At 38.8% G+C, this 72,089-nt stretch overlaps 2 protein-coding genes across 3 annotated transcripts in view; one reads left to right on the forward strand and one right to left on the reverse strand.

Annotated features, from left to right (window-relative positions):
- The first annotated feature begins 534 nt into the window (after positions 1-534).
- On the forward strand, positions 535-56,695 carry lonp2 (lon peptidase 2, peroxisomal). Its single transcript, XM_052028583.1, has 15 exons — positions 535-861; positions 2,607-2,832; positions 4,129-4,260; positions 5,124-5,246; positions 6,503-6,690; positions 9,141-9,235; positions 12,633-12,891; positions 17,902-18,043; positions 19,155-19,305; positions 22,099-22,225; positions 26,949-27,082; positions 45,577-45,716; positions 50,860-51,067; positions 52,165-52,355; positions 53,736-56,695. The coding sequence occupies exons 1-15, from the start codon at positions 632-634 to the stop codon at positions 53,955-53,957; spliced, it is 2,568 nt and encodes an 855-aa protein (XP_051884543.1). The 5' UTR covers positions 535-631; the 3' UTR covers positions 53,958-56,695.
- A 4,630-nt stretch (positions 56,696-61,325) lies between these two features.
- Positions 61,326-72,089, reverse strand: part of siah1 (siah E3 ubiquitin protein ligase 1) — a 17,334-nt gene continuing 6,570 nt past the window's right edge. For both annotated transcript variants that reach the window (XM_052028723.1, XM_052028722.1), the window contains exon 2: positions 61,326-64,994. In XM_052028723.1, the coding sequence (XP_051884683.1) occupies positions 64,144-64,992 (849 nt within the window). In that variant the 5' untranslated portion in view covers positions 64,993-64,994 and the 3' untranslated portion in view covers positions 61,326-64,143. The remainder of the gene's footprint in view (positions 64,995-72,089) is intronic.

The following is a 72,089-nucleotide window of genomic DNA, read 5'->3' on the forward strand; positions in this document are numbered from 1 at the left end:
AGTGATGGCAACATCCCATGAAGGAAAGAATTCACAGAAATTGCAGCCCTTTCAGCCATGGGTCAGTGGTGACTCCACAGTCTCTAACAGAAGATTTAAATCCTGTTAGGAGGCTTGGACACATAATCCAGGTGATGCTCCAGTTAGTACTGAAGAGCTACTATGCTTTAGATGAGATGTTCCCATGACACCATTTGAAGAAGACCAGTGTCACCATTCCTGGAGTCCTGGTCAATATTTAGCTCTCAACCCACATCACTAAAATAAAAGCCATCTCATTGCTGTTCACAAGAGCTTGCTTTGTGCAATAGGATCAGAACACGTTGGAAACACTCGACAGGTCAGGCTAAACCTGTGGAAAGAAAAGAAGTAAATAATGCTGAAAGGTTAATTATGGGCAGAGAAACAGAGCTGAGGTTCTATGTCAATAACCCTTCAGTAGTTTCAGGTTTATTTCTAATTCCCAGCTGTATTTTGAACCATTGGGCAATGCCTTGGGCGGTTTGACTGCGGCGCGCTTGCGCGTTCGTCCGCCCGTTGTGGCAGCGGCGGAGACCCGTAGGTCCGGGGCCCGGGTCGGTGGCCCGGGAGGAGAGGGATAGGACGGAGCGAGGGGCGGAAGGGCATCACCATGGGCTCGGGCGTGATTCAGATCCCCAGCCGGCTCCCGCTGCTCCTCACCAACGAGGGGGTTTTGCTGCCGGGCTCTTCGCTGCGCCTCAGCGTTGAGACCCCGCGGAACATCCAGCTGGTGAAGAGCCGGCTGCTGAGGGGCAGCTCGGTGCGCAGCACCATCATCGGCGTCGTCCCCAGCACCAGGGACCCCGACAGCGAGGCCCAGGACCTGCCGCATCTGCACAGGTAGGCCCGCCGGCACAAACCATGCCAGGCCGGCGGCGCTGATGCTGCCCGCTGGAAATGCTTGCAGTGCTTAGAGTTGTTTGCAATTTGTGGTTTAAAAACACAATTCTGCCTCCATTTACAGTCTTTGCACTTTTTGCTGGGCATGGTGGAATCCTGCAGCTTTTACATTGCGCTGGTGGTCGACCAATAACCTCTTGCACCACGAAGGAAACTTTTGCAATGAGTGGTGTTCTGTAAAGCAGCTCAGTCTTGTGTAGAATAACGTAATGGTTCTGAATAGCTCTTTGCTTCACTAATTCATCTGGCATTTTTATATTTTTCCCCGCATCTGAGCTGGATGTCGTGGTTTATTATTTTGCCCAAACTGTGGGAATGTTCTCGCTGTTCACAGCGCGACCCCTGTATGAAGGGGATTCAAACTCTGCAGCACGTCTGTTGATCGTCTTGTAATCTCAAGCTTCTGGTTGCCTGTCCCATTCCGTGTCTGAGTCCTCAACTCTGCCCTCTCACACTGTTCCAGTGAAACTCGGTATTAGTTTAAGGAGCAGCATCTCATCATGTGATCATGCACTTCATTGCCACTTGGACACAAATTGTTGTCATTTTGATGTATTGCTCTGCATGGCCCTTTATTTGCTTAATCCATTATCATCCCGTTTTGCACAGCACAGTAATCTGTTTTGACAATTAGTTTCTCCTGATTTTCACCCCATCAAACATCTTCACTTTCGTTATTTCTGCTTGACTTCTATCCTGTCTGTTCGAGCCTTCTCTCTGTTTATCATTTTCCAAATCTGATTGTCATTAAGTTGAAAAGAACCTCTCTTCTCATCCACAAATGCTGCCTGTCCTGCTAAGTATTCCTAGCATTTTCTGTTTTTGTTTTTAGTTTTCCAGAGTTTGGAACATTTTGCTTTCATTGTTTCTGTTAGAAGTACGTTGAACTCTGTACTGGAGCTTGAACTCAGTTTTCTGATACTGAGATAAGAATGCTAGCACTCAGATTTTTTTAAAAGAAGAGTTACATAAAGAGAAATAACCAAACACAAAACAGACTAAACAATTATGGTGCAGGACAGGAACTAAGATATTAATGAGAGAAGTAAAATTATGAAATAATTGTTGATGTACCAGGAGATCTGCTCAACGAGTGAACAGATTCAAATGAAATCCAGTTACATTGGGCATGGGTATCCGTGGACTTCACCCCAGTCTGTAAGTTTTGGAGTGAGCTTTGTTTGTTTTGCCTAATGCAAATAACCTAACTGACTTTATAAATACTGCATTTGATCTCTTTCATTAAAATTTAAATAAGAAATTTCATTTTCAGAAAATAAACTGCCCATGTCTTGGAACAAAAAAGTAATCTACAGCCAAAGAAAATGTTATAGGATATAATTTAATATTTCTATCCATGTCCTGATTGTTGTTGCAAATGCATTCTCCAATTCCATTTGCAGTTTCCGTGAATTTGAAAATTCTCCTGTCTTTTTTTTAGTGTATGTCAGCCCAGCTCATCCAGATAATTGCATGTCTTTGTTTATTTTTTACTATTTATTGTCAGGCCATTGACAAGGACATCATCCATGTCATGTTTGTATTTTTTTGTTGTGATTCTAGTATTATTGCATTTAGTAATTTAATATCATTTGTATGATGCCGCATTTCTTCAAAACAAACAGTAAATTCATATTCTACCTCTTTCATTTGCTGATTGGTTGTTTTTCTCACATTCTGATTAGGATTGGAACAGCTGGTATTGCGGTACAGATAGTCGGCAGTAATTGGCCGAAGCCACATTATACTCTGTTGATCACAGGCCTTTGTCGGTTTAACATACTTGAGGTTGTGAAGGAGAAACCATTTCCAGTGGCTAAAGTGGAACAACTTGATCGCCTGGAGCAATACACCAATGGTATAGGGGAGTTGAATGACCTTTCGCAAGAGTTCTATAAATATGCAGTTCAGGTCTGTGGAAAATGCTCAGCATTTGTAATTGTAATTTTCATGGATCAGTTTTGGTGTGATTAAACAGCAGTGTAGTGGGTCACACTACTGCTTCATAAAATTCATATGTTACCCATCATCGCAAGTCTTGGCTGTGCAGGAAGATATGACTGCATAATGGGGTTTGTTTTAAAGAAATACACTTTGGAATTTAAAACATTGCATTTTTTCAGTCAAAAACTTAATGTTTCACAACTTAAAAAAATATATATTCTGAATGAAAATAAAAAAACTGCAGATGCTAGAAATCTGAAATAAAGCTAGTTAACAGTTCTGATAAAGAGTGCTTCAATGAAATGTTAACTGTTTCTCTTACACAGATGCAAGTTGACCCACTGAGTGTCTCCAGATTTTCTGTCTATATCAGCTACTTTGGTTCTAATATTTTATTTCTAACTATAAGCCATATTTTTGAAATTGATTTTTATGAAAATATTGCATATAAATTTCGGTTAAGAGTTTAGTAAGTCTGAAACAAGTATCTTTAGCAAACAGGTGGGGGGATAGAGTGGGAGTTGCTAACAGGGAAGACTAGAGCTGCTGATTGTTTAAAACAAATATATATTTTTTGAAACATTTATACATTTTGCAATAATATTTTTTATTATCCACTTTTTTCTTTCTTAATCTTCCCAGTTATAGAATTGTTTCCCTTCAGCTAAGTTCTTTGAGAGGTTGAAAAGATGCAAGGAAGTGGAGAGTACCAGAACATCAATGCATTTCACTGTTTAGCTAATTTTAGACTTAAGGATGAGTGGGTTTGAGGCAGTTGTGAAGATAAAATTATTGAAGTTCTATAACCTGCCTCTTTTCTGTTGATGGACCACCAAATTAGCATCTAGTTGATTGCTAAAATTGGTTGAGGATGGTGTGCACGGCATCTTTAACACAATCCTTTTTAATCTAATGAGACTGGGATTCCAGACCTTCTCCCCCCCATCCCCCTGACAGGTCAGTCTGACTGCCTGTTGTGCAGGAAACTTATTGAAAGTATCTTTTTCCAAATTCAGCAAGATGCGTGTTTAAACCCTCTTATCTGTTTGAAAATTTCCCAGCTGGCTCCAGGTTGGTATTGGAGAGAATTAGTTTGAAAGTTTTTAAAACTTCATGGTGTTTCTTAGACATTTTTTTTGAAAAAGGAATGTATGATTTAATGGAGAATTCCTTAATGTTCTCTGAGCTTGAAAGCATTATGTAATATGTGACCCACGGCACTTGCTACAAATTGTGCAGTAATGGACAACGTAATGTTTGCAGCTGGTGGAGATGTTGGATATGTCAGTACCAGTGGTTGCCAAGCTGAGACACTTGCTGGATAGCCTTCCTAAAGAAACATTGCCTGACATCTTAGCATCAATTATCCGTACAAGTGCTAATGAAAAGCTGCAGGTATGTTGGATTATAAATATGTTGGATTATAAATGTGCATTTAATGCTCAGTGTGGAGCTTAAAATTTAAGAATTCATGTAGGATGTTGAATAACTGTGGTTGAAAAGTAAAATGATTTTATCGAAATTCTCAATTTTTTTTTGCTCCTAAGAAATGCAGTTTATAATTCTGGCCAAGGGAAAAAAAATTGGGTTAGATGTTAATCAAATAGTTAAACAGTCATCTGCAGTAGGCCCATCTCTGGGACATTCCAAAGCTTATGAAGTCTGAGACTGAATTGGTTTTCCATTAGGGAAAACTTTCATGCATCCCATGCACAAAGGGAATCAGAAATTCAGTTTTGGGGGCCATGTTTGGGTAGTTATAGGGGATAGGGGTGGTTAGTGCTAACACTGACTGGTCAGTAGAGAAATTGGATTGGGGTTTGGTTGGAGTTCCTGGGCAAGAGTTGGCTACCAAGGATCATTGGAAGAGAGTTGTTGAGATGTTGCAGTTGGCTGTTGAAGGGTAGGGATTATTAGTTGAGTAGTCAGGGTAAGGAGTGGTGGTGGTGGTGTTCAGGTATTGGGGAGAGGGAAAAATATATTACTTAAAGGGACCCATTGAATTACCTGGCACCATAACTGTGAGCAAAGAGCAGCATTACCAATTCTGAATTTATTTTTAAATATTGGGAAAGGGTGGCTTTTTTATTGTAAGACTTGATAGTATTATAATTGTGCAACAAAAGGTATGCCTTTTAATTTGCATTATTACATACGGGAAAATTTGTGGCCTGCAATTGTAGTTAGGGATTTACAGATGTAACTTTTTGGAACAACTCAGTAATACTTAATTTACGTTTTTGATCTTTGATGCATAGATACTGGATGCTGTTGGTTTAGAAGAGAGATTTAAGAAGACCATTCCATTGCTTGTTCGGCAAATTGAAGGACTAAAATTACTTCAAAAAACTCGGAAATCAAAGCCAAGTGATGAAAAGCGGGTAGGTGTAACATTGTACAGAAACAGTATATTCAGTTATTTAATCCATTAAATATTGATGCAGGAGGCTGCAAAATCATAAATTATACTTTTTCTTAAACTAAAGTAAGGTGCTTTAATCATAGACAATGTAAAGCCTACATTAACTACTGGCCAAAGGCAGTTCAAAGGTTCCTGGATGTTGGGCATCAAAGAAAAACATTTGATGCTATACCTTGTGAACCTATGCTCTCCTAAAACCATTACAAAAATGCAAGGTTCTGTAAAATGTTTTAACTGCTTTAAATGTAATCGTATAATTCTATGCTATATTTGAGGCTAATTGATTTGGTGTATGTTAGTGAGCTTTTGGGTTCCTGTTAAGAATTTGTCTATTGAATTAAAATTTGCTAAATGCGCAACTAAGTGTATTGGTGCTATAAGGAATGCAATTTTTTCCTATTCTATTTGTATCAATGTTTTAAAATTATTAGCAGGTTTTTCTAACACTGACGGCAGAATGCCTCAGTCACCTCTATCTGCTGCATTAATGGTTGAAACTTTTTAAAGAATTTTAACAATTTCTATAGTGCATTTTGTTTTCTCTGTTGAAATGTTTTAGTTCCAGTATCAAACCTGCTCTAGATCTTTCCCTAAAACCTGGCACTTCTCTTTCGCTCCTTCTTAAGATCCTGTTCACCAAAGCTTTTAGTCCTTCTATCGCCAAATTTTGGGTTTTTAATTTTTTTTCATGGTGTATGGGAAAGATTCCCTATGTAAAGGGAATAATATAAATTCCTAACGGAGTTATGTTTTTAAAACTTCCACAAAAAAGGTTCTGAAATGCTATTCATGGAGGAAACCATTCTCCTCTATTTTCCTGAGGGATTGCATTCCTTCCTACAAAAACAAATGTGAAACAAAACTGTGTACTTTACTAAGGACTGCAATCCACTGACTGAAGGAGTTGATCTGCATTTAATTAATGCTTAATTTACCATACACCATGTGCACAATTTAAGTAAATGTGTGTCAAATAATTTGTTTAGATTCATTGTTTAAAGAAGTGCTAATTGCTAGACTCCATTCACTTCTATGAAAGAATGCTGAAGATTCTATATTATGCAGGGTAGAAAATGATTCTGAGCTCTGCATATTAAACTTTCTTGGTAAATGTTTTGGGATGTTTTTTGATGTGGAAATGACCGTCCAATTAAGTTGTAGTAACTGACGTTGGAGACCATGTTGATTTACCAGAGGATATTTTGCAACTGTTAGATCGTGGCCATCCGACCTATTCGAAAAAACAATCAAATTCTAGGACGACCACTGCATTTGGATGCACTTGAGCAGGAAGATGATGATGATGGTGATGACAGTGATGATATTGCCATATTGGAGAAAAAGATTAAAAGTGCAAATATGCCAGAGCAAGCAATGAAAGTTTGCATCAAGGAGATCAAAAGGTACATAATCATCTTTTGAGCAGTAATAGAAATCATTTTCACGGCAATATTTAAAACCTGATGAGCTAGGTACAATTTTTTAAATGGATTTTTTTTTTAAGTAGCCTCCTGGATTGATTCTAATTTATGCCATATGAAAGCCACCTGAGGTTTTAGATTAATCTTTGATAAGTGGCACAGTTCCAAAGTACACATCCTAGCAAGATTAAGTATGCCAGTTTTTCCTCGTGCTCTTGCTCTGCCTCTGTAAAAAGAAGAAACCAAATAAGAGGTGAATTAGGCAATTTAATCCTCTGTACCTGCTCTGCTATTCATTATTATCATGATTCATCTACCTTCCTTCCACTTATCTGCCCTATTCTGATTCTGTTTGTTTCCAGAGCTATATTGATCTCCATTTTGAATATACTCAATGATTGTGCATTCACTGTACTTTGTGGTAGAGAATTCCAAAGAAGAAAATATTCATCTCAGTCCCAGGAGACCCGCTTTGTTTTTGTTTGAGGCTGAACCCTCATTCCAAACTACCCAGCTGAAGACAGGATTCTCTCAGTATTTACTTGCAAATTTTATGTTATAATGAGAGCAGCTTTTACTCTTCTAACCTAGATAGAATATAAGCCTTGTCTACTCAGTGTCACCTCCTAGGAAAATCCCGATTCTTGAAATATGGACCCAGTGTGGTCTGATCAAGACCTTGTTTAACGGTAGTAAGATTGCTCTACTCGTGCTCCAGTCTGTTTATTATAAATGCTATCATACCACCTGCTTTCCTAATTTCTTGATGATTTTACATGTTAATTTGTACATGCGACTTGCTATAAGGGCACCCAGATCCATTTGATCCCCATTCTCACGCTTAAACTGCTTCTATGTTTTTCTTACCAAAGTGCATAACTTTATATTTCTGTGCTTGAAATGCCAAATGTTACATTCTAACACACTTAATTAACTTATGTTGCTAATTAAAACCTGTAATAGGTCTGTCAAATGTGATTCTTTTTTTCTCCCTTTTCATAATCTTGTATTATATTGGAGCGGATCTTTTGCTGAGATGTGTTGGCCCTGTCAGTAAATATATCTAAGCATAAGCTAAAGTATGGTCTTCCATTCAGCAAGACTCCTGTGCCAGAGAATAAGTAGATTCCTCCTCTACAGCAGTGCAGCTTTTGCAGATTTCCCTGAGATTAAGCTGAGAAATCTGCCAATTGCATCCTGGTGCAGGTACCAGTACTTGCAGCAGGTACAGGTATCCCATCAAATAAATGGGAGAAACAGGCTGCATCATATAATTATGTTCTTATGTATGTGTATTCTAGCATTTAGTCCTGAATGGTTTTGAATGTTTGTAAATGTTAGAGACATTCATAAACGTGCAATAACAATGACAGTTTTAACAGCTGGTGTACCTGGGGCCAGGCCCACTGGCTGCCACATTAGTTCTGTGAATGCAACTGGCTGCTTGTGCTGGGATGTCACACTGATCTGCTGGGTGTCAGGCTCCCTAAACTACATCACATGCTGGAAGAAACAATGTGGTCCAAGAGGAGGTGGCTGGAGGTCATGGGGCATTGAAATATGTTGTCCCATTATAAATATTCGTATTGCCCTGTTACTGTACACCTAGTGATAGATTCTAGCATTTTCTGTACTGGTAACACTAGAATAGTTGATCAAAGTTCCTTGTTTTATCATTCCTTTTTGTTTACTATCTTCCAGTTCATGGGTTCATTTTAAATTCTAGGGAATTCATGGGTTCATTTTAAATTCTAATAGAATGTGTCTATTATCTGCTTAGCCTCCACCTTTAACTTATTAAATTTCAACCTTAAATTCAAGAGATCTCTCAACTCTTAGTCTCTTAATTTCTTGAATATTATTTCCTGTCAATAAATCAAATTGACCCTCATACCAATTTACTTTGTTAACACTTAGACCTTAGTTTTTAGCTTAACAAGGTCACTCTCAAGTTCGGTGTAAAATCTGCCATATAATGTTCACTTTTGTTATGTTCACGTCTCCTTGTATGATATTAGATATAGTCTGTTACTTAGTTCTTTAACACAGTACTCCAGTAAACGATAACGTACTTTCAAACTTAACCAATGGCACTATTAGACAAATTTTTAGAATTTTAATTTGGAACACTTCGATCAGTAAATCAACAGGAATCTGACTCAACAGCACTGCTGTTATAAATTAATTGGATCTCCCTGAAGTTTTTGGCATAACAAGGTCATAGTGACTTTGCAAGTCTTCCTGGGTTTTATTTTCAATTAAGAATATAAATATAATGAAGTTATTTTCAAAGGCACTATTATTCCTGTGAACACAAATGTGACCTCAAACTCAATTGGATGAAGTAAGAGTAAAAACATTTTCAAAGAATTGCCTTAAAATCCTACAAACCGTGTTTCTTAAACTTTTGTAATGGGTTTTGTCATTTACAGGTTAAAAAAGATGCCTCAGTCAATGCCAGAGTTTGCTTTGACCCGGAATTATCTGGAACTAATGGTGGAACTGCCATGGAACAAAAGCACAACGGGTAAGAAACTACTTGCTGCAATCTGGAAACAAAAAAACAACCTTAATGTTTTAATAATATTCAGAGTTGACACTTTTTTTGAAATGGATATGTGATAAGTCACTGAGGTCTGTATTACAGCCATCCCTGGCTTACAAATGCCTGACTTATAGACACCTACAGTATATCCAAATGAGCTCCCATAACATTGTTAAATTCAGAAGTCCGGAGTACATACATATGTTCATTCCTACGAACGGCAGAATTAGTTTCCACTCTCTCTCCATTTTTAGTAATTGTTCTTATCAGTCTTGTGTGTTTTTAATGCCATTCATTACAATACTGTGATTTTTTTTGTGTGTATTTTCTGGCGTGAACAAAATTGACTTATGGAAGTCAGTGAAAACAGAACCTGTTTGTTACCCAGGGAAGGCTTGTACTAAATAAAAGTTGGGAAGGGCAGAAAATGCAGTGGGATATTTGCATAGGCTTTGGTATGTGGAACTACGTGAAAATGTCATGATCAGTTTTGTTGAAATGTAATGCAAACCTTAAAAATTGAATAAGTGAATCAAAATATGTTCAGTATCCTCTAACTTTTTCCCTTTTATGTATTGGGAATAATACCATTTATCTTTAGTGTTTCACTCACTGAATTTGTTGCCCTTTTAAGACAAATGATAAACGTGCTGTGTAGTTTTCATGAAATGCAGTCATAACCAAGTGGGACCGATTGGAATATAATGGGATGGTAAACCTGGCACGTATTTAATATGACACTTTTTATGTGCCCATGCAAGGTCATTAGTGAAGGAACATCTGTGGCTGAAAGCAGAAGGCATAAAGGGGCTTGTAGTCCTTACAGGAAATTAAGAGAACTATTGGAAAAACATTAGCACAATAAAGAGGAGAAATGTGTAAATGTTAGGCATACTTAGTTTTGTGCACTCTATAGGAAATTAAGCAGATTTTATTTGGCTTATATGCAGCAGGAAATGACACCCTACAAAAATTTCAGTGTGGGAAATGGGTGGGTTGAGTGGATTGAGGTCAGGAGTCATATAAGAGCTTTTTTCCTGAATATTCATCAGTTTAACTGTAGGACTCTTTTAACCTAGGTTCCTAGGCACTGAAATCCTGATTGGGTTTGTGTGAGATGCCTGCTGATTGGTCTATTGGAAGAGTAAGAGATTGGGCAGTTTGGTTGCCGGCAACATGGAGTGGGGAGGTGTTGTTAAAATAATGGTCAGTGGAGCAGGTTAGTTGGGAAGTTGATCGATAATCATGGTTGAGGGGTTAGACAAATCATTGTGGACGTCTGGGATTAGATATATCACTTAAAAGAAATGCTCCTTGCCATTTCCATTAAAACTATGAATAGGTGGGTTTTATTGAACCTATTCCAGTCAGCTTTTTATTTATTTTTATTTCAATTTGGCTCAATCTCAATCGACCTGCTGCCCTGTCCTTTCTATTCTGCTATATTTCACTTGACTCAAATACCTTTGGTTACTAAGCAAAACTAGACTGTGTTCGTAGACTGCATCTCTGAATAAGTGGCGAAACAGACGTCCCACTTGGGGTCATCATACACTGATCCATATGGGTGCTGGAGCTTCTTCCTCCCAACCATCAGGTTTCAAGGCCAGTGTTAGAGCTCCAGTTATTGCCCTGGCTTGAGGGAAGCTAACTATGTGGAAACCAAACTTGGAACCTTCTGGCTTTGTGCTTTATCTCCTAATTATAGAGGGGAAATAGTAAAGATCGTACTTGTGATCTCTAATGCAAAGTTAGGTTTGACACAGTGCAGAATCATCATCTGAACACGTTTATTAAGGGTTTCACTTCTGAGGAATCTGTGTTAGCTTCTCTTTCATTGCCAAATTTCCAGTTTTCTGTAGCAACAAACAACCTGCTGGAAGAACACAGCGGGTCGAGCAGCATCTGTAGGAGGAAAAAAATTGTTGAAACCCTGCATCAGGACCTGCTGAGTTGCTCCAGATTCCAGCATCTGCGGTCTCTCGTGTTTCCAGTTTTCCCTGCCTGCTTGATCTTTCCTTCCCCATTCCCCTGCCCCCAATTTTTCAAATTTTGCCTTTTTTCTGTGTACTTTTCCCTTGTATTTATGTTCTTTTAGGGTCTCGACCCAAAATGTCAACAATTCCTTTCCCTCCACAGATACTGCTCGACCTGCCAAGTTCCTCCAGCAGTTTGGTGTTTTTTTTTGCTCCAGATTCTAGCATCTACAATCTAGTCTCCATCAATATTCTTTTGTTACATTTAGTCTCGTGTAATCTCTTATAGCAGTAACCTATATCTCATTAAATACATTCCAAGCCCTTCAGATCTGAAGGGGTTAAGTTTTCATAAAGCCTCTCATAAAAATCACTTACAATTCAAGCACTGCCTTTTAAACCTTGAGGATTTGCTATAAATACAGAGGAAAAAAAACTGCTGATTGTAGTAGTTGGTCTCATGGAACACTCTACATATATTCATGCAGATTGTGCAGTTCGCACACTGGATTGATGTGATTGCATGCAAATTTGCTGAAATGTAATTTATTAAGTGGCTGCAGCTGTTTGATTGTTGATGGGTAACGGGAAGATGATATGAAATTGTGTGCTGGAAGTGTGTATTTTTGTAACGGACTGAAAAGCAGCAGCCATTTGTTGTTCTACATTATACAAACTATGGGTGACAAGCCAGCAATAATTTCCATTGGCTGATTTAAAATGTCTACATTTTTACTGGCTTTAGAAGAAAATTGATTATTATAAATATGTAAGCAAACACATCATTTATCTTTGCAGATTGAGTTTTGTCAACTGAAATTGCTTTATTAATGTTCCTAATTGTTCACTGCCATTAATTCCTTTGCCCTCTAATCTGGAAGCTGTAGTTTTTTGATAATCATTTTGTACAAGCTGTTACTCCTGTTGTAATAATCTGCTTACCAGATTTAATTTGGGTTTAGACCTCTTTAATAAATTCTCTTCAAAATGGTAAACATTATAATGTAAATCAAGGGGCTACTGTCATAAAAAGCTAATAACTGTATTTACAGATCTCAATAAAAAGCATAATAAATGGCAAATGCTGAAAGCAGATTATACCAGAGCTATAGCTCCTCAAAGGACGTCAGGAATTCCATCATATCAAATTTGTTCAGATTTTGTACAAAACATTAGCTTTATCACACGTTTTCTTTTTACTGCAATAAATAAAGCATTTCCACAAAACCAGAAAAGTAAAACTGCATTCAGCATTTGGTGATTTAATATGTCACGTCGTCCTTAACCTGCTAAGTCCGAGTGCAACAGAGACATACAAACCAACCATGAAAAAAATGGTCCTGGCTCTTGTGATAGAATTAAAAGGAATATAATGGAGTATGTTTAATGTCATTGGTTTCCAGATCATCTAGACCTTCGTGCTGCAAGAGTTTTACTTGACAGTGACCATTATGCGATGCAGAAGCTCAAACAGAGGGTGTTGGAGTATCTTGCTGTTAGACAACTTAAAAACAATTTGAAAGGACCTATCCTCTGCTTTGTGGGACCTCCAGGCGTGGGCAAGACCAGCGTGGGCAGATCCATAGCGAAGACCCTCGGCAGGGAGTTTTACAGGATAGCATTGGGTGGAGTATGTGATCAGTCTGACATTCGTGGTCACAGGTAACGCACAATTACTAATATAAAAATGCATATTTATATAAAAGTAATATTTTGAAACTTTGTATTTCTGTAAACTTGATTTTAACGACAATCAGTCATTCACTTGCTAACTCTTACACATTTCATGCCACTATTTTAACTGGATCGCTTTTGTTTTAATTTGCCTCAAATAATTGCTTCTAAAAATAATGTCAGGAAGGTAGGTAAACAATTCTGTAGCAAGGGATGCCATTAAAATAACAGTTAATTTTCTCCCTACATCCTGAAATTGTCGATCCCTTAATAGGGTATAGCCATGTCCAAGTGACTATTATTCATTTGTTCATTGGAATGTAGGAGCATTGTAACAAAGGCCAATATTGTCCTTGAGTGTAATCATACTTTGCTGTTTTCTTAGAGACAATTGTAATCACTATTGGTTCGTAGTTAATTATGGCTTCTAGTATTATGTTGTACGGGCCTAGAAAATATTTGACTCTTGTTCTAAGCACAGCTGGACCTACAAAAGATCCAAAAAGGAAAAGGAGATTGAGGTGACTGGTACTTAATAAGCTCACATGCTCCTCAAGACCTGGTTCCTACGTTTCTATTGGTAATCCTGTACATAAAGCTTTTCTACAGCCACCTTCCAAGTTGCTGCATTTGTTTCAGGTCTTTAACACGTATGCTTCTTGTTTACAATTTTCTCTTTTATAAAAAATTTTTGCCAGGTCATGAATAACTCAATAAAATGCTGTATGGTGAGTCTTTTATTTTTCCCACATTCCCATCGCCTCCCCTTGGATACTTTCACCCAACTGGAGGCAATTTGCAGCAGCCAATTAACCTACTGACCCGGATGTCTTTAGAATATAGGAAGAAACCAGAGCACCTGGAGGAAAACCGTGTAGTTACCAGAAAAATGTGCAAATTCCACACACACAGGTTGTTGGAACTGTGAGGCAGAGGCTCTACCAGCTGCATCAATATGTCACCCTAAAAGATGCAGAATAACATTTCATCTGGTGATTGTTCTCTTCTTTCACTCAAAGCAATGATATTGCTAAGCTGTGTTAGCCCAGATGAATGTCAAACTCAAATAGTCATTCTTTATGTCCAAGTATGTCTTGATATTTAACATACAGAGCCTGACCCATAACAGCTAAAAACAAGGTTGTCCTAAAAAAATTCATTCACTTCCAACGTGGGCCACTGGCTAAAAGTAAGAATGGAAATTCTGTTCCCATTTCTTTCTGGTTTCTACTTCTTCCTACCACCAGATCTCAGCAGAAGAAGACACCAAAGCCTGCCAGTTGTATTAGAGAATCAAATGAGGAATGAGTGAAGGAGGAACTGAAGGAACTAAGAATTAGTTTTTTTTTAAAGAAGTACAAGAGAAGTTGGAGAATTTGAAAGCTGATAAATTCTCAGGACCTGATGACTTGCATCCCAGAGTTTTCAAAGAGGTGGCTTTAGAGATGCTGGATGCTATATTTATCTTCTAAAGTTCTATAGATTCTATAATTGTTCCTGTGAATTAGATGGTAGTAAATGTGGCCCCACTATTTAAGAAAGAAATGAAAGAACTATCAACCTATTAATCCAATGTCAATGGTAGGGAAAAGCTGGAATCTAAAATAAAGGGTGTTATAACAGAACACCTTGAAAAGAAGAATAGGATTGAACAACCCAATGTGGGTTTATGAAAGGAAGATCAAGTTTGACTAATTTGAAGTTCTTTGAAGATGTGACTAGTAGAGAAAAGAGAACCATTGGAAGTGGTTTTATTTTCAGAAGAATATAAGGTTGCCCACAGGAGGTTGGGCAACAGGTTAAAGCATATGGAATTGTGAATAATATACAGATTCACAGAATGGCTGGCTATGGCTAGTGGGATACTACAATGAATGGTGCTTAGTATCTAGGTTTTCATAATCTATATCAAAATTTGGCTGAGAGGATCAAAGGGCAGGCCTTAACTTTTGACCTATTTAACTTTTGTGGTATTGCAGATTTGCAGTGTAGTATTGACATAACTTTTAAACGTTTGGTTGTTTTGCTAATGAGAAAATCATTCAACACAACAAATTTGAGCCTCTAGCTTATCCCTGAGGGAGTTTTGCCTTTATTCTTAAGTGTGAAATTTTTGGGCAATGTGCTGAAAAGCAAAATTCCTCACCACCCAAGTAAAGTATTAAATGTCCCACTAAACACCCAGAGTTGGTGCCTCTGAATGTCCACTAAAACCTTGAGGGGATTCACGGCAAATCTCCCAGCAAACGGTAGTGTAGTGGTTAGCATAACGCTATTACAGCACCAGCGACTCGGGTTCAATTCCCGCCACTGTCTGTAAGGAGTTTGTATGTTCTCCCCATGTCTGCATGGGTTTCCTCCCATGTTCCAAAGACGTACAGGTTAGGAGCTGTGGGCATGCTATGTTGGTGCCGGAAGAGTGGTAACACTTGCGGGCTGCCCCCACCACACTTTCAGTAACGTAAGAAGATGTATTTCACTGTGTGTTTTTATCTACATGTGACTAATAAATAAATATCTTGTATATCAAATATCAATTCAGCTCTGTAAATCTCACCTGCAAAATAATTTCCCAAAGTCAATGGAGAATAAATGGTGTTCTGGTTTTTGGGATTTGCTGCTGTTTCTGCAGTATGTCTCCTGTAAAAGTTAAGGATATACTGTTTTTCCAAGTTTGCTGACAAAACTAAGCTAAATGAGATTGTGAGTACAGAGGAGGATGTAAATAGGCTGTCTTTTATTTTGAGACTTCAATTTATTTGTTTTTCAATTGGAAAAAGAAAATGAATTCAATTGGGGTAAGAATAATTTGTGCAGTGTATCTAACTCTGACTTTGGTAGAATTAATTTGAATGTATACATTTTTCTGTCAGCAAAACACAAATGATGCTGATATCTTTGTACTTACCTGAGGACTTTCCAGTGTTCAATCCTCTCCAGCTAGTTGTCTGAACTACTTTCTTAAAAAAAAGGTTGACAAATTTATTCTAAGACTTTTTTTCCATAAAATTTTAATTACTCATTCCAAACTCCCTTTGCACTCAGAACTGAACTCTCACTTGTCAGCTTGTTACTTGCAATGATGGAAACCTGTATATATCATGAGAATAGGAATAGGCCACTCAGCCACAAGAATCTGTTCCACCATTCAATTAAATATCTCTTGTTACCTTTCCACAAGATCCTTGTTTTCAGCTGGCTTTGCTTTTATAGCCATTTAGATGAGTTCCATATTTCTAATTCCCTCTCTGTGGGGAAAGTTTTTCTTAATTTCATGCCAAAATATGCTCGTTTTTATTTTAAGATAGAGTTTATTTTTTCTGGATCTCTCCCTTGTTCTGGATTCCACCACAGGAACAAGTAGTTTATCCAGGAGAGTCCCTTTGCTAGTCACATTTACTGTTTTGACTTTGAGTCAAACACTACTTAACCATCTCAACGAACTGCAAACCAAGTTTATGCAGTCCTTCCTTGTAATCTAACCTTGTAAAATCAAATATTCCGTGAATCCATGCTAATCTAGAGTGGATGATCTCAAACTCCCCCATACTAATATACGTAATTTTACCTAGGCACTTGTCTATCTACACTCTATTGTAATTTCCTTTTTCTATTTGAGTATAATATCTGTCAAGCTAACAAATTGATAGCTTTAAGCTGATCACAGTCATCTTCATATTTTTGTCTTTCTTTTTGACACTGGTCTCTGAGCAGTTTTATATTGTTCAAGGTAAAATTTCCAAATTTAATTGACTGATGAAAGGAATGTGGTCACATATATCAGTGGCTTTAATTAGCAACAGCTTGCACTGATGTGGAAACAAAGTAAAGTTCCCCTAGGTGCTTCACAGAATTATTAAACCAAAATGAGTTGCGTAAGCAGATATTGCGACATATGACCAAAAGCTTGAATAAACAGGTGGTTTTGAGTAGCATGTTAAAGGAGAAAAGAGATATAAACACAGATATAGGGAGGGAATTCCACTACTTAAATACCAAGCAACTGACAGGATGTCTGTCAATGGTAGAAAGTCTAAAATCAGAGATATACAAGGGGACAAAATTGGAGGAGCGCAGAACTAGCAGGATTATAAGGATGGAGGAAGCTACAAAGGTGGGAAATGGTGAATTCAATTTGAAAATGAGGATGAAAATATTGAAATTGTAGCTTTCCTGAAACAGAAGCCTATACAGATAAGCAAACATGAGTGTCGGATGCAAGTTAGGATGAGGGCAGCAGAATTTTGAATGCACATGTTTATATAGAATGAAAGATGTGAAGTCAGCTTGGAATTATTGAAATAGCTGAAATAATGCATGAACAGCAAAAGGTGTTGTGAATGGGGGTAGAAGATTGTTATCACTGAGAGTGGGTTTGTGGGGAATCATTTGGAAAAGTAACATAGCTACATGAACATGAGTTCATTCAAGAGACACGAGATGCAGTAATCTGGAGCAAAAAAATTGCTGGAGGAAGCGGGGTCTTGACCTGAAACGTTGACCATCCATCCCTCTGCCTCCACAGATGCTTCCTGACCCATTATTACTCCAGCAGTTTGTTTTTTGTATGAGTTCATTGAAATTAGTTTCAGAACCACATTCTGAACAGATTCCCTTTAGACCAATTCTATTTGCTTTGTTCTTATGAAATGTTTTTTTTTGCATATTTTGCTGCATCTTTTAAACTTCATAAATTGAATTTCTTAAAAACCTAAGTAAATATGACCAAGTAGTTTAGTGCATATACACTTTTTTTTTGTTTTCAACCTCCAAGTATGATTGGAAAGATATGGAAACAATTCATAAAGAAACCTGCCTTTTAAAATGTTGGTAAAATAATGAAACAGCAACAACTTTATCTTGTTCCTATAGTTGGTGCCTCCCTTCAGTTGGTGCCATCCATTATTGCCCTCAAGTATACCCATGTATATATTTAAAACAAAAACTGTGCTAAAATAGTTTGTGCCTTTTAAAATATTGGAGCGTTTTGTCTTTCAGGAGAACATATGTGGGTAGCATGCCTGGCAGAATTGTCAATGGTTTAAGGACTGTTGGTGTGAATAATCCAGTGTTCCTGCTAGATGAAATAGATAAATTAGGAAAAAGTCTACAAGGAGACCCTGCAGCAGCTCTGTTGGAGGTACAAAATGGAATATTCCACAATTTAAATTACACAGTGGTTGAATTGGGCAACTAGTGCATTTGCCCTACTGCTCTCTATTGACAATACAATTAGTAATTTGAAGAAAAACTATGATAAACAAGCTTTTATACATGATATTTTTCTTGGCTTAGGAGGAAGCACTGAGCTCCACTGAAATTTTGATGCAGACAAGCTTGTATTTTATTCTTTCTTGAACTGTATTCACACTATATTTTTGCCAGTGCTTAGCTGATTATGGTTTAAATGCATTGTATTTTAGAAAAAAGTGGGAACACGATGCATAAGCAAGTGGAAACTACTAGGCAACCTTTCAGTTTGAAAAATTCCATTTCCCCTCGTACTTTCTTTGTCCAGCATAGAAATTTCACCATTGCAGGCTGTCATTTCTTCTATTTTTGAATAAATAAATTTTGTATTCAACCTACTTTAACCAGGGCTGAAGAAGGCATGAGGGAGACTAGTGATAAAGCATCTTAACAGATTTAAATATCTCAAAACATTTGTGTTTTAACAATCATGGGGCTTATTTAAAAAAGGGATGAGCAGGTTCAGAAACATTTATTCTAGTCTTGTACCCTTAAAGATCTGTATTCCCACTAATCATTTAACATTCAATTGCACTATTTAGGCTATTACTTAAGCAATTATTCCCATTTAGGTCTCCACCATAAATATTTCTCCTTACCTGCTCCAGTCTATTGGAAGCTAAGACATAATTGAAAGTAAATATTTCCTCCTTGAGATGATGATGTTTTGAGAAACTGAACACCCCTTTGGTTGAAGAGTGACTGCAGAATTCATTTGATAGTTTATTGTTTATAACTGATGTTTTATGATGGTTGTTGGGGATCTATTAGATTCACTAAAAATGAGTGTAATGGATCCCCTACAACCAACATAAGATATCAATAAGACCCTAAAAATAGGATGTTAGGGAAAATAACATAATGAAAAGGTTATCTAACAGTGTTTTTGGTCTTCTTGCAATGTGCATTTTTATAGCAGGTGTCAATGTTCTGTTCTTCCTGTTCTCTGCACTGATGGTTGTATGTTAATTGAATAATTCATGTTCCTCATTTATTTTCAGGTGTTAGATCCTGAGCAGAATCATAGTTTCACTGACCACTATTTGAATGTCTCCTTTGACCTATCCCAAGTGCTTTTCATAGCTACTGCCAACACTACTGCTACCATCCCTCCAGCTTTACTTGATAGAATGGAACTCATCCAAGTGCCAGGTAAACAAATCCCAAAGTATTACAAGTTTTAAAGCCAGAGTTGTAAACTTTAAAAAAATAAACCATGGATCTAGCACTGCTGTGGGCTCTTTTATCATTTCTAGGGTTGGTGGTGCATTACCAATAGGGTCTGGTGCAGTGAGCGATTGATTTGAAACACACTGTCCATTGTTTTCCATCAATTAAAATGATTAGATATGAAATCCAAGACATTGCTGTCTTGATTTCCTGTCATGCCTCTTGATTGAAACTGGCCTTTTAGATTTAACTGGTATTCAGATATTGGTGAATGGAATTCTGTTTGTTTGAATGCGTGTATCCATATTTTGAGTTTATTTTTCAACATTATGATGAAGATGTAGGAGTGGATAGTATAATTTGGATAAACTGTACTCTATTAAAAATTGGTAAATACATGATGTAATACTCTTAATTCTCTCTCTATGCTCCATTTAGTTGTTTGGCATGCTTCCAGCCCAACCTTTCTAGATGACACTCTTAGTGATCTGCATAGATCGCTGTTTCGTTTGGTACTATGAACTGTAATTTGGTGCAACAGAGCATATCAGGAGATGGTCCATAATTTGTTTCTCATGATGCACACTGTGGTTGGTAGCAAGGAGGGGGTATGATTTTTAAGAAAGTTCGCCTTCCTAATCCACTCTTAATCTGTTAAGGCTCTACCTTGTGTGCTATTTATAATAGACCCAGATAATACTTCATCATTGGTAGAAATTCCTCACTCCTCCAGTCTAGCTTTATTGCTTGTTTTCTCCTTTCTGCGTTTTTCCAGCCTAAATCCAGTGATATTTGAGAGATGAAGCTTTTTTTATATACCAGTGTGGGTGATCCCTCAATCAGCTTTCCACTTTGAAGCAAATGCCCATGTGGTATGTCCCAAAGTTCAGCTTATTTTTAATTAGGTTGATTAAATAATCTGAAATAAAAATGAAGCATCAATAATAGCAACTGTTAATCTATAGATTGTTGTCAAAATCCACCTGGTTCACAAATTTCATTTAGGAAAGGAAATTGGTCCTTTCCTGGTATGGCCTTATGAGTGTTCAGTTGTTTTGGGCTGTTGCATCGTGCCAATTTTGCACTCTGGAATGGGGTCAAGGACACTCATGCACAGTCTTGATTGAGATATCTTTCAAACTGCTCCTTTTAGTACTGACGGCCTCGTCATCGTTGATGCATTGACTGAGGGAGGAGATCAGGATGGAGTGGGGGAGCTATGTGAGGAAGGGGAGATGAGCAAAATGTGTGTTTATGATTGATGTGTGGTCAGAGTATGCTTATATGTAATTGGAATACATATGCTAAATCTGTGCACCAGAGCCTGGTCTCCAGTTGTCTTGGGCATCATTAAGATTTGTGTGCTAGGTGGTGTCTAATGGCTATCCCATATTTAAAGAAATCAACCGCGGGCACCTTCCACTTCTTGGTGGAAGCAAGCCATTGATCTAGGGGACTTCTTGAAAAGATTTACTGGAGACACTGAGGTAGTCTTCCTTTAGGGCAGAGAATAGCAAAAGGAAATTTCAAAGGAATGCCGCAGTTCTTGAATGGAAGAGCCTTGCAAATTCTGCTGTGCATGAACTCCAGGGTGGTGTGGTCACTAGAATGGGCGCATCCTCTGTGAGATCCCACTGCTACGAAGAGTGCAGAGGTAGCAGGTTGAGTAAGGAAAGGGAATAGAGCAGGTGATTGGGGTTGAAATTGGACATATCATTGGGATGGTGTGGGTCAGATAATTTGGGAGCCTAGAATAGTCAGCCATGTTTAAAGATGGAAGTTTTTGGCAGAAGATTGAAAGGAGTTGCTAGATGATTGAAGGGCAAGGTTGGTTATATAATTAAGTATATTGTTGCAGTAGATTGAGGAAATGTGTCAAGCAGATAAGTTTTGAGGAGCATTTTGATGATTGAGGATTGATGGGGGAATGAATCAGTGCGTATGATGGGGTGGTGAGCATTGGAAATAATGGATACAAGTGGGATGATGGGGGCAAACACCAACAGTGGAAAGTTGAAGGTGGCTCTGTGTCCCTTGCTTCTGTCCCTTGCCAAAGGCCTGTTTTCCTGGGTTGTGTCCTGTTCAAAGAACTTTCCCTGCATATCTAGAGCTAAGTTATCATGGACTTTTCCTGCTCTGGTAGGCCTGAGATGTGTCTTACTCTATTTTCAACTGCAAAGATTGCTCATGAATCCCAATATCTCAAGTTCTAGTCATTATATACCCCATACCCAAATTGTATTTTCTCTCTCCAACGTGGAGAAAACTGCATTGTGAAATGAATGAAATGTGTAAACTTTTGTTTCATCTGGAAAAACCATTTGGGGTCCTGTGCAGTGGGAAGGGAAAAGATGAAAGGTAAAGTGTTGTGTCTCTTGGTAGCTTGGGAAAATAAGTATCAGAGGTGATTTACCTGAATGTTGGGTTGGAAATGTTGATTCAGAATGTATTAACCTTTTTCTATGATTTTCCATGGTTATTTAAATTTCTTTTGGTATTTATGTAATTCTGTTCACTGTCATGTTTAACAGCAGTAGCTCTGCATTATAGGATCAATTTCCATTCCGTTTGTACTGGATATTGTACAGCAATGTATTATAAACTAATGTGGTGTAATGCTTCATTTAAGGGAGCATTGCAAGTTGAATGGAGGATTGTGAAATTTTCCCTTCATTAAGGAGAAGCAAGAATATGTTAATTTTTATATGCATGTGTAGCTGAAATTGCATTCTAAGCACGAGATTTAATTTTAATTCACCATTCTTCAAATATTAGGCTATATTCAGGAGGAGAAGATCGAAATTGCTCACAGGCATTTGATTCCTAAACAATTGGAGTTACATGGGCTAACACCCCAACAGATTCAAATTCAACATGAAGCAACTGAAGGCATCATTAGCAGGTCAGTAATGTTTATGGTAAAGCACTTTTAAATTTTTTTTAAATTTTATTTACAGCGTGGTAACAGGCCCTTCCGGCCCAACCAGTCCGCGCCGCCTATCTTAACCCCCCTAATTAACCTACCCATACATCTTTAGAATGTGGGAGGAAACCGGAGCACCCGGAGGAAACCCACGCGGACACGGGAGAACGCACAAACTCCTTACAGACAGCAACGGGAATCAATCCCCGATCACTGGCGCTGTAATAGCATTGTGCTTACGGCTACGCTACCGTACCGTGCCTAATTGCAAAATACAGACTTTATTGGTTGTTACAGTTTTATTACATGAGAAACAAGGGTGTTAGATGTTACCTTTGTGCCTTTGTCTTTAACTTTACCAAATAGTGTTATCATAGAATCATAGAACAGTATAGCACAATACAGGCTCTTCAGCCCATAATGTTGTAGTGACCTTTAAACCTCACCTAAGACTATCTAATCCCTTCCTCCCACACATCCCTCTATTTTAAATTCCTCCATATGCTTATCTAGCAATCTCTTGAACTTGACCAATGTACCTGCCTCCACCACCGCCCCAGGCAGCGCATTCCATACCCCAACCACTCTCTGGGTAAAAAAATCTCCCTTGAACTTCCCGCCCATTACTTTAAAGCCATGCCCTCTTGTATTGAGCATTGGTGCCCTGGGAAAGAGGTGCTGGCTGTCTACTCTATGTATTCCTCTTAATATTTTATACACCTCTATCATGTCTCCTCTCATCCTCCTTCTCTCCAAAGAATAAAGCCCTAGCTCCCTTAGTCTCTCCTCATAATGCATATTCTCTAAACTAGGCAGCATCTTGGTAAATCTCCTCTGCACCCTTTCCAATGCTTCCACATCCTTCCTATAATGAGGTGACCAGAACTGGACACAGTATTCCAAGAGTGCTCTAACCAGAGTTTTGTAGAGCTGTATCATCACTTCAGGGCTCTTAAACTCGATCCCCCGACTTATGAAAGCTAACATCCCATAAGCTTTCTTAACTACCCTATCTACCTGTAAGGCAACTTTCAGTGATCTGTGGATATGAACCCCCAGATCCCTCTGCTCCTCTACACTGCCCAGAATCCTGTCATTTACCTTGCACTCTGCCTTGGAGTTAGTCCTTCCAAAGTGTACTACCTCGCACTTCTCTGGATTGACCTCCATCTGCTACTTGTCAGCCCAGCTCTGCATCCTATCAATGTCCCTCTGCAATCTTCGACAATCCTCCACACTATCCACAACACCACCAACCTTTGTGTCATCTGCAAACTTGCCAACCCACCCTTCTACCTTGAAGTACATCTTGGAATTCTGTTTATATTATATAAAAGAATAAACCTTATGATTAATAATATAACCTCAATGAGCAGGTAAGTTCTAATGTATTGTCAGAGTGCACATTAAAGTACCACATGGTGCCAAAGAGTAAAACATATACATGAAATTACATACACAAAATTATTAAGGATGTAATTATAGAAATAGGTTGTGATGATTCATTTGTTTGTATTGGGGGAATTCAGTTTTTGGAAAAAAAATCAGTTCCTGAACACAATTCTGCAGACAGATGTCAAAGCATCCATAACAGTGAAATTAGCTGAATATTTCATAATGGATACAAGGACTTTGAACTCGTGTTTTCTGGATCATCTTCTAGGTCTCTGGATTAGCAGTATATCAATAACACTACCAAATCATAAATGTTGAACTCCTCCATTTATGTATGATTATCGTACAATTTCTAGGTCAGGTGGGTTCAGTGGGGGTCACATGAGAGAGAGAGAGGAGGAATGGTGGAGAAAAGGGGAGGAGAGCAGTGACACTGGGAAGAGGAGGAAAAAAAAAGAATAGGAGATAAAGGGGACAGAAAGCTGGTGAAAGCCAAAATGAGGAGGAGGGTATTATTGCATTGGCAAGGAGTGTATTGATCTGACGAATGTATTTGCGGGTTAAGAATTCTGCATGCTTTTAGTCTATCTCACTGTGATCTCTTGAGGGTTGCCCAGCAGCGAAAGAGTCCTTGGAGTGACAGGGTTTATCGATGATTAGACAAAACTTGCTCAGCAAAGAGGTTGCTTTAGGATAAATAATTTTCTCAAAGGTTTTCATGCATATTCATTGCTCAAAGGTATGTGGTAGGCTTTCATAATAAAACTACACATTGAAGAGCATGTTCAAGATTAAAACTTAATAATGGTGAATTGACTAACGTACCAGTTGCAACCACAAAACAAAATAGTAAATGGTGTGTTATGAATTTGGTGATAGTTGAAGTTGTATCAAAGTGACCACTCGATGTTGAATGAGACCTGATTTAAGGTACAGGCAACAGATATTTGAATGGGCAAATATAACATTTCAGTAGCAGGATGATAGACTTAAAGGTACCATTTTCCAGTGCAAATAAAAGAGGAAATGGTGTTTCCATTGTTGGGAATCTATGAAAGCAGCTGATGTCAGGGTGTGAGCATATGTAGTGGTTCTGTCCTAAGGGGAGTTTTTCTGAATGGAATTTTATCCTTGAACCAGGATTTCTCCACTTAAATCTTTCAAAGCTGAGAAATTAACCTCCTCAACCAATAGAAATTAAAGGAGTTTATCAACATGCTTGATGTCAGGTGTCTTCCTGCATAGGGAAATGTGTCTGGCTTTTAGAGTACCTGATTTGCTGAAAGTAGCTGTTTATTCCACATTTCAAATATGTAACACCTATCCCTGCTGGTATAAACTGGAAAAGGGGTATCCTATTAAACAGTTTTGTTATTGGGAGATCATTTTAAAATTACAGGGGCTCCCTGGGTTACGGATGATGTGACTTATGGAAATCCGACTTTACGCAAGTTCTGCCATAGATTTTTAAAGAATCTTCAAGATAGTAAAATGATAAAGCTAGATTCAACGTATATTCCATTAGTTTAATTATGGGTAATGTTGGGATGAACGTGGAAGATATTCCATGAAACATGAAGGTAAAGGTGGCATATGGCATGCTTGCCTTTATTGGTTGGAGTATTGAGTTTAAGAGTAAGGAAGTCATGTTGCAGCTATGTAAATCTTCAGTTGTGCCGCACTTGGAATATTATGTGCAGTTCTGGTCATCCCATTACAGGAAGGATGTGGAGGCTTTGGAAAGGGTACAGAAGGGGTTTACCAGGATGTTGCCTGGATTAGAGGATATGACCTATAAGGATAGGTTGGACAAACTTGGTTTGTTTTCTCTGGAGCGTTGGGAGGCTAAGGGGAGACTTGATAGGTTTATAAAATCATGATAGGCATAGATAGGGTAGACAATCAGAATTTTTTCCCAAGGTAGAATTGTCATATACTAGAGGACATGCATTTTGGGTAAGAGGGGGAAAGTTTAAAGGAGGTGTGCAGGGCAAGTTTTATTTACACAGAGTGGTAGGTGCCTGGAACAGGCTGCCAGGGATAGAGGTGGAAGCAGATACAATAGTGGTGTTTAAGAAGCTTTTAGATAGACAAGTGAATATGCAAGGAATGGATGGATAGGGTCATGTGCAGGCAGAAGTAATTTAATTTGTCACCGTGTTTGGCACAGACATTGTGGGCCAAAGGGCCTGTTCCTGTGCTGTACTGTTCCATGTAAACGAAAGAATCATAGCAAGTGTATGCTGGGCGATATGATATGGATAGCTATAGAAAACTAACGTTTCTGACACGGAAAAATTGGTTTATGGACAGTTGTCAGGAATGGAACCCTTGCGTAACCTGGGGACTGCCTGTAGCTAGTATGTTTTTGTAGATTAAACAGAGTTTGTCACCTGTCTATCCTCCTGGCATCATTGGTTGATCTCCTCCTAGGCTCTCCTTTTCCATATATCTGTGAGGATGCAGATGACAAGATCTTTTAATTAATTTTAAAAAATGGTGGGAATGAATGTTTTGAATGATTCTATTATTCCCAAATCTATCTTTGAAAAATGAGGTCTGTTCTTAGTTTTAAGAGAGCTCCAGCTTGGGTTCCCAGAGCCTGCCATTAATTGGACACTTTTTTAGATCTCCAGTGGGTCATCATATTTTCTGCAGCATTTGTGAATCAATTTACAAACTGTTGTAAGTTGTGGTCCAATTTAGTAATTACACCATTGATGCAAATTTCTAACAAATATTACATGATTCTCGGTAAATACTTTTAGAGAATCTTTGGAGGCATGAGCTGGGATGGAGAAGTTAAAACAGGACTTCTATTGAAAAGGAGAAAGGATGACTGCATTATTTATTTATAGAAGTAAAGACTAATCTCATGGCTATTTCATTCAGAAAGCCTGAATTTATCCGGAGAACAGAACAATCTAAATTTTTGAAACTAGGAGGATAAAGGCGAAATTTCTGTCAGAAAAGCAAGGATTCTTTAGATGAGATTTAATGATATTTAAGTAATCTTGACTATTAACTCCCAATGTAATGCATTTGCCAATGAGCCACTTAAATGATTGCTTCTTGCTCTGATTTCTATTTTGATGCTGATAAATTTCTTATAAAACAAAGGAATAAGGTGATTACATCTGTTCAAACGAACCCATAAAGAATACAACATTGGAAACAGTCCCGCGGTTAATAATGGATCATGTAACATTATGCTAATAGTATCAACTGCATTGTGAATTTATAATGAAAGAATTTGAGTACCCTGTTTCAAAACAAGTTAAACATAAGGAAAAAATGTCTCTTTCAGATATACCAGGGAAGCAGGAGTACGCTCCCTCGAACGGAAGATAGGTGCCATTTGTCGTGCTGTGGCTGTAAAAGTGGCAGAAAGTCAACATAAGGTTACAAAATCTAGTTGCACGCCAGTAACTGAGAAAGAAGGTGAGAATGCAAGGAATGTTTTGTTTTTAGGGGGAAAAGTCATTTGATTTTTAAAGGTGGGATACAAAACTGGAAACTAATGAGATCATTCCTCCGAACAGAATAATTCATAAGATGCATTCTCCTGATGTAGGTAGTTTAGTATGATGTTGAAAGACAGATATTAAGTACTAAAATGTGTGACGAGATGTCGGTGATTGTTGTTATAATTGTTGTGCCCCTCCCTCTTGCTAGAAATAGTGCTTTTTCTTAATGCCTTTAGAGTCAGGAATATTGTCCAAGTTGACATGACGGGTAAATGACACCAAATTAGATAATGCTAACCAAAATACAATAGACTAAAGTTGAACAAGCAAGTTAAGTCAATGGAATAAAAGTTGCAAAATGGAGCCCAGTATAAATAGAGAATTATAATAGAAGGAAAAAGATAATTGTTTAAAAAGCAAACTATATACTTGAAATAACAGCACATGTACAAGATCTAAAGGATTTAAATGGATAAAATTATAGGTTCAGTCAAAGATTTTGATGTGTTTAAGAATGTGACATTGAAAATATGTGGTCTTCATGGGACCCCCCCTCAGGAATGCTGTGATTAGCTTTGATCATTATGGGAAAAACTTTATTGGAGAAGTTGAAGGGAGAGTTATAGGCCTGATTGTCAATTTTTGAGGAAAGGCTTAAGGCAAAGATGAATGATAAGGATTGAGCACAGTTCTTTTGAGCATAAGGTTTGAGATCTCAAAATATGGTTCTATATTTTGTGGTTCTGATGAGCATTCATCATCAATATATTGTGAAAAAGCAACTTCTGATATCCAGATGGGTGCAGTTAAGCGTGGTATTATAGTGATTTTCTTCTCCACAGTGAGCGCTTTTGAATTTCTGACAGATGGAAATCTTTTTCAAGTCAATTAATTGATGATAACTTCAACATGTTCTGAACTGTTCTTACTGTTTTAAAACAAAAACTGGAAAAATCTTGCTGAATTAAGTACAATTGAGATTTTAATGGCATATTAATCTGTTATTCCTACTGGGCCCCAAGTGCTGAAAATCAAGTTTTTTGTGGAGTCTTATTCCTCAATTTCGAAAATGATTTAAAGTTTCTCTTTTTAACATTTTTTATTTTGCAATTTTTTCTTAATTTCACATGCTCAATATGTATTTTCCTTTCTGTGAATGTTTAAGATCATAAAAAATAGTGTTTTACTTTGTGGTTTGGTATCTTGGTGTTTCAGTGTGATTGGTCGTTCAGTCTGCTTAATAACATCACGTTTCTGAGTGTCAAAGATCATATTTGGTCAATTATTTAATGAAATTAATGTCAGGAAAGAAAATCTTGGCAGCAAAAATTGTTGGATCTTTGTGGGAAGCTTTCTTCAAGGTCATCAATTAGCTAAATAATTAGTGTGTTTTCTCTGTAACTGTTAACAATATTTTAATAGGCGGAAACCTTTAATGATTGTTGCTAAGATTTGTATCGTGGATGCATGTTACGATGACTTGAAAATTTTACTTCACTTAACACGAGTGGTTGCTTGATATTTCCTTATAATAGTTTCCTTCCACAATGAGAGTTCTCTGGAAAAAAAATTGACTCTTCTAGCCCACATTGGGTCAGTAAATGATCACTTAGACACCCAGCTTTCAACTTGTCTCTGCGTGGACTTGAAAATCAACACTCCTGTCTTGTTATTGACATGAAAAGGCTTTGGCGAGTAGGGTTAAGGGGAATCCCAAGGCTTTTTCCTCTTACGTGAAGAGTTGAAGGATGGCTAGAGTAAAGGTAGGTCCGATTAGAGACAAAGGTGAGAAGATGTGCCTGGAAGCTGTGGAAGTGGGTGAGGTTCTCAATGAATACTTCTCTTCAGTATTCACCAAGGAGAGGGGTCTTGATGACGCTGAGGACAGTGTTGGTAAGGGTAATGTCCGAGAGTATGTCGATATCAAGAGAGAGGATTTGTTGGAGCTGTTAGAAAATATTAAGACAGATAAGTCCCCGGGGCCTGACGGAATATTCCCCAGGCTGCTTCGTGAGGCGAGGGAGGAGATTGCTGAACCGTTGGTTAGGATCTTTGAGTCCTCATTGTCAATGGGAATGGTACCGGATGATTGGAGGGTGGCGAATGTTGTCCCCTTATTCAAAAAAGGTAGTAGGGATAGTCCAAGGAATTACAGACCAGCGAGCCTTACGTCTGTGGTGGGTAAGCTGTTAGAAAGGATTCTAAGAGATAGGATCTATGAGCATTTAGAGAGTCATGGACTGATTAGGCACAGCCAGCATGGCTTTGTGAAGGGAAGATCTTGCCTCACAAGCCTGATAGGGTTCTTTGAGGAGGTGACCAGGAAGATTGATGAGAGTAATGTAGTAGATGTGGTCTACATGGATTTTAGTAAGGCATTTGACAAGGTTCCGCATGGTAGGCTTCTTTAGAAGGTCAGGGGCCAAGGGATCCAGGGAGGTTTGGCCATGTGGATTCAGAATTGGCTTGCCTGTAGAAAGCAGAAGGTTGTGGTGGAGGGAGTGCATTCAGATTGGAGGACTGTGACTAGTGGTGTCCCACAGGGATCGGTTCTGGGACCTCTACCTTTTATGATATTGATTAATGACTTAGATGAGGGGGTGGAAGGGTGGGTTAGCAAGTTTGTAGATGACACAAAGATTGGTGGTGTTGTGGATAGTGTGGAGGGCTGTCGAAGCTTACAAAGGGATATTGATAGGATGCAGAGCTGGGCTGACAAGTGGCAGATGGAGTTCAATCCGGAGAAGTGCAAGGTGGTACACTTTGGAAGGACTAACTCCTAGGTGGAGTACAAGGTTAATGGCAGGATTCTGGGCAGTGTGGGGGAGCAGAGGGATCTGGGGGTTCATATCCACAGATCACTGAAAGTTGCCTCACAGGTAGATAGGGTAGTTAAGAAAGCTTATGGGATGTTAGCTTTCATAAGTCGTGGGATCGAGTTTAAGAGCCGCGAAGTAATGATGCAGCTTTACAAAACTCTGGTTAGGCCGCACTTGGAGTACTATGTCCAGTTCTGGTTGCCTCATTATAGGAAGGATGTGGAGGCATTGGAAAGGGTGCAGAGGAGATTTACCAAGATGCTGCCTGGTTTAGAGAATATGCATTATGAGGAGAGACTAAGGGAGCTGGGGCTTTACTCATTGGAGAGGAGGAGGATGAGGGGAGACATGATAGAGGTATACAAAATATTAAGAGGAATAGATAGAGTGGACAGCCAGCGCCTCTTTCCCGGGCACCAGTGCTCAATACGAGAGGACATGGCTTTACGGTAATGGGTCAGAAGTTCAAGGGAGATGTCGGAGGGAGATTTTTTCACCCAGAGAGTGGTTGGTGTATGGAATGCGCTGTCTGGGGTGGTGGTGGAGGCTGATACGTTGGTCAAGTTCAAGAGATTGTTAGGTAAGGATATGGAGGAATTTAAAATAGAGGGATATGTGGGAGGAAGGGGTTAGATAGTCTTAGGTACGGTTTGATGGTCGACACAACATGGTGGGCCGAAGGGCCTGTATTGTGCTGTATTGTTCTATGGTTCTAGGATTTTAACCAAATATTTCGTTCAGGATCAAAGTTGGATGTCACTTAAGCTAATGTATTGGAGTTGAATGTTTATGCTAGTTTTTGCTGTACATTAAAACAGATAATCAGCTGATTGTTTAGAAATCCCAATGGTTTGGCATTTGGCTCAATGGGTAATGTTCCCTATACTCCTTTTAAATTTGCCTGGTTCATTAAATAAAAGTTACTTCTGTGAAATACCTTTTTTTTTAAAAAGATATTGAATTAAAAGTATATTGGGGATTCAGTAAGAGTAATATCTAATGGTCAGTAAATCTGCCAGTCTGGTACCACCAAAGTCATGAGGGTGCCGATTATTGGAATTTTACTGTATTGGTCTGGATTTTCTGGAGAAATGCTGTCAGTTCTATTTGTAACTACCAGCAATTCCCAAGCTAACTCCCATATATATGAGAACTTCATAAGAGATCATTGCTGGGTTTTTGGTGACAGCACTTCAATGTTAGTCTATGTATGATACAATGGCAGATGATCCTCCAGATCTCTAGCTGAAGGTTGATGATAACTTCAGGTGAGAAGTTTGAGCTATTTAGCATTTTAAGTGTTTTCTTGAAAATAGCACAACAGCTGTTTTCGAAAAAATTTAAAATAATGACTACATTTTGTTTCAATTTAACATTAATTTTAGCAAGTCTCTGTAAAGGATTTGCATTTTAACAATAATATTATAAAAAGGAGGAAGCTTTAAGATGGAAGCTTTGCAGCTGCCACATTAATCCCTTCTGTACTTGGTTTATTATTGTCACTTGTACCAAGGTACAGTGGAAGAACTTGTCTTGCATACCATTCGTACAGAATAATTCATTACACAGTGCATATACATTGAGTTAGTGCATTGAGGTGGTACAGGTAAAAACAATAACAGAATACAGAGTAAAGTGTCACAGCTACAGTGAGGTGCATTGCAGGTAGACAATAAGGTGCATGGTCATAACAAAGTTAGATTGTGAGGTCAAGAGTCCATCTTGTCGTATAAGGGAACCGTTCAATAGTCTTATCACAGTGGGATAGAAGCTGTCCTTGAGCCTGGTAGCATGTGCCCTCAGGCTCCTGTATCTACTGCCTGATGGGAGAGGAGAGAAGAGAGAATGACCTGGGTGGGTGGGGTCTTTGATTATGCTGGCTGCTTCACCAAGGCAGCAAGAGGTATAGAGGTGGAGGCTGGTTTCCGTGACACATAGTTTCTTGCAGTCCTGGGCAGATCAATTGCCATACCAAGCCATGATGCATCCAGACAGGATGCTTTCTGTGGTGTATCAATTAAAAATTGGTGAGTGTCAGTGACCAGCTCTTTTGTTTTGGTGACATTGAGGGAAAGGTTGTTGTCATGACACCATGTCACTAAGCTCTCTATCTCCTTCCTGTACTCTGACTCATCGTTATTTGAGATGTGGTCTACTACGGTGGTATCATCTGCAAACTTGTAGAAGGAGTTAGAGCAGAATCTGGCCACGTAGCCATGAGTATTTAGGGAGAAGAGTAGAGGGCTGAGGACGCAGCCTTGTGGGGCATCAGTGTTGAGAATAATCGTGCTGGAGGTGTTGCTGCCTATCCTCACTGATTGTGGTCTGTTGGTCAGAAAATCAAGGATCCAGTTACAGAGGGAGGTGTTGAGTCCCAGGTCTCGGAGTTTGGTGATGAGTTTGCTTGGAATTATAGTATTGAAGGCGGAGTTGTAGCCAATAAACAATAGTCTAACGTAGGTGTCTTTACTGTCCAGATGCTCCAGAGATGAGTGTAGGGCCAGGAGATGGTGTCCACTGTAGACCTGTTACGGCGGTAGGCGAATTGCAGTGGGTCGAGGTTGTCTGGGAGGCTGGTGTTGATGCGTGCCATGACCAGCCTCACCAGGAAGGGATGTGCTGTTGTTGACTATGCTGCCTGACTTCATTTTGTAGCCCGTTATAGCACATAAGCCCTGCCATAACTGACAGCTGGTCTGGGACTCTATTTTGAACCGGTATTGTCTCTTGGCATTCCTGATAGCTTTCCGGAGGTCATACCTCGAATTCTTGTACAGGTCAGGATCACCAGATTTGTGTGCAGCAGTCCTCGACTTCAGTAGGGAGTGGATCTCCCAGTTCATCCATAGTTTCCAGTTTGGGAACACTCGTATTGTCCACTTTGGTACACAGTTCTCAACACACTTGCTGATAAAGTTAGTGATGGTGGTGACATACTCATCTAGGCTGGCAGCTGAGTCTTTGAAGATGGCCCAGTCCACTGATTCAAAGCAGCACATAGAAGCTCATCTGTTTCCTCAGACCAGTACTGTACGACTCTCTGTACTGGACCCTCCCGTTTCTGTTTGTATTCAGGGAGAAGGAGCACAGCTTGGTGGTGGATTTACCAAAGTGAGGGCAAGGGGTGGCTCAGAAGGCATCTTTGATGGTTGTGTAGCAATAGTCAAGGGTGTTAGGGCCTGTGGTAGGACAGGAGACGTGCTGGTAGTACTTTGGTAACACACTCTTGAGGTTGGCCTGGTTGAAGTCACCTGCAATAATGAAGAGGGCCTCAGGGTATCCTGTCTCAAGGTTGTTGACCATGGACTATAGCTCATTGAGTGCAGGCTTCATGTCTGTCTGGGGTGGGATGTAGACTGCCATCAGGATAGCTGAAGTGAACTCCCATGGCAGGTAGAATGGTTGACACTTCACCATTAGATATTCCAGGCTGGGTGAGCAGGAGCTCGCCAGGACCGTCATGTTTGAGCGCCACAAGCTATTGATTAAGAACCAGACCCTTCTGCCTCTAACTTTTCCCGAGGACACTGTACTGTCCATTCAATGGATTGAGAAACCCTCAGGTTGAATGGTGCAGTCAGGTGAAGCAGGTGTAAGCCACGTTTCGGTGAGACATAGCACACAGCAGTCCCTCAGTTCTCTGCGGTAAGTCAGTCTTGCCCTTAGTTCATCAACTTTGTTTTCAATGGCCTGGACGTTAGCTAGTAGTATGCTGGGGAGGGGTGTCTTGTATCCAGAGGGGGTCTTGTATTAGACTTCAACTAATAAATAACTGATTACTATTACCCACTCCTGACAGTTAAGTATTTTTGGGGTGGCATGGTAGCATAGCAGTTAGTGTAATGCTATTGCAGCGCCAGCGACCTGGGTTCAATTCCCATTGCAGTCTGTAAGGAGTTTGTACCTTCTCCCCATGTGTCTGTGTGGGTTTCCTCTGGGTGCTCTGGTTTCCTCCCACATTCCAAAGACGTACGGGTTAGGAGCTGTGGGCATGCTATGGTGGCGCCGGAAGAGTGGCGACACTTGCGGGCTGCCCCCAGCACATTCTCAGTAACACAAAAGGATGCATTTCACTGTGTTTTTCAATGTACATGTGATTACTAAATAAATATCTTATCAAAGTGTGCTAATATAAATAACTGGCCTTCAGCCACAATTGCTGGTTATAGAATCATGCAAGGCTATAAAAAGAATAAAGTAAGAAATAACCAAGTGCATTTCCAGGAATTAAATATGTCCTTCAGTTTAAAAGTTAAAAAAAAACAGAACATGCTGGAAGCACTCAGCAGGTCAGAATTTGTGTAAAGAGAAACAGAGTTAATGTTTCATGTTGAAGATCCTTCGTCAGAACTGAATTTCTGAAAAGAGTCTTCAACCCTAAACATTAATCCTGTGTGTCTTTAATTCTGTATATATTTCCCCAATTGCTGCCTGCCCTGTTGAGTGTTTTTCCAACATTTTGTGTTTTTATTTTTAACCTAATAGATTGTCTACAGGAAATATCACTGTTGCATTTTTGGTGAAGATAACATTCCAAATTCCTTCAGAGGTGGGTGCATTATAATAAGCAGCTGGGAAGATGTGGCTATGGGAGTCATAAGAAATTGAAGCAGGGGTAGGTCATGTGACTCTTCATAACACTTGCACTGTTATTTAATAAGATTGTAGTTGATCTTAAATCACTGTAGATAAATACTAATAACCGTAAAGGAGCAGAGGGACCTTTGAATGAACATTCCCAGATCCTTGAAGTTGGGAAGATGTACAGGGAAGGTGGTTAGGAAGCCATCTAGGATACTTGCCTTTATTCCACACTAATCAGGCCTCAGCTAGAGTATTGTAGACAGATTTGGTCACTAGCAGAAAGATATTATACACAGGGATAGAGGAGGCTTATAAGAATGTTTCCAGCACTGGAGTAATTTGGTTATAAGCAGAGAATGGTTAGGCTGCGATTGCTTTCTTTGGATCATAAGAAGCTCAGAGATGATTTAACTGATGCATGCAAAATACCCGGATAGACACTTGATGTGCCATAACCTACAAGGCTACAGACCAATTAATGAGAGTGAGATTAATTCAAACATTTTTTTAGCTAACAATGATATAAAGGGCTAATATTGTAAATTATAATTCTGTGGAAAAATGAAATAAAGAATATCTTTGAATATTTCATCCACTCAGACCTCTTGATAGTTAGCATTTTTGGTTTAAATTCCATGTTTTTTTTCTGCATTCGCTGTTGATGGAGTGATGGAGAGATGTTTGGGTTGATCATCATTGTTCCCAGGTACCTTGCCATCCTGTGCTGTGTGAACTTCCAGTTAGGTCTTCAGGAGGATTTGGGCGGAAACTTTTTGGAGAGAACTTGTATATTCAACTTTGTATAATTTACAGCAGAAATGAGTTCTGCTCTGGGTTTACTGTATAAAAATGTCCTTGGTGACAGTTTGCACTTTCCAGAAGAAAAATAGCTGTTACAGTGTTTATCTTTAGATTAGAGCTGAGAAATATTCTGTGCTATTTTTATCAGGCTATTTTTGTAACATTTTGCCCAAAAGTTTGGGCTGCTGATTTTGTAGTTTGTACAATCCTTTTTTTTAAGAAATGTTGCTAGATTGCAGTGTTGTTTGAAAGGTAAGAGAGATCTGAAGCTATAGTGAAGGTCGGCAGAATTGTTTCAGAGTTGGCTTTTCTTGGTACCTCTTGGTTCTGAAGCTGTATATAAATGTAGAGGCCCAACTACCTGAACATGTTGAGGAAAATGTCCTTTGTAAGCAATACTTCACAGAGACAGAGTTAAGAATCTTGGAATCTTCCTAATGGCAATGGTATCTGATATAACACTTGCCTCAGTTCACTCTATTACTGTCCAGTATTTTAGCTTCATTCATATCCATCAAGGACTAACATTTCAAGTTTTACTGAGTATTTAGTCTTAATCCGAAGCAGTTTTAATTTCAGCACCTGCTCTAGTTTTATTGCTGTTTATCATGTTTCTCCAGAGATTTTCAGGAATGTAGTTCTTCATTTGGTGCAGTTATCTAATACTGTGAGGATGCTTAGAAATTTACTATTGATATTCAATAATTGATCAGTGCTGCTAATAGGACTCCAATCAATGCATTACTGATTTAATAACAGACATGATATTTTTTCCTTGTGTGAAGGGATTGAATAGGTTTTGAAGCAATAACATGCTATGTAGGTGCAGTTATCTAATACTGTGAGGATGCTTAGAAATTTACTATTGATATTCAATAATTGATCAGTGCTGCTAATAGGACTCCAATCAATGCATTACTGATTTAATAACAGACATGATATTTTTTCCTTGTGTGAAGGGATTGAATAGGTTTTGAAGCAATAACATGCTATGTAAATAGATAATAAATACAGAACAATTCTGGAAACACAGCAGATAAGGCAGCATCTGTGAAAGAATGAACAGTTAATGTTTTGGATCATCAGAACTAGGAAAGAGAAAAGCTAGTGTTAGGTAACAGAGAGGTGGAGGGGGGAATGGGTAGAACAAAGGGAATATCCCTGATAGAGTGAGACCAAATGAATTAATGTAGTAGTAGTAGTAAAGATCAGATAAAACTTCTTTGTCGTCTGTATCATGTTGCTAATAACAAAGCTGTAGGACGTCCCAGCGGGCCAGAGTATACTAACAAAGGGAAAAAATTGTGACATGCAAAATAGCTAGTTCTTATAGAAACAGCGAGAACAAGTTATGTAAAATTGGAGAATATGTTGATTAAATAACCTATTACAACAAATGTGATTCATCTCAACGGTGCAATTTCCTCTCTAATTTTGGTTAATCAGTTGCCTTCTCCTTTTTCTGTCTTAACTGTTCTTATACCTATTTTCCCATTTCTAGCTCCTCTATTCCTATCACTTTTCTTTTGTTACTTATTTGTCCATAGCATTTATTTAGTCTTTATTCTTTGATAATATAGTTTTGTAGGTTTGCATTGTCCTTTAACTTATGAACTATTTCAGAATTCCTTTTGTCATTCTCCCTTTTCATTCTGTCGTTTAATTTTTACTTCATTTACAATTTCCTTATTCCTTAATTTACTCACAGTATGTCATAATGGGTTAGCTTGTTCCTTCTAGCAAACTGAATCTCATTGACCTGTTTTATTTAATGTTACACTCTGCAAGTTTATTTCTTTGAGCAAATATTTCCCTGGTTTCATTTGCCTCCCCCTTTTTTTTAACCAACTTGTTACTTTGGTATTACTCCAATTGCATTCTTCTCAATTTTGTCTTAAATTTTATTATGTTGTGATCACTGTTGCATATCTGTTGGCTATGTTTCTCTTACCTGTTTTGGTTCATTTCCCATTACTAGATCCGGCAATGCGCACTAATTCTAATTCTGGTCAAATAGTTTCAAAATATGAATATTAATTACATGTTATATAGGTCTAATGCTGAATTGTATCAGAAAATATTGCACAATATCTTTTTGGAAGAGTCAGTGGTATTCTTTGATTGTGAACCTTTTTTAAAAACAAAATCAAGGATTAATTTGGTACGTGGAACAGCTGAAAATTAATTCTAATCTAGTTAATCAAAGAAAACCTAAGAAAATATAATAGTTTACAGAGAATTGTAATTCTCTTTTTCTGTTTGCTATAATTCTTTTGATTCTCATTTCTACTAAAACTGAAACTTAAAATGATTGACAAGTGGCTCAATTAACTCTGACCCCCAACCGCTGTGGATAGTTAAAATGTTTTAAAGCCCTTGAGTGCAGATACAAAGTGGTCATTTTAGTCCATTAGTTGGTGAGTATTGTATAGATAAATGTGCTGTTTTACAGTTGAGAAGTTAAAATGAGTCAACTTGAAAAGTTCTTGGTGCTTGCAGTTACTTTGCAATTGTTTATAATTTCCTTTTACCTGTATTTACAGCATAGTAATTGACCATTTGGCACAACAATTCAATGCTGTGGATGAAACTTCATGCACATTTCCTCAGTTTACCCTATCACCATATCCTTCCAACCCTTTGTCTACCATGGACGATTGTGGAGGCTTGGTCATTGGAGTTATTTACAGAGAAGGTACATACATCTTAGAAAGATTGGGGAATTCAGGATTATGGGAAACTGGTACAGAAGAGGAGATGAGGCCTGGGGAAGATCAGCCATGATCACATTGAAGCGCAAGCAGGCTTGAGGGGCCAGATGGCCTACTCCTGCTCCATAGTTTTGTGAGCTTGTGTTTTCACATGTTTAACTAGCTTTACCTTGTGTGCATCGAAGCTAGTTGCCCCAACTATACATGATTGCAAGTTCCACAGTGTGACCATTCTCTGAGGTTTTTTTTAAAATTTTATTTACAGCGTGGTAACAGGCCCTTTCGGCCCAACGAGTCCGCACCGCCCATTTTAAACCCCCAAATTAACCTACCCGTACGTCTTTCGAATGTGGGAGGAAACCGGAGCACCCGGAGGAAACCCACGCAGACACGGGAGAACGTACAAACTCCTTACAGCCAGCGACGGGAATCAAACCCCGATATGTGTTTTCTGAATTCAGTATTGAATTCATTAGTGAGAGTTTTATATCTGCAGGCTTTAGTTCTGGTCTTCCCATAAGTGGAAATAACATCTGTATGTCTGCTTTTACAGAGGTGGATGCAGGAAGGATATTTTCTCTCACTGAGGAGCCTGCAACTTGGGGTCAGTCTCAGAATGAAGGGTAGATTTAGAATTGAAATGAGTGAAAACTTCTTCACTCAGAGGGTGGGAAATGTTTGGAATTCTATACGCTGGCTGTCTCTGGAAGTTCAGTCATTGAGTTTATTCAAATCAGAGATTGATAGATTGCTGGATATTAAAAGAATTGAGAAAATTGGGGAAAGTGCATATGAATGACAAAGCAGGTTCAAAGGGGTGGATGACCTACTCCTGCCCTTATTATTTCTTCCATAGAATATTTCATAATCTTTGACATCTCTCCAGTCATCCCTGTCATTTCTGCCAGCTTGTTTGATCTTTCCTGATGGGTATAATCTCTCAGTGTATACTAAATGAGTTGATATGTACATCTTCTCTTGACAGCATGTATTTGTAGTAAAACATCTCTAATCATGTTTAGGACTTTGGTGCTGGATTAGTAAATTTTTCAGACTGTTAGATGTTTAGATCTATTAATAGCTCAACAGTTAATTCCCTTTTTTTATGCTACATATTATGCTAATTTTCTGGTGAACCAGATAAGTGGAAATGGAGTGCGGGAACTGAGGCCCTGGTGAGTGAAAAGGGAACACGGGAATAGGGGCCCTGGTGAAACGGGCCAAAACAGCAGGATTTCTAAATAGCCAGATGGTGCATTATTGGAGTTTCACTGTACTCTTTCACTGTCAGCCCACTTGGTTTTAAATGTTACATCTTTGTAAGCAAGATAGAAAAGTCAGTAACTTGGGTAGTTATTTTATTACATTATTGCTTCATTGCACCTGTTCACAAACCATTTGCTGGTTGATGAATAATCAGCTATAAAATCACTAGCGTTTTCATATACTTCATAGGTTCTGCAATTAATATTGAAAATAATTTGGATGTTAGTGTACCAGAATATCCAAAAAGTAGTTTAGAGTTAATATTTCACTTCAGCAAATTTTAATACGTTATGGATAGTTCAAAATTTTGTTTAAGTATCATAGAAATGTATTTGTTTGGGTCTTGGTCCAAAGCCAGGTGTTAAAGCATTGACTTCCTAATGTCCCCTTTGCATTAATTGAATGAACATCAGGTGAAATGTATCATTGAAAGCTAATGTGATACTATCAATGAATTTGGGAAATTTGTACGCAGAATGTGTTTCTGTATTTGGAACTTGCCATCCAATAAAAAGCTGAGAATATAGAGGAGTGAGCTTGTCAAAATCATTTAATCACATAATTAAATGACAAATATATTGTTTTAAATCATTATAATTAATGGATTTCTTTTTATTAATCCATTGATGATTTTGTTCTTATCCACCTGATTTAGTTTAGTGCCAGTTTATGATGATACTGATTTGTACCATCTCTGCTATCCCTTGCATCCACTATGAAGGGCTGCAATATAGACAGATTATTGTCCATATTGCATAAATAGATGTAATTTTTGTGAAAAAAATAGTTAAGTGGTTTTGATGTGCAACCTTCAATAATTATATTGCATTGACCTTGATTTTAATGTTTAATTTTGTACCTGTGGCATCATTTGCATGGCTGGAAAAAATTGTCACTTTGACACTTGATTTTTCTTAATCTGGTCCACTGCTTATACCATAGGTAGATGGTGTGCTAATACAGTTGTTCCATCAACAGGTGTTAAAATTTGTTCCAAACACAGTTGAAGGGCTAAGAGAATTTTTTTAAATTGAAGGTTTCTATAAATGTAGTCAGAATCATATTCTGGGAAATTCAGATGTTTCCTATTTCTGATGTGTATTGCTGATTCTGCATGAAATCAGTGTACAGACCTTTAGCAAGAATATTAGAAATATTGATCTGACTTTATTTATTTTTTTGCCAAAAGCCATTCTGAGATGGTTTGATAATGTTGTTGCAAATGTTAATGCATTGACTTTAGTGAATTGCTAGAAAGGCCTGATTATGATGCCAGATATTTATGTATTTCCTTTCTGAGCTTCCATGATTATCGACCAGTTGGTCAGCTTATTTTGTGCATTGGTTTAGAAGTGTAAATTCAAATACGTACACTGATAATAGTGTCCAACAACACTCTGTTGTAATTCACTATTTAATTTCATCCAAACTTTAGCTATTTTGTTGCATGTGTCCTTGTGTTCTACTTAAATTGTGTTAAATTTCTTATTTATCTTTGAAGGTGTACTAAATATGTATTAATGTGAGAAAATAAGGATTCTGCTTTGTACGTGTATGCCTCAGTGTTGCAGCTGTAACATCAAACGTGTTGCATGCTGATTAATGTCACTGCCATGGGGCTTCCAGTTGTAGGTGCATTGAGCACATGGAAACCAGCATTCAATTTCACATTACGTATATATCAATGTGCTGAAATGTAAATGTAATGGATTAGTAAAGATGAGGACTTGATGGACAGTGTGGACATTAATGTGCAATATATTTTGCATTTCCATTCAATAGCGTAGCATAAAAAAAACAAATTGGCTGATCAACCAAATTCTTTAGTCTATTTCTCATGGAGACCAGAAAATGTGCAAAACTATAAAAAAAAAAGTTGAGGTTTCCTGTGTGGCATTGAGAAAATGTTAATGGCATTTTAACTTACAGGAAATGTAGCAAATCCAATCAAAAATATTATATGGATACATTTTTGTAAGAACTTTTTATAGTTTTCGCCATTGAGAACTGAGATGAGAAGCTTCTTCACTCAGAAGATGGTGAATCATTGGATTCCCTACCCAAGAAGGTGGGGGAGATTCAGTCTCTGAGTATATTCAGGACAGAGATCAATGGATTTTAAGACATTAAGGGGAATTAAGGAATATGGGGATAGTACAGGAAAGTGGTCCTGAGGTAAAAGGGCAGCCACTAAGTGGCAAGAACAGGCACATGGGGCTGAATAGTCCATTCCTGCTTCTCCTTCTCATCTTTTGTAACTAGTTATGACTTATTTGAAACTTATACTAATGGCGCCTAAAAAATTGCATTACCTGACCCAATTTCAGTTCCCCACCCCCATGTGCTTGCACACCTCAGCCCAATTCTCCCAGTCTGCATTTCATAGAAAAGACATAGAAACTCAGAATTGGTGTTAATGTTCAAGTGCACTTCTAAGGTTACATCTGAAGTGCGAGTAAATGGGATTAGTAAAGATGGGTATTTGATGGACATTTTGGGCCAAAGGGCCAGTTTCTGTGCTGGATAAGGAGCATGCAAATGAATCAGGACCATGAAACGTAGCTGACTAGCTGTTCTCTATCCATCTTGTAACAAGAATTGCAAATCTAATTTTATCAGTCAGTTAATTTTATCACTTAGCGAGATCATTCAACATCAAAGTGGCGGGCTGAGTCTTAACCTGTTTGGTTGCTGTTGCTCAGCTACTTATGGAGTCCTATAGAAACCAGCAATAATCTAATCATGTGCTGGATAGAAAGCTTCAAAAAGCTATCAAGGACAAACAACAATTTGTTTATTTATAATTCATGTGCATGTTTTTACTTGAAAGTGACATTTACAGTTTGCATTATCCAGAGGGATATAAACAAAAAACAATAGGTTAAGTATGCATGGAGCCTTGGTTAGACTTGGAGCAGTATGCAAAGTTCTGGAGTCCATATTACATTAAGGACTAAGAAAAAAATAAAGGAACAATGCCAGAGTTGAGTTATTATTATCAGGAAACACTGAGTAGCCTTGGAGAACTCAATGGAGGGGAAGAAAATACCAAGGCTGTACAGTGTAAAAGTCTCTTTATATAATAAAAAGGGTTCAATTGAGTAAATGAAGGGAATGCATTTCTGCTTGTGGAGGAGTCCAAAACTAAGAGTGTGACATTAATCAAATCCAACAAAGGATTTGAGGTAAATTTTATTGCCCCAGAGATTGTATGAGGTGATGCAGACACCTGGACTAATGATAGATATGATTTTGAAGTTTTTTGATGTGATACTTTTCATATGAAGATTTTGGTATTATACTTTTTGTGATATTCTCATATGTAAAGAGGAGAAGGATGGCTAGGGTAAAGGTAGGTCCGATTAAAGACAACTGTGGGAGGATGTGCCTGGAAGCTGTGGAAGTGGGTGAGGTTCTCAATGAATACTTCTCTTCAGTATTCACCAAGGAGAGGGGTCTTGGTGATGCCGAGGACAGTGTTGGTGAGGGTAATGTTCTAGAGTATGTAGATATCAAGAGAGAGGATGTGTTGGAGTTGTTAGGAAATATTAGGACAGATAAGTCCCCGGGGCCTGACGGAATATTCCCCAAACTGCTTCGTGAGGCGAGGGAGGAGATTGCTGAACCATTGGTTAGGATCTTTGAGTCCTCGTTGTCCACGGGGATGGTACCAGAGGATTGGAGGGTGGCGAATGTTGTCCCCTTATTCAAGAAAGGTAGTAGGGATAGTCCAGGGAATTACAGGCCGGTGAGCCTTACATCTCTGGCGGGTAAGCTGTTAGAAAGGATTCTAAGAGATAGGATCTATGAGCATTTAGAGAGTCATGGACTGATTAGGGACAGCCAGCATGGCTTTGTGAAGGGAAGATCTTGCCTCACAAGCCTGATAGGGTTCTTTGAGGAAGTGACCAGGAAGATTGATGAGGGTAGTGCAGTGGATGTGGTCTACATGGATTTTAGTAAGGCGTTTGACAAGGTTCCGCGTGGTAGGCTTCTTCAGAAGATCAGAGGCCAGGGGATCCAGGGAGGCTTGGCTGTGTGAATTCAGAATTGGCTTGCCCGTAGAAAGCAGAGGGCTATGGTGGAGAGAGTGCATTCAGATTGGAGGGCTGTGGCTAGTGGTGTCCCACAGGGATCGGTTCTGGGACCTCTACTTTTTGTGATATTGATTAACGACTTAGATGAGGGGGTGGAAGGGTGGGTTGGCAAGTTTGCAGATGACACAAAGATTGGTGGTGTTGTGGATAGTGTGGAGGGCTGTTGAAGCTTGCAGAGGGATATTGATAGGATGCAGAGCTGGGCTGACAAGTAGCAGATGGAGGTCAATCCAGAGAAGGACTAACTCCAAGGCAGAGTGCAAGGTAAATGGCAGAAGTCTGGGCAGTGTAGAAGAGCAGAGGGATCTGGGGGATCATATCCACAGATCACTGAAAGTTGCCTTACAGGTAGATAGGGTAGTTAAGAAAGCTTATGGCATGTTAGCTTTCATAAGTCGGGGGATCGAGTTTAAGAGCCGCAAAGTGATGATGCAGCTTTACAAAACTCTGGTTAGGCCACACTTGGAGTACTGTGTCCTGTTCTGGTTGCCTCATTATAGGAAGGATGTGGAGGCGTTGGAAAGGGTGCAGAGGAGATTTACCAGGGTGCTTCCTGGATTAGAGAGTATGGATTATGAGGAGAGACTAAAGGAGCTAGGGCTGTTCTCATTGGAGGAGGAGGATGAGGGGAGTCATGATAGAGGTATACAAGATATTGAGAGGAATAGATAGAGTGGACAGCCAGCACCTCTTTCCCAGGGCACCAATGCTCAAAATGAGGACATGGCTTTAAGGTAATGGGTGGGAAGTTCAAGGGAGATGTCAGAGGGAGGTTTTTCCACCCAGAGGGTGGTTGGTGCACGGAATGCGCTGCCTGGGGTGGTGGTGGAGGCTGATACATTGGACAAGTTCAAGAGATTGTTAGATAAGCATATGGAGGAATTTAAGATAGAGGAATATGTGGGAGGAAGGGGTTAGATAGTCTTAGGTGTGGTTTGAGGAGTGGCACAACATGGTGGGCCGAAGGGCCTGCAGCGCACTATGGTCCTATGGAATCCCATCATGGCAGATGGAGAATTCAAAGTAGGTTAAATAAGTAGATCTGATATCAGTAATGTTAACCATGAAATAATGAATTATTGTTTGAAAACCCATCTGATTTGCTCATAGCGTTAGGGAAGGAAAATCTGTAATCCTTACTTACGTGGCCTGTCCTACTTGCAGCTCCATGCCAATACCAATGTAATTGACCCCAGCAAATCACTCAGTTCAGGGGAAATGCAAGATGGGCTGAAAGAAATATTAGTTTCAGGCAACTACCTTAGTGAACAGCACAAGCAAAGGAAACTTCAGATTTAGAATTTTATTTCTTTTGGATGTCATCACATCCATCAAAATGTATTTAAGTGTTGTCATGTTGGCAACCACAATAATACAATTTTATAAACAATGGTGAAATGACCAGTTAAACTTCTGTTGGAGTTTGATTGAAAGAAGTGTTGACTAAAATCCAGTGACAACTCCATAAGGCTTTAAATGATGTTGTAGGGGCTTTAACAGCCACCTGAAATTGCAGACTCTCGTTAAATTTGTGGCATAGCATTTTCTGGCAACACAGTTTCCTAACAAATATGATTAAAATATGACTTTGACTCTGATGCATTTATGAGATAATGGCTATTTAAAAAAATCTTTTGCAATCCATATGATGTCTGCGTACATTAGACAAGCTTAAGATGTTCCTTTTGTTTTCTGTAATTATAATGCATTTTGATGGCTTACACCTAGCATATTTAACTAGTTATGCTCAAGCAGTGACAGGTGTGCACTTATTATGCAGCTGAATCATACCCTAAATCTCAAACATTCTGAAAGTGACCAGGATTTAGAGGGGTTTGTAAGATATTTAATATATTGCTAAGAACTAGGTAGTAGATAAGTGTAATTTAGTAAATGTATTTACTCGGGGACAGCATAATTGTCTATATATTGTACTATATTCATTTAAGAATAGGTTAATATAGGAAATGCATTCCTTCTCCATGGCAAGTCCTGTTTACTAAATTTGCACTGAAATGTTGCTGTTTGAAATGTTCAGACGTTCCAAAGTTAAATCCTCCCTAAATTCAGGATTTTTTTCAATTTCATATACATCCACTTCCGGTAGTGAAAAATGCATATTAAATGCATATATAATGCCTTTATATATTATATTAAAATTAAGCTAACTTAATTTTTCCTATGTTAAAGACAAAGAGTGTGTCCCCGAGGAGACCAAAGATGAATCTATCGGTGATGTAACAGATTTTGCATTGCCACCTGAAATGCCAATTGTGATTGATAGGCATGCATTGAAAGACATTCTGGGACCCCCCATTTATGAAATGGAGGTAGGATTGAATTTATAGTTTTATTTTAGCAGGTTAGGAGAATCTTTCTAATGCAGTTACCTGATAATGTTATCAGAATATTCATGAAAATTGACGTTTGCTTTACAGTAGTTTGTTTTGATGCTAACTAAATGCAAAGTTGATACAGTTAAAAAGGTTATGCAGTTTGAACATTGCTTGGATTTTAAATAAGCATTTTCTTTAACATTATGGGTGAATGCAGACACTCGCAATGCTAATGTTAAAATGGCTGAGAAATGGACAGCATGTTTGACAGAGGGAGTGAAAATATATCATCTGCTTTTCTTCCTATCAATGCCATTCTGCTTCTGTCAAGTTCTGATCTTTGAGTCAGAAGTCATCTGTTCAGAAGATTCTTGCTAATATGATTAGGTTGGCAAAAAAAGACCTTTGCAAATTTATACATTGTTGAGGAATGAGAATATTTTTCAAAATAGCTTAATTTTTTTTACTCTTTGGAATTAAGAGTAATTGTGGCTGTGGAAAAGATGGATGTTGTAGAAGGATCATCTCTAGAGTCCGTATGGGTGGAATTAAGGAACAAGAAAGGAGCAGTTACTCTACTAGGAGTATTCTATAGGTCCCCCGGTAGCAGTAGAGATATAGAGGAGCAGATTGGCAGGCAGTGTTTGGAGAGAAGCAAAAGTAACAGGGTTGTTATAATGGGAGACTTCAACTTCCCAAATATAGACTGGAACCTGCTTAGTGCCAAAGGTTTAGATGGGACGGAATTTGTTAAATGTGTCCAGGAGGGATTCCTGACACAGTATGTCGACAGGCCGACTAGAGGGAATGCCATGTTAGATCTAGTTTTAGGAAATGAACCGGGACAGGTGAAGGATCTATTGGTGGGTGAGCATTTGGGGGACAGTGACCATTGCTCCATAACCTTTAAAATTGTCATGGACAGGGACAGGTGCAGAGAGGACAAGAGGTTTTTCAATTGGGGAAGGGCGAACTACGAGGCTATAAGGAGAGAACTTGGGAGTGTAAATTGGGATGCCCTTTTTGAAGGAAAATGCACCATGGAGATGTGGTCGATGTTCAGGGATCTTATGCAGGATGTTAGGGATAAATATGTCCCGGTGAGGCAGAGAAGGAATGGCAGGGTGAAGGAACCGTGGATGACAGAGGTGGAACGACTTGTTAGGGAGAAGAAGGTAGCATACGTGAGGTATAAGCAGCAAGGTTCAGACAGGGCCCGTGAGGAATATAGGGTAGCGAGGAAGGAACTTAAGAAAGGGCTGAGGAGAGCTAGAAGGGGACATGAAAAGGCTTTGGCTAGTAGGGTTAAGGAAAATCCCAAGGCCTTTTTCAAGTACGTGAAGGGTAGGATGGCTAGGGTAAAGGTAGGTCCGATTAAGGACAAAGGTGGGAGAATTTGCCTGGAGGTGGCGGAAGTGGGAGAAGTTCTCAATGAGCACTTCTCTTCAGTATTCACCAGGGAGAGGGGTCTTGATGATGCGGAAGGGAGTGCTGGTAGGGGTAATGTTCTCGAGGTTGTAGATATCAAGAGAGAGGATGTGTTGAAGTTGTTAAATAATATTAAGACAGATAAATCTCCGGGGCCTGACGGGATTTTCCCCAGGCTGCTTCAAGAGGCTAAGGAGGAGATTGTTGAACCGATGATAAGGATCTTTGAGTCCTCGTTGTCCACGGGGATGGTGCCAGAGGATTGGAGGGTTGCGAGTGTTGTCCTCTTGTTCAAAAAAGGTAATAGGGATAGGCCAGGGAATTATAGACCGGTGAGTCTCACGTCTGTGGTGGGTAAGCTGTTAGAAAGGATTCTAAGGGATAGGATTTATGAACACCTTGAGAATCATGGACTGATTAGGGACAGGCAGCATGGCTTTGTGAAGGGAAGATCTTGCCTCACAAGCCTGATAGTTCTTTGAGGAGGTGACCAGGAAGATTGATGAGGGCAGTGCGGTGGATGTGGTTTACATGGATTTTAGTAAGGCATTTGATAAGGTTCCTCATGGTAGGCTTCTTCAGAAGGTCAGAGGCCAAGGGATCCAAGGAAGCTTGGCTGTGTGGATTAGGAATTGGCTTGCATGTAGAAAGCAGAGGGTTGTGGTGGAAGGAGTGCCCTCGGATTGGAAGGCAGTGACTAGTGGTGTCCCGCAGGGATCGGTTCTGGGACCTCTACTTTTTGTGATATTTATAGATGACTTAGATGAGGGGGTGGAAGGCTGGGTTAGTAAGTTTGCGGACGACACTAAGATAGGCGGTGTTGTGGATAGTGTGGAGGGCTGTCGGAGCTTACAGAGGGATATTGATAGGATGCAGAGCTGGGCTGACAAGTGGCAGATGGAGTTCAATCTGGAGAAGTGTGAGGTGGTACACTTTGGAAGGACAAACTCCAGGGCAGAGTACTGGGTGAATGGCAAGGTACTTGGCAGTGTGGAGGAGCAGAGGGATCTGGGGGTTCATATTCACAGTTCATTGAAAGTTGCCTCACAGGTGGATAGAGCAGTTAAGAAGGCCAATGGGATGTTGGCTTTCATAAATCGCGGGATTGAGTTTAAGAGCCGCGAGGTGATGCTGCAGCTTTACAAAACTCTAGTTAGGCCACACTTAGAGTACTGTGTTCAGTTCTGGTTGCCGCATTATAGGAAGGATGTGGAGGCGTTGGAGAGGGTGCAGAGGAGATTTACCAGGATGTTGCCTGGATTAGAGAGTATTGAATATGAGGAGAGGCTTAAGGTGCTAGGGCTTTATTCACTGGAAAGGAGGAGGATGAGAGGAGACATGATAGAGGTATATAAAATACTGAGAGGAATAGATAGAGTAGACAGTCAGCGCCTCCTTCCCAGGGCACCAATGCTCAAGACGAGAGGGCATGGCTTTAAGGTTATGGGTGGGAGGTTCAGGGGAGATGTCAGGGGGAGGTTTTTCACCCAGAGAGTGGTTGGTGCATGGAATGCACTGCCTGGGGTGGTGGTGGAGGCAGATACATTGAACAGGTTCAAGAGCTTGTTGCATAGGCATATGGAGGAAAGTGGGATGGGGGGATACACGGGAGGAAGGGGTTAGGTAGTGTGAGGGTGGTTTGATGGACGGCACAATGTGGTGGGCCGAAGGGCCTGTTTTGTGCTGTATGGTTCTATAACAAATCAATTTCGTTATTGATACAGGGCCTAGGGAACTTCATATTTATTGTGAGGGTGTCCTAATTACCATTTGGGTGAGTTTTTCTAGCAGAGGTATGAATAGGAATGTCATGATTTAAGCTTGATTGCTACTTCTTAAATGGCCTACCAACACTTAAAATTAGAATCACAATAGTAGATTTCAGGTTTACCCAAGAATGGCAGAACTTTGTTTTAAATTTGTGCAAAGTGAGGGCCAGGTACCCTTTCAGATTATGATCAGAAACATCTAGTAAACATACTGTCATGCTCCTAATTATCATATCCCCTATTCCCCTTTGCACTCTAATTGTTTGCAATAAGCAGCATTCTTATCTAAAATCTAAGCACATATTCAAACTGCATAGTTTTTTTAACTGTGATAAACTTTGCGTTTTAATTGGTTTAACCACCAGGTAACATTTGTAGAAATGACGAAAGAGTTTTGCACATTTTTAATAATCTAGATTAAGTAAAATAAACCATCCATTTACCAAATGTTTGATCATTTCCTATGCATTGAGTATTTATCTAATTGGAAACATATTTTGGGAAAGCATAAAAACCTGAAGAAAACACATTTAAGCACTGAAGCATTAATTTGCTTTATTTTTTTTAAATCTTGAAATATTATGTAACCCTAAAAATGAAGTAACAATTAATTGCCCATCTTTAAGGAATAATCTTATTTGAATCGAAGTATTTTCTGGGCTTTAATGTTTGCTAAAGCCATTGAGAATTTTTCTGAATTTTCTCTTGAAGGTCAAATGAACATCTGTTAGCTTCATGCATTTTTTATAATCCATTTAGTTAAATAAAACTATTTATTTATTTGACTGATCACTTTAGTGATTGAGTACTCTAGTACCCAATCTAGATTTTAAAATACGCAAAGCTTCAAAATGATTGACTCACCTCCTGGTATTCAAGAATTATTCCAAATTAATTGCTGTTCCCTTTGGTTCAACACATTTCTGGAAGTTTTGTTTTTGTGGTGATCATGAGTGACTGTATACCTTTTGTTTACTCCCAAGTGACCCTTTGCCTCAGTGTAGCTGTTTCATTCAGTAATGTGCATTGAACAGCAGGAAAGCCAGAGTGGATTCAAATAGAATAAGGCTTGAGGAATAGCACCAATCTTTGTGTGTCTAGATTCTATGATAATTTTAATGTTTACAGAAAACTATTCTCATCTCTCTAGAAGCACTTATAGTTTCTTGTTATCTTTATATCACACCATTGTCTGTTTACCATTTAATGTCTCCTGCCTTTCAATGTGTCACAGACTCTCTTCAGATCTTTTCTCCCCTTAATACTTAATCTTCAGGTTTTTCCAGTTCTGAAGAAGGTCATTAAACAAGAAAATGCTGGAAAAACTCAGGTCAGGCAGTATCTGTGGAAAGAAAAACTATCAAAGTTTGGGTCTGTGACCTTTCGTCAGGACTGGGAAAGTGTGTTTTAATTTTCCTCTCTACAGCTGCTGCCTGATCTGATCCATTCTAAGATTTGTTTTTATTTCAGATTTCCAGTATCAACAGAATTTTGCTATTACTCCAGTGGAATATGTTCTGATTTCTTTTAATAGTTTGGGATGTTTTACATTTGTCTCCAAATCATTTTGGTCAGTTTGAATTCACTTATCAATACCAACATAAATGCTTGCACTGGCACTTCACCCAAATTGGCTTTACGTGGAAAGGAAATTTGATCCCTATACATGTCATGGCCATATTGAAAGAGTTCTGACTTGATGACCAACATTTCCATCTTGCAGCAGGAATTACCAAGTTATATTGTTAGCTGATTTTTCTTCTTCCTAACCAAATGCAACATACTTACCATAACTACAAAAGTATAGAAAGACTTAAACCCAATACTTCTATCTTCAAGGCAATGCTTTGAACTGTTAGTAGGCTACTCATAGTTTTAAAGCATTACAGTTTCTTGATGAGCAATTTCAATCATTCAAATACTTTTCTTTTACAATTCAGGTATCCCAGCGCCTGAGCCAGCCTGGGGTGGCAATAGGCTTGGCCTGGACACCACTGGGTGGTGAGATAATGTTTGTGGAAGCAAGTCGAATGGAAGGAGAGGGCCAGCTCACTTTAACAGGGCAATTAGGAGATGTTATGAAGGAATCAGCCCATCTCGCAATAAGTTGGTTACGCAGCAATGCTAAGAAATACCACTTAACAAATGGTATGTAAGTGAAACTCAATTTCAGCAACCTATTGACAACCAAAGAACTTTGACCTTCTAGCAGCAGACTGTTGCAAGATCAAAATTGGTGTCTGGTAACAAATCCCTATTGTCCTGGAAGAAACAATGGTCATTATGTATTTTTAAAGTTTCCAGTTTTTTTTTGATTGCACCAGAACAGGTGCAGACTTCCTATTGCACTTGCCTCTTGTAGCTGAGCAAATCTCTCAAAGAAGATTCGTGCTGTACACCCTCAGCACTCAATTCACAACATATTACACCCCCATTATAACATCAAGTACCTAATCTCATACAAAATCAACTCCAGTTGGGATTATGCCATAATTGAGTCTCATGAAATACCAAATAATTTCTTTGCATAGTGCTGAAGTAAAGTCAACCTTTCCTGCAGACATTTTGTTTTAAAAATTATTCATTATCTAGGATATGGGTGTTACCACCATCTAATTCTCCACCATCACCTCAAAGCTCCTTAAAACAAAAAAAACCATACAGATACAGAAATGGCTCTAAATGGATCCTTCCTGAACACATTCATGTGAACAACAGGTTTTGTGCTGACAAAGATCCAGTAGGTCTGTTCAGGTGTTGAAGTGAAATTTGTGAACCAGAGAATCTCCCAGGGCAGCAGTAAATGACTACACTAATATAGGGAAATCTGGCAACCAAGTAGTTAGTGTCTTGCAAGGCAAAGCAACAAAATAATGACCACATAATTTGTTTCATTGTTTAATGAGTGAACTGTTGAGACCGTTTCGAAACTTGTGAAAATGTAATACATTTGTTACTGACCTAATTTTCTGTAAAAAGAAATCAATTATCTAATAGGGCAAATTAAGCAAGCACTAAGGTAGAATTAAAAGCTCAATTATTGTTTATCTGAAAAGTAATACATATTGTTTACAGATAACCTGTCCATGCCACTTTTATATTTTGGTTCACATACCTATGTAGATGTTACCAGTTAAATAATTGTTTCTGCAGAAGTTACTTTTGGGAAAAGTACATTCAATTTTATATAGAAATGAGTTTCCATGATCTGGGCAGTAACAAACTTGTCTTCTGTCTACATTTAGCTGCTGGAAGCTTTGATCTTCTTGACAACACAGACATACATTTGCACTTTCCAGCTGGAGCCGTCACAAAAGATGGACCATCTGCTGGAGTTACTATAGTAACCTGCCTTGCCTCTCTGTTCAGTGGCCATTTAGTACGCTCTGATGTCGCTATGACAGGTGAAATAACGCTCCGAGGACTTGTTCTCCCAGTAAGTGTTCTTCATTACACTACACCATGCATAGTATGGAACTATTTAATCAACTTTTAATTGACAAGCTAGATAAAATATTAAAGCATATTGTTCCATTTTCATATTCAAATGTCAGTAGTTACTTTAAAGAATGTAAATCAAAGTCTGCATCACCATGAGTCTGGATAGGTGAGATGCTGTTAAGTTTGGACAGGTGGGAATGCTTTAGGAACAAGCACCTTTATTTAAATAAGGGAATAAGGATAATTCCAGCATTACAGGCCTGTCAGTTTAATTTCTGTAGTGCAAAAGCTTTTAGAATCATTGACCTGGGACAGTCAACTGAGGAAAAGTAAGGCAAACCAGTACAGATTTAAGGGCAAATAGCACTTAAACAATTTGATAGAATTTTTTTGTAACAGAGTTGAAGGTAATGCAGTTGAATGTGGTGTACAGGGACTTCTAGAAGGCCTTGATAAGATATCACAATGGGCTTATCAGCAAAATTGAATTATATGGTTAAGAAGCATATTGATAGCTTAGGAAAAGGGGTTGGAGCAGTAATAGAGGGTAGTGAATGGTTTTTATTTTGGATTGGAGGAAGTTGTCATACTCAGTGATCAAAGTGAGGGCCATTATTTTTCTTTATCAAGATTGATGATATGGACGTTAATGCAAGCCACAAAACTTGTCATAATTACAACTGCAAGGAGGAGGATGATAGACTCATGACAGGTGAGGTGTAATGTGGAGAAATGGGAGGCAAGGCAGTTTGGTACGAAGAATGAGGAGAGACTTTATGTTCTAAAAGAAGTGGAGGAGCAGAGAATGTTCAAATTATTGAAGATGTGCAGGGTGGATTGAGAAAGCAGATAATAAGGCATATACAATTCTGGATTTATTGATAGAGGCAGAGTGAATCATTGCCCAAAAGGGTTTTTTGTCACGTGCAGTATTAATTTAGGAATTACCTTCACTAATCAATAGTTCTACATCTTCTCTTGTAATGTTTTTCTATTTTGCTGATCTGGTCATTTCTCATCAAGATCAGTTCATGCAGAAATCTCAGACACATGATAATCATTCTTTCTGTCCAGCTCTAACTACTGTAATCTAACAACCAAAGGCAGACAGTGTCTTGACATCATTGCTCTACTACTTGGCCTGATCTCTATTGTTTGTTAGATATAGTGGTATCAGTACCTGGTGACCAGATCTTTAAAGATCTGAAAACCAGTGGGAAATGTATTTCTCTTCAGTAAGGGATGACTTGTCAGTTATTCCTGTATGATGGTTTAAAAATTAAGTTGTTCATTACTTCATCAATTTGAGCTTTTGAGGAATTTGTTGTTTTGTTAATGATCCTACTGAAAATTTTGAATTTCTGATTTACAATAGGTGGGCGGAATAAAGGATAAAGTTTTAGCTGCACATAGAGCCGGTCTAAAGAGAGTCATTCTACCAAAGAGAAATGAGAAGGACCTTGATGAGATTCCTGCCAACATGAGAGAAGATTTGGATTTTATAACTGCTTTTTGCTTAGACGATGTACTTAATGCTGCATTTGATGGAGGATTTCCAGCTGAGTCAAGGCATAGTATTTTAAATAGTAAACTCTAAGGTTATTGCCACTTAAAACAGCTTCCACTGTTGGCTTAACATTAATGCAACTGACTTACAATTCTTGCAGAAGTTGTTGTGCTGAGTCAAGACTGTCATACAGTGCTAGTTTTCTAGCCTTTCACAGATTCCTGTCAAAAGGAAGGTGCAGTGTGTAGGCCAAATACTTACCATGAACAATGAGAGAGAAAAAGTTTTCAAACACAGTACATACTTCTGGTGGTTAACTTGGAACTTATCAGTAGGCATCTTGATGTATGGTCTAAAGATAAAGAATATAAAATGGATAAAGTTAAATTGTACATTAGATGATTTTGGCAAAATACCTAAAAGTAGGGTTTAATAGATATTGCTGTTATATTTCTGACATGTCTAATTCCATGGAAGTTGTATAATGAAGAAACCTATTTTGAGCTTGTTTAGCTACACTGATGCTTAAAATTATTGTACTTGTCTTATTCAAAAGTTGGCTAATTTATGCAGTGCTGGTCCCAACTGTTAATTACTATAATCTGTAAAAATCTAATCCTTATGCCACCACATTTTTCTCCAACATATTTGCACCTTTATCCATCATTTTAACCCATTTCATTCTGAATATTATTTTAAATTCCTGAACTGTGCAAACTATTCTTCATCCTCAGTATTCAGGAACTGAATTACATTTATCCACCAGTGACTGACAGCATTAGCCATGTCATAATTGTAAAATCTGCTCCACTACTTGACATGCAGAACCTAAGTCTGTGGAAAGGTGTGTTATGAACCAACAGGAAATTGCAAAGCCATTACCCAGGCAGCAGTCTGCGTGAGAAACATTGTGGCACAGGATTACATTAAATTTACCCTTAAAAGTGCAGCCTGCCTCATTTCTGCAAAATCCTTGTGCTGAACATGATACACAAACAGCACTGCAAATATGCACCCCTTGTACTCCCCAACAGGTTAGTTTTTCTCTCTAGTACAGCCTGGCCTGCTGGACATAGCCTATGGCCCTGCTATTAGCAATACTTAAAGCAGCATACTCTAATTCTAACTGCCACATTAACACATTTGGTCTCACCCTGAAAGATATTCTCTTTGTTCTATCCATCCATCCCTTATCTTCTCTGCAACTGAAACTATTTCTTGCCCATATTGGTTTCACGCCTGAAAAACTGGACAAATGATTACCATTATTAATGATACTGATTGTCCTTGACTGCTAGCAGTCAGGATTTGCCAACAACATGCTCAGTGCCCAGTTTGGGTGTCATTAGGATCACTCATTTCCAGGTTTCTTCATGGTCTTGACTGGAACACTGACAGCTGAATTCCAATGATGGGGCAAGAATGACTGCCCTTGATATCAAGACAGTATTTGATCAAGTGTAGCAGCAAGGAGCCCTGGTAAAAGTGAAAGTCAAAAAGCCTGTTTTCCATTTGATGTTCAATGGTAAAAGTCATACCTTACAGAAACATCTGCTTGTGGTTGTTGAAGGTCAATGATCCCAGCTGCAGGACATCAGGGCAGTATCCTGGGCTGAACATCTTTAGTTTATTCACCATGACCTTCAGTTAATCAAAGGTCAGAAGTGGGGATGTTCAATGATTGTTCAATTTCATTCACAATTTCTCAGCAACTGGCAGTTCATGTCTGCAAGCAGCAAGACCTAGACAACATTCATGCACGGCCAGATAAATGACATAAAATATTAATGCCAGCAATGCAATGCCCATCCCCAACAAGTGACCACAACTATACCCAGAAACTGGACCAGCCACAGGTCAGTTTGGGTATCCTGTGGTGACTGACACTTGGTACCCATTCTTTGTTGTAAATAGTTCACAAAGCTTTATGCTTTTTGTCAGTTTAGACTATGGCTTTATACAAGTGATGCCAGTCACTAAACAATTATGACAGAGCCCTTTTCTATGCCTTATCTATCCAGTTAGTTTCACAATCTTGCCTTTCTCTCATAGCTCCAACTTTGAGAGTAAATTATTTTCAGTTTTGTTTCATAAATGACTATTGAATATGCTACCATAGCCTTCACTATTCAACTGATAACAATATCAACATAATACATCATTGATATTCAAGTGAATGTGCTCTGCATCTCTTCCAGAGGCTTGGCAAACTTGCCCCTCCAAAGATTTAGGCACATGGTAGCCCAGGTCCATTTCTGTACCCCATTAAAAATAGCATCATTTGAAGTAATCCTGTCATACATTATACTGTAATTATGGTTCATCTCCACAATTCTTATTCTTCAGCATATAAATCTCCAAATTTGAATTCTGAACCATATGTAAATCCAGGACCAACCACCCTAATACCATTTATTTTTGCTGGTGTGGAAATAAGAATAGAGGAGGAAAAGTGAAGTAACAATGTTTGCTATTTTATTCTGGAAACAACCTTTCACTACTATTTTTTTGTCTCAGCTAATTTAGTATCAAGCCCTACTCCAAATTTAATCCCACTTGCTTTTTTCCCCTCCCAAAATTTGTAACATTGAACAAATATCTTAAAGTTGATTGTCATGGAGATTCAATATCAAGACTTATTTTCAAAAAGCATTATACTATCAAATGATCAATTTTACCGGGAATGAAGTTTTGCGTAAAATCACAAAATTTTACTTGGTACTTCGGGTCACAATCCACATCGGGGAAAACAAATCTGATGCACTAATGTCAGGTGTGCACATTGTGATGTCAATCATTATGCAATAAAAAATTCAATTCTAAAACTCAAGAAAATGGCCGTCATTCAACAGAAACTGAAAAATCTTAACTTGCTGTATTATTCATTTAGATCCCATTTAAAATGGCAATGAGAATCCTCAGTCTGTTGCCAGTTCCAATTGACAGATTACTAAAACACCTGCTAAATTCTTGCATGTTCAAACTTGCTTTCCACAACACTTACATAGGCATACCACTGAACAGCAATTTTTATTAACCACAAGGGTAAGGCTGGATGTCACTAGAGATCCCAGAGCAGGAAGCATTGAAATGCCCACGTGCAAAGACCCTCTGCACACAGGTTTCAGGATCAGAACATTGTATCTGCATAAGACAGCATGCAAGCTCAAGTTAAAAGGTGGCATTTCATAGACTGGGATTTGCTGGCTTTGCCAACTTCTCCAGGGTGCATGTTGTCAACAACCACATTTGTGCTCATAAAGTACCCCCCCCCCAAAAAAAAATCTGAAGGTCTTGATTTTATAAAGTGAAAAATGTTTCCAATTTGTAAACATGAAGGTAGTAGAAAATTACAAAAAAAAAATTCTCATGGCCAGTGCCATGTTACCCAAGAACTCCATTCTGGGAGGAGTCTGTACCACCTGACACCACTGTTCTCATTAATGGTTCTTAATGGGCCAAGAGCCATCTGACACTTATGAGTTCTTGGCCTCCATGTGTAGCTTGTGGTTGGTGTGCACATCAGTGCAAAAGCTATAGAATATAATGGTGGTATTAGAGTACATGAAAATGAGACTCCAGTCTTCAATCCAGGGTTGCACTGCAGTACATACCCAACAGGCTGCACAACCCAGACAACATGAGACAATGACCAGTTCCTAAGAACAGCTAGGAGACTGAACCAGATGACCAAAAGACACAGAAGGCCAGGAGCAGACAATGACCATTCCAAGTGGGATGCTCTGTCAACATCACCAGAAATTTGTGACACCAGTACAGCAGGCAAACAGCAAGAGACTTCTTTATTGAGACAATTCACATGAATGCCCCCTTATTTATCTAGTCTCTGTAAAACAAGTAACCCTGTCCACACTCCATTTACTATCACCACCATAGTACACCAAGTAAGTGGCTGAGAGTCTGCAGACAAGGATTCACATTCCCTCACATGCTGGTTTTGAGATCCCCTACACTACTTATGACACATCAGGGAATTAATCCCTGCTCCATTTACTTAAATATCTTAGAAATATTTCTGTACATACTGATGAGTGGCATCTCACTTGCTGGAGTACTGTAAACAGTACACAAAATCCACTTTTCTTGGGAAGTCCTTCACTCCCATGTTAATGGTCAAAAGACTTACCATTTTTACTTTCTGCTCAACATCAATGATAGATAGCTGCTCTATAGCCAACGTTGCTTGGACTATTGGATATTTAGGAGATTGGCATGCAAAAGTTAGGGCAATGATTAATTGGCTTGAAATATTAGCCCTTCAAGTCCACAATCCTTCAACAATGAGAGCACTTTCATTGAATTCAAAGTTCAGATTAAGCCATTGAACCAAATGGCCCAGATACACAATGTGAAACTGCAGATGAAATCGCAACTAGACATTTCAGTTCAAGCCCAGTGCTATGCTATTGTGACCAAGGAATCATGGCCAAATGTCATTTTATCTGCTTCTGTGGCTTTTACCTCCACTTAGAGAGCAGGCAGCACTGAATGGATGTTTCATTTCACCATGTTAACTTTGTCAGGTTCTCATAGGAGTTTCACCTGAGAAAAATTCAAGATTTTATAGAGGTCAAAGTTATTAACCCCCAATTGAAATGCCAGGAAGCAATCCCATTTAAGCAGCATCCCTCAGTAGCTGCTAAGAATTACATTGATCCAAAATGCATACCATTCACGCTCTTGCCAAGTGAGAACATGAGGCATCACAGGATATGCAGTGCAACAACTTTGCCATTTGAAAAAAGGTGTCCTAACTGGGGGAGTTACTTGTGCATTGAAAATCAGTTACAAGGTGAAAAAACCTGCTACATTTGATTTATGTTAATCACCCTAGTGCAATTCCATCTTGATCACTTAGTAGGTTGGCGTGATGGTTGAGCACTAAAACTTAAAAATTTATACATACAGCACAGTAACAGGCCCTTCCAGCCCAACAAGTCCATGCCACCCATTTAAACCCATGTTGACCTATCCATACATCTCTTGGAATGAGAGGGGAAACCAGAGGAAACCCATGCAGACACAGGGAGAACGTATAAACTTCTTACAGACAGCAGCAGGAAGTGAAACCTGATTGCTGGGGCTGTAATAGTGTCACGCTAACCACAACACTACCATGCTGCCCCTAAATTTGTGGCTGCTTCCTGGCTGGTGGAAGACTACTTCCTCTCCATTCAAATTAGCACAGATGTCCTTAGCATCCCACCAGAAACTCTTGCTCTGAATGGCCAGATTCATACTGTTGTCCTGGCATTTGAGGTATGCTGGGGTCTGAGGCACAGATAAGCCTGTTGGCCAAGAGGCATTAACAAGAGAATTACTGCTGCAAGTGGATGGGTAGGGGCAGAGAAGAAAGGGTGACCTCATTATGGTGCACTGATTCACTCCACATCATTCCAACATACAAATCAATTTGGAGCAGACTTTAACCCCCATTTTTAAGAGTCTGTTTTCTATAATTCTCTCTCACCATTCACACAACTCCATTGTGAGCAGGGTGGAGTGGTTGAGAAGACAATCCTGCCCTTGGCATACATCCTCATCTTTCATTCAAGAGTACATTATCCTGCAAATGCAGCATGAGAGTATAAAATTGGTTTTTAGCATCCTAGCTTCCAAAGAATAACAGCATCTTTCCATTGTGAGCAAATTCTGAGTAGCATCTCTCTGCTCAATGAGAAAAATCAAGCTACTCACTGGTGGCACATCTATATTCCTCAATAGGCTTTAGCTACACCCATATGGCAAACCAACCCATGTGCTGGATCAGCACAAGACTCTATAGTGGCATTCTGAAGCTGGGATTGTTATTTCCTGCATTCAGTCAAACATGCCTGATAAAACAGCAATCATCTTGTTGCACCCCCTTCAAATGCCCAGTGCCGTCCTCATCCGAGATTATCTGGAGCAGCTGAGAGTGCCAGACAAAAAGTTGTAGCACATCTACCTTCATGGTGCTGCAGCAGTACAGGTGGTAAATGTACTACTGACAGATGCAAAAGGGGATAAAATACCCACTGAAATGTTAACCACAAACAGCAAATTATAACTAGGGGTGGATAGCACTTTGGCAACACTCAAATGGATGGTCTCCTCCCTATCCTTCAAACACTAGCCAAGTGTAGGTCATTCAATAATCTGTGTGGGATTGAAATGTAGCTGGCCAAGTCAGTATGATAGGGCTGTTTATAGTTAAATGGCAGCTGTCATGTCAAATTCAGTGTACAGCTCACTTGCTTATCTGGTAAGGTCATGGATATTTGTTTATTTTGCTCCATTGTTTATTCTTGTTTATGGAGAAGATCATACTCCCAGCAACCTCTAACCAGTCTCCAAGGCTTGCCTGGCATGCATTTTAGAAATGCTCAAAACTACATACCTTTGGAGCACCCAATTTCTCCTCCAGGCAGCTTTCATAATGCTGTTATCTAGGTACCACAGGGAGTGCATTTTTAAAAGCAGATATCCATTTGGCTACATTGAATTTAATGTGGTCCTACTTTCTGGTGAAGATGCCAACACCACCTCATGTTAACTAATTTCACAATTTTCTGGTAGCAGAGTGCCCTCTGATTTGGTACAAGTGTACTAAAAAGATGAAGTCCATTTTCTCCATGCACTTAACTGCTAGTCCCCCTTCTGCATTTTAAAGAACTTGTTTAGGGTACCCATATGGCAAACCTATGCATTTCCAAGTGAGAATCTTTACTATGGAAACCTCTGAAGCAAAATCCAAATTTAGACCAGTAGCAGTTACTATATTTTAATGAGTGGTGGTACAACATTAAATTCATATCATTCTTCATTAGCAATTTGCCTTTAAACAATTGATAGTATTACTTTTTTTAAAAAAAGCTATCTTTACCCTAGTTGGAACACACCCATGAGAAGTGTCAAAATCATTTGATCTGCTACTATGTAGCATTAAAAGGTACGTGCATTAAACTTGGAAATTCCACTTCATTTGAAATCCATAAGCTTCTGCCCACCTCCCCAGTCCAATTAAGAGTTTAAAGTTTGACAAATCCCTCAGTTCAGTTTGCCAAACTTACTAGGGAAAATCTATTGCAAACAAGTTCTGGAAACTGATTGTTACCTCCACAGTCCTAATTCAGCTGATTTACAGCTCTACCTTAATACAGATGATATGCAATATACTTCATCTAGGCAAGTATCAAGTTTGGACCACAGATGAGACCACTGGGAAAATGCTAAATGAAATCATTAACAATTTCAGGAGGCACCTTTGAATCATGCTCTGCAATCTTGTTTGACTTGCAACATTAAGGAAACAATCTATACAGAATTTAAGAATTTTTAGGTTTCCTTGGCAAAAACGAGGCCCAAAGTAATAGCATGAAAACACAAGTTCCTGACATTTTTCCTAATCTTAGGCATCATTGTCCCAATGCTAGAAGAAGCTGACCATTTAAAAAACAGGGTGATATCAACTTTTATTGGAGTTTAAAATGCAAATAAGCATAAACACACAATAAATCAAGTTTCAGGCAGAACAGTATTAAAGGTTTAACCGTAACTCTCACACAGCATTTACTGTACAACAGCTTGGTTAAAGTGAATGGGCCACCTACTATAAAAAGGTAAGCATGTGTCAGACAAGTGGTTTTAGATAAAATGTTGCTTGTAAATGTTTGAGGGAGAAAGCAAGTCCACCAGTAACTTTAAAGAGCCAGTACATTGCACAATAGGTGGCTCAATTCCACAGACTTCACAACAAAAAGATGAAGGATTTGTGTGATTGAATTACCATTGGAGAGCTGCAGGACACCTCCACTCCTTTTGGAAGGATTTTAAAAGGGAATGCTTCCTCCACAAGTGGAAATTAGTACAAATTCTGCAAAAGAGTTGCAGCCAAACTCAAAATTAGTTTATTATGTTGCAACCTGGAAGTGAATTTTGAGCAAGTTTAATTACAAATTTACAACAGGTCAAGATAGTTTTTAAAAAATCAAAAGGTGCCATTATTGTACATTTAGGCATATGGTAGCAGTATTTACTCTTTACACTGTACTTTTGGATAAGTTCTGGATCAATATTCAGGTTTTTTTTAAACACGATTCAGAAGTTCACATGGAAATTCATTAATGTAATGCAATAGATACTAATCATATTGAAACAGTTCTCATACACATGTATAAAGCCATTCCCACCTGTAATTTTAAAATTAGAGAACAGTTGTATTTTTGAAGATAGAATGAATGCAAAACCTCCATAGTTACAGATCTAGCTAGGTGTAGTGTATTTAAAGTAATCCAGTTACTCCTAGCACACTAGATGCTGCACACTTCAACTGCAGAGTTCAGCCTTTTAGTTATTTAAATATTAAATACTGTTAACAATGTGCATTATGTGGTTCTGTCAATGTAACACTGTCAAAATAATGGTAATTGATTGAAGGCTGCTCTCCTTAAAATGTTCAGAAAAAATTAAATTCCTGCCTTTACACTTACTGGTTTAATATTCTGAACAATCAGTTCTTAATTTTAGTTAAATGCATATTAATTGGGTCTCATAGCATTTCATATTACATTACCTTGTGGCATAATACTGCCAGTTAAAAAGGAAAACATTGTCCATGTTAATAATGACTGCACCAAGTTTAGATCTAGTCAGACTCCTGGATGATATCTGCGACAAGCATCTTTAAACATTAATGAAGATAGGAGTATTTATGTATAATTTCACTAGATGCATTGGTGCAGGTGGGGGAGAAGTTACATTGTTTTCAAATTGCAGACATTTGAAATATAAATGTTGCCAAAGTACTTAAATTATGATTTTTGCAGGGGCTGAGGGAAGATCAAAAGTTAGGCCATGAATAGATCTTGTACATTGTTACCTGAATAGTTCTGATTACTGGAAGCCATTTGAAAGATCACTTTAATCTAGAAGGCAGAGACCTGGAAATCTCTGCACACAAATTATGACCACAACTGAACCTTTACTTACAGTAAAATGACAGTTTGTTGAAAACAGTCAGGCAAGCAGCTGCATGTCATTAAAACATGATCACAAAATTAAGTAGGACTAAGTGAAAGGATCAATTTATCCTGTACAAAATTTAAAAAAGGTGTGCATCTTTTTGCATTTAAGCAAAATACTGAACTACAGAAAACTTGGGTAGAATAGACTGGCTTGGCAATTCTTAAATCAGCTATTCACATTTAACTACAAAACATGTTTTAAGCAGCCTCATCTAAACTAAGTGTTCTCTTCCAAAGAGGGAATAGGTACTGAAGTTTACATTCATGCAACACCACCAGCTTACTTTCACCACAGCAAAAAGGATGTCTGAACCTTTCATTCCTTTTTATTCCCAACACCCTCCCCCCCTCCCCAAACAAAAGGGGTAGCAAGGTAGCACCACTAAGGAAACATTAGAGTAGCAAAGATGAGCAACATGGAGGAAAAGCAGGAGGCCAAGTGTCTTTATGCATTATTTGGATAAACTTGGAGTTTAAAACACTTCCACTTTCAGATACAAATGCACCTTTTCTAAATAACTAAAATGTATTAATGTTAGTTCAATTATCCATTGTACAGTGACAACAGATACAACTCAAAAGTTTCTCTTTTAAATAAAGGGAATTAAAAGTACTTGCCACTTAAACCAAGGTGAAATGTCAGAAGAGCTTAATGGCAGATGGCTAAAAGACTCATTAGGACAGATTATAGGCTTCTAGCTTGTAAACTGAATAGATATTAAATGAATTTAAATAGCTCCAAGGGGCTTCTTGTACAAAAAAGGAAGGGAAATTTATTGATGAAAAACTAGCAAGTTCATAAAAATAGCCATACACAGAAAATGTACACAAAAACAGCAGCAATTCTATGTAGTGACAAATGAGAAAAGCAGCAACTTAAAACTGCACATGGCTTGTCAGTAAAGACGATCAGAACACAACAGTTTAACACCTTTAGCTGAGTACAGTCAAAAACTAAGATTGTAGCACTTGCAAGTGTTTATGCCCATTTTCTTTAGGCTCCTAGCACTATTTTCTACAAAAGTGGGTCTCTTCAGTGGTTTACTGCATTTATAATTAGTGTTAATTTTGCTGTAAGCCAGTTCTACATGTTAGAATCATGACCCAAACTGAACAATCCATGAAGCCAGTCTGATAAATGCTTGGCAGCAAGAAAATGTTGCACAATACCTCCAATATTCAGCTCAATGTACAGCATTTACTGCCCCATTACTGGCCCCTGGCAAGAGAATTTATGAAATGCCGTGGTTTCAACACATTGAGATTGTTACATTAATTCCCAAATTGCCATTTTCTGCAAAAAGCTGTGCAATGCTAGTGTCAAAAACCAGACAGTCACTATTCATAATTGCTGTGGCAATGCCCTCATGAATTGATCGAGGAGTCGCTTCCCAAGTCAATCGCCGTCTGTGGCCATTCAGTTCAAGTCTATAAGCAAAGTTTTCAGCTTGTTTACGTGTTCCAATTAGCTGTACTATGGCAAAAAATTGCTGGTGGCCATCGTACTTCTCTTGTTTTTCCAAGACCAACATAAAATGGAAGCCAAAACAGGACTGCATCATAACCCAATCTACTGCACCTGGAAGATTTATGTCTGTGGCCAGGAAAACTATGTCCTCACCCTGCAAGGTTGTAATTGACTTGTGTTGATGCATCAGGTGTGGCATTACAGCATCCAGAGAACCCTGCCATTTACACGAGGCACCAGGGCAAGGACACGAGTACGGCCTGAACTCACAGAGTTCCTCATGGTCTGCTTTCTCTGTATGTGGTAGTGTTATCTCACAACCTGAAGAGGCATACTTACAGGGAAACAGTACAGAGTTAGCCACTTTTTCCATGGCCAAGTTACGAATGGAGCCCAATGGGCCCCTGCAAGTGGGACAGCATGTAAGCTTAGGACGACAGTTGCTGCAGACAAGGTGGCCACTCTGGCACTGAAGAATTGGTGGCAGCACATAGTCAAAGCAAACCGGACACTCAAAAAGACTTGCTAAATCACTATTGGAAGCTGTGGTTCCCGTCAATGCAGGGACTCTCTGGGCAGGTGTGCACTTTGATGTACCTGTAGGAAGTGCTGTGGCAGTCTGACGACTCATTTCTGAAAAAGAAAATGAAGAAAGTTAGATAGCAACATTTACTTAACCATAAAGAAATGCCAGCTTTCAGCCGATGACCCCTTTATTTTCTATATCAATGACATTTTGGGCCAATTTTTCACATCCCAATTGTTACCAACATTTGAGCTGACTCCTGAAAATTATAAGTGGTCAGTTTGACATTCTCCTGTTTGAAACTGTGCACTCATTTTCCCCATAGTGGGACAATGCCCTGAAAAATAATTATCAAATTCATTACTGTTATTCATACCCACAAATAAAGCTGATTACAAAAGTGATGTGTGGCAGTTGTAATGTTGGTCAATTATTTAGAAACAAATCCAGTTACCTGCCACTTTAAATTTTCCATCTCACTTTAACCTCTTCATCTTTGAAGGAAGAGGTGTTAATGCAAGCTTGTGGAACTGTACCTTTGATTAGACACATTCTGTCAAGTCTTGAAGGCTAGAATCACACATTCTAGTACCCCATTTCCTGCACATCCTGGCATTTCAGGTTCTCACATCTTCCAGTAATACATTTTATTCATTAGCCTTTACAATCCTCTTTCAGCAAGATGTGTTATTCAATCCTGATCTCCACCTTAAGTGGTCCACTTGTTCCCTCTAATCTTCATTCTTCCCAACTTATTTCTGACTTTCCTAGATCTGAAGATCAAAGCATTCTGATGCTGCCTGACATGCAGAGAATTTTTTTTGCTACAAAAAAATCATTGACCCTTTGGGGTATAATCTACCTTTTGTTATAATAAAGGTCACACCACTCTGCCCAGAGAAATACATCAAAATATCATTATACATTCTACCAAAGCTTGCCAAACTAGGAACTTCGAGATGTTCCAGGATCAAATTATTTTTAAATAATGATGGCTGTATTTCACTTTGGCCTAGATATCAGTGTAAAGCACAAGTGTTAAACTGACTACAGTAATCCAGGAAGTGCAAATCACCACAACTTGTTAGTGGAATGAAGATAGAAGGAAGTGTTAAGAGGCAATATCCCCATGAAAGAGGCACCAATTTCCACAAAGCAGCAAACACTGCTTCCAAGTTTTTTTTTAAAAAATAACAAAAAGCTATCTACTAGCTGGAGGTATAGAACATCTTTAACAACGAGTTGAGAGTTTCCTTTGACTTTTAAGTATCAACAGACTTACTGAATTAATTCAGCAACCAAGCAATGAAACCTCAGAGCAGAAAATGCCAGATATTCAGCACAAGCTCCACCACAAGAGGGCAATAATCCTAGGGACAGGAATCCAAATCAAAGACAGAACCAAGGGTCCTGGGATCTAGCAAGAGATCATAGAGCTATTAAAAGGGAAGAGCAAATTGTTTTAGACCAAAAGGTGGGAGGTGGCTTGCACAGATAAAATGTGAATTTGAAAAACGGTCCTGGCATTTCTGATATTGTTGATATCTAAACCTGAAAGTGCCCAAATTTGGAAAGTATAGTTAGCTCAAAGAATCTGCAACATGATTTCAAGACAAAGTAGTTTCAGAAGAACACCTGAATGGAACAAAAAAGGTATAGGGACATCATAATGGAAATAATGCAAGTTAATAAAAAGGTTGTTTAAATACAAACATTAGTGATTCATTTTGATTATACCAAGTAATGCAAAAGACAGACCTGCAGGCAGTACCCCTCTAAAATGGTGATATTGGAGCTTACGACAGAACTCAGGTAATGCCAGACTGGTTTGCTTAACAGAATAGACTAATTAGGCTACAGATTTCACAGGAAAATCAAAACAAATGAGATTCCCCAATGAAGGGGTTAATAAGGTAAATACAATTTGACCATTTGCAGCAATGTCATATTTGACACAAATCAAATCGACCAAGGCTGTGCCATTAACAAGGCAACTCATTTCTATCACCAGAATCTCACCTCCCCCTGGAGTGCCCTCATCCATGCCAGTCACATCTAGACTCCACAATTCCAATACAATCTCAGCTTGTCTACCATAATACTAGAGACCATGCAAAACTTGCTCCTCTCAGCCCAACTTGGACCTAATCATCACCTCAGCTTGACAACCTCATGGGTCAGAGTTAAGCAATGCCTCAAATTTAAAGAATACTGGTTTTCAAATCTCTACAAAAAAGTCAGTGCCTTGGTTGCAAGCTTTATTTTTTGTAGTACTACCACCAGCCATGCTATTAACTGCCTTGGTAGAGCTCTAGAATTTCCTCTAAAACTCTTAAGATACTGCTTACACTTTTGTCCAAGATATTTGTCAGAGTGTCAAATTGAGAGAAAACCACCAGATTCTTCACTTTGTCTGGGGTGGGGGGGGGGGGGGAGAAGAGAAGATGCAACCCACTGGCAAGACCAGCCCAGCACCTATTGGCCATCCAAGTGACCCAAAAGTAAAAAAAAATGGAAGAATTTATGCACACACCACTATAGTGTAATGTGAAAGGAGCATAAAATTGGTTGTGATTAAAAGTGAGGCTCTTTAGAACAAATGCTTGAAGTTACAGTATCTTTAAATCTTAGTGTTACAGAAGCTCTTATCACAAGAATTCTCCATTTTAATTTTGGTGACACTAAGATTTCGCTTTTCAACACCCAAGCAAAAATTTAAGCTGCTAAACCAACAAATTGCATCCACCCCCTTCAAGAAACTCACCAGTCATGAATAGTTAAAATTAAAATTGGTTTATCAGCACAAAGCCCAGAGGCCCATCTTTAAGTGTTTCTAATTTTAAAAATCACCTGGAGAACCAAATTCCTAGCAAGCTACACATCCAAAAGAACTCTAGAATGCTCCTGTACTGTGTTGAATTTTGCTTTAGGGGCAAGCAGAAAACTTTCATCTTGAGATTCTCAAAAGGAATGCATCAAGAAAAATGCTTTGACACCAGATCTTCTACCCACCCCCCCCCCCCATATCACTGAAATTCAGTCAACTATAACTAACCCCTTTCACTTAAGAGTTCCCAGTGAATAATCCAGCCTATAGCAAAACATGCTTCAATCCAACCATTTACCACAATCCAGGTTGAAAAGTTATACATATGCAACACAAATAAATTTTCAATTTTGTTTGAAACTCATTTCCTTGCAACTTCACTTCCAAGTCAAAAATGCTGCAACTTTTCAGTTGTTCATTTAATTACAGATTATGAAGAATTAATTTTTCTATGCTGATCTGACCAAATCAATTCTAGAACAAACTTGTACCAAATCAATTGCTTGCACAAAAACTTGAGGAAGAGAACTTTCAGCATGAAGGGGAAGTACCAACACCTCCCCCCCCTTACTGAAAGGGTGGTCTGTATTTGATGTTTTATGCCAACCAATAAGGGCTCAGTTAGGAAGAGAAATCTTCAGGTGCTTGCTTCATTACCAGTGGCCCCTAAAATACCATTCATGAACAATGTCTACACATCCTATGCTTTATACAAGTAGTCATACATCTCCACACAGTACCAAATATGCTGCAATTCTCTTGTGAAGATTACTTAGAAAGCACTAGTAGATTATTATCCCTACATCATTCAACATAATCATGGCTGATCATCCATTGCCACAGGTTCACCATCTTCTGGGTGAAGAAACTTCTCCTGATCTCAGTTCTAAATGGCATACCTCATATCCGAGGCTCTGACCTTTGGTACTCTCCAGCCATCAGGAGAATATTCTATGCAAGTAGTTGAATTCTTAGATTTTTGACAGGAATAATGGATCTTCTCAACATCAATATACTTGAAAATAGTAGACTAACCAACAATCTCTCCTCATACACCCATCCAAAAGATCAGTTCAGAAAACCTTCATGACAGAAGATTTTACCTGAAATCTTAACCAACCAGTTATTGCAAATAAAAACCTTTCATCATGTTCTCATTTTATTTGAGAACAGTAGCCTTGAGTCAGCATTAGAAAATTTATTCCAAAGCTTTCACAACAGCAAACAAATTCTCCTCAGCCTTTTCAGAATTACCCAGCCTAGCCACATAAATGCCTCACAGGAAGCACAGGCAATTCTATGCACCCTTTTCAAAAAGGAATTGATCAATCCTCAAACAGGAGTCAAATTTATGCTCTACACAATTTTCTGACAAACATAAACAAACACACTTAACCTCTGTTAACCCATCTTGCACACAAATCTTTAGAAGGGTAAAATGCCAAATCTTAGTTTCTGCCTATAAAGACTGTAGCATTTAGCTTACATCTGTTCCTACAACCTATAGCACTTGACTTATTTCAATTTAAATTTGCCCACATATTCCATCAACCCATGTTCTTTTGGGGCAAGTTCCTGTTTATTGCCTGAAACTAAACACATGCTTGTTTTCATATTTTGCCTAGCTCTGATGAAAAAACCAAACCTGAAACATCAGCTCTATTGTCAGAGACAGAGCACAAAAACAGGACCTTCAGTCAACCACACCCATGCCAACCTTTAAGTATTCATCTATACCAAATCCATTTTCCAGCATTTGGCTCAGCCTTCTATGCCTTGTCAAATCAAGTGCTTACCTATACACAATGTTAAGTCTCTACCCCCACCACTCCTCAGGCAACATATTCCAGATTCTAACTGTCTCTTTAGGTGGGGAAAAAATCCTCACTTTCTGAACCCATCACTTACCATAAAAAGTATTCCTTCTGGCTTTTCCCATAGCAGATCAGTACAAGGTTTATCTACCCCATCTATTCCTCTCTATTTTGTAAATTAGTCAGGTGCCCACTCAGCCTCCTCCATACTAACAAAAACAAACCTAGACTATCCAGTCTCTTCTCAATTAAAATACTCCAATCGAGGCATCATTCTGGAGAATGTCCTCTTCAAATTGTCCTTCCTATAGTGTGCTGTGCACTGTACTCCAGTAACAGCCTGGCCAAAGTTGTAGGCCGTTGTACTACCAATCCCCTGCCCTTTCTTCCATGGCCTGGCTAATGAAGGCAACTAGCCCATATGCCTTAACCTTATCCATACTATCACTTTAAGAAATACTGTTGAGCATTTCATTTTCTGTTTTTACACTAGAGGTGCCCTTCCTTTATGACCTCTCAACATTTACAGGAACAAAGTTAATCTGCAAGTAAACTCTCCTCTGAAAATCTCCCAATGCTCACCTACTGATTTTCCCTACCAATCTAATCCAACAAAGCCAGATCCTTCTGAAATTCACTGAAGATATCTTTATCAGTCACATGTACATCAAAACAGTGAAATGCATCTTTTGCATAGTGTTTGAGGCAGCCCACAAGTGTTGCCACACTTCCAGTGCCAACATAGTATGCTCACAACTTCTGAACCCACGTGTCTTCGGAACATGGGAGGAAACCCGAGCACCCAGAGGAATCCCACACAGACATGGGTACACAACATTTTTGATTGCAGTTGAGTAGAATAAATTAAGTGTGAACCTTCAAATACTATGGTAGCACTCCAAAGAAATAAGCTTATCATTATGGCCTTGGTCCAAAATATGGACCAAACAGAGAAATGCACCAGCTCTTGTTATCAAATTCAAGACTTAGAAGCATGGGTTTAAAAAGTCCCACTCCAGTAGTTGGAAACCAGACCTCAAAAGGATGACTATAGTTATTCAAGGTCAATTATCCCAGCCTTAGAACTAAACATCTTCAGCTACTTCATCGTGCTTCCATCATAATGTTACAAGTTGTGTTCAATAAAGTTAAATTCAATTTGCAGTGTAGAAAGTCAAGCTGCTCGTGTCTAGATCCTGCTGCAGGTAGGCAACATTTGACAAGCGACAAATAATATTTGTACCATACACAGACACTGGCTGTTATGGTTCCAACAAGAGTCTAAATACATAAATATTCTGCAGCTTCAAAAGTGAGCTAGAGACATGGTAATCTGCTGCAAGTAACTCATCTTCTAACATCCATAAGTCCCTTCACCATCAACAAGGTACAAGTGGAGAACATGGTAGAATACCTGCCTGCACCTGGTTAAATATAGCTCCAGCAGCACTCAAGTAGCTTAAAAACATCTAAAAACTAGCAGTAGGGTGGGGAAGATTTCTCACCCCCTTCCTAAGCAGCTGACCCTTTATTCTGAGAATAGGGCCTCCTGGCTCGAGACACCCTAGGCAGGGGAAACATTTCTACACATCTACTCTATCAAGCTCCTTATGACTTTTTGCAAGTTTCACTGAAATTGTCACTCATGATCTGCTTAAAACTGCTTCTCATATAATAAACACTTCATCCCAGAAAACAATCTGGTGAAACTTCACTGCATTCCTGCAATTGCAAACATATCCTTTAAGTATGGAGGAGACTTGTACACAATATTCCTGATGTCTCACCAGCACTTGAGACAATTGAAGCAATAAAAACCAAAACCATTTGCCTTTAATTGCATGCCAAATCTGAATATTTACTGAAAGGCAGTGGTGCTCACATACCATTTAAAATATTCTTTTTTCCTACCCAAGTGTTTGAGTGTACATTTCCCCCCTGTATATTCCATATACTCACCCTTCAATTCATACCCTCAGTCTCTTGCAATACCCTCAACCAGACTGCCACCCATCCTCAACCTGACGAATGATCCATTTACTCCTTTGCAGACACACTCTCAATTTGCTTTCCTATTTTTGTGATCTGTTTACAAACAGACTTAGTCCCTTCCTACAAGTAAATATAGATTGCAGCCACCCACAGCAATGCTTCTTGTTAGTCTTCCTTGACAAAGATGTCAAGTCATGTTGCAGCTGTATAAAACTTTGGTTAGGCTGCATTTGGGGTATTGTGCGTAGCTCTGGTCACTGCATTACAGGGAGATGTGGCAGCTTTTGAAAGTGTGCAGAAGAGTCACTAGAATGTTGCCCGAATTAGTGTATTCGCTACATAAAAGTTGGACAAACAATTGTTTTCTCTGGAGCAAAGACTGAGGGGGCAACTCAATAGAAGGATATGAAGTTTGAGAGACAGACAGACATACACTTTCCACAACCCCACCCCACACTCCAGTGGAAATGCCAAATACTAGAGGACAGTTCTAAAGGCAAGGAGGAAAGTTTGAGATTTGAGGCAAGTTTTGTTCTCTCCCTCTTCAAAGTAAACAGTGATGTGCCTAG

This window comes from Pristis pectinata, chromosome 13, assembly GCF_009764475.1.
Source record: "Pristis pectinata isolate sPriPec2 chromosome 13, sPriPec2.1.pri, whole genome shotgun sequence".
NCBI classification, from domain to species: Eukaryota; Metazoa; Chordata; class Chondrichthyes; order Rhinopristiformes; family Pristidae; genus Pristis; species Pristis pectinata.

Excerpts from the sequence above, each read along its gene's own strand:
- lonp2 (XM_052028583.1), top strand. The coding sequence starts at position 632 with ATGGGCTCGGGCGTGATTCAGATCCCCAGCCGGCTCCCGCTGCTCCTC. Across the intron at positions 862-2,606 it reads GACCTGCCGCATCTGCACAG|GATTGGAACAGCTGGTATTG; the intron begins GTAGGCCCGCCG and ends CATTCTGATTAG. Across the intron at positions 51,068-52,164 it reads GAAATACCACTTAACAAATG|CTGCTGGAAGCTTTGATCTT; the intron begins GTATGTAAGTGA and ends GTCTACATTTAG.